General features: G+C 40.9%; 4 protein-coding genes across 4 annotated transcripts; all 4 read right to left on the bottom strand.

The window, feature by feature from the left end:
* Nucleotides 1-13476: 13476 nt before the first annotated feature.
* On the bottom strand, nucleotides 13477-19847 carry LOC143642315 (uncharacterized protein C12orf71 homolog). The gene is made up of 4 exons (XM_077110636.1): nucleotides 19773-19847; nucleotides 15947-16020; nucleotides 14096-14765; nucleotides 13477-13686 (listed from the first exon to the last, which is right to left on the bottom strand). The coding sequence occupies exons 1-4, from the start codon at nucleotides 19845-19847 to the stop codon at nucleotides 13477-13479; spliced, it is 1029 nt and encodes a 342-aa protein (XP_076966751.1).
* A 17499-nt stretch (nucleotides 19848-37346) lies between these two features.
* Nucleotides 37347-42085, bottom strand: LOC143642314 (uncharacterized protein C12orf71 homolog). Its single transcript, XM_077110635.1, has 3 exons — nucleotides 42018-42085; nucleotides 37957-38647; nucleotides 37347-37556 (listed from the first exon to the last, which is right to left on the bottom strand). Exons 1-3 carry the CDS (start codon nucleotides 42083-42085, stop codon nucleotides 37347-37349), a joined length of 969 nt encoding a protein of 322 aa, XP_076966750.1.
* Nucleotides 42086-45669: 3584 nt separating this feature from the next.
* Nucleotides 45670-50414, bottom strand: LOC143410545 (uncharacterized protein C12orf71 homolog). Its single transcript, XM_076871409.1, has 3 exons — nucleotides 50347-50414; nucleotides 46280-46973; nucleotides 45670-45879 (listed from the first exon to the last, which is right to left on the bottom strand). Exons 1-3 carry the CDS (start codon nucleotides 50412-50414, stop codon nucleotides 45670-45672), a joined length of 972 nt encoding a protein of 323 aa, XP_076727524.1.
* A 3587-nt stretch (nucleotides 50415-54001) lies between these two features.
* Nucleotides 54002-58314, bottom strand: LOC143410544 (uncharacterized protein C12orf71 homolog). The gene is made up of 3 exons (XM_076871408.1): nucleotides 58304-58314; nucleotides 54606-55296; nucleotides 54002-54211 (listed from the first exon to the last, which is right to left on the bottom strand). Exons 1-3 carry the CDS (start codon nucleotides 58312-58314, stop codon nucleotides 54002-54004), a joined length of 912 nt encoding a protein of 303 aa, XP_076727523.1.
* Between the last annotated feature and the right edge of the window lie 13547 nt (nucleotides 58315-71861).

Below are 71861 nucleotides of genomic sequence, written 5' to 3'. Positions count from 1 at the left end.
TTGCCACACAGGGTGTTAATTTCCAGGATATACAAAGAACTCAAAAAGCTTAAAGCCAATAAACAAATAACCCAATCAAAAATGGGCAAAGGAACTAAATAGACCCTTCTTAAAAGAAGGAATATGAACAAGCAATAAATATATGATAAAACATTCAACATCTCTAGCAATTAGAGAAATGCAAATTAAAACTACACTGAGATTCCATCTCACTCCAGTCAGAATGGCAATTATCAAGAATACGGGTAACAACAAATGTTGGTGAGGATGTGGGGAAAAAAAGAATGCTCATACACTGTTGGTGGGACTGAAAATTGATGCAACCCCCACTGGAAAGTAGTATGGAGATGCCTCAAAAAACTAGGAATGGAACCACCATTTGACCCAGTTATCCCATTCCTCTGCATATAAAGGATTTAAAATCATCATACTACATTGACAAAGCTACATCAATGTTTATAGCAACTCAATTCACAGAAGCTAAACCATGGAATCAAACTAGGTGCCCATCAATGATGAATGGATAACGAAATTGTGATTATACACACACACACACACACACACACACACACACACAATAGAATATTACTCAAGCATAAAGAAGAAAGACTATGACATTTTCCAATGAATAGATGGATCTGGAGAATATCATGCTAAGCAAAATAAGCCAATCCCAAAAAACCAAAGGTGGAATATTTTCACTGATATGTGGAAGCTAAACCACAATAAAGCTAGGGGAAGTTGAAGAAAAGAAGTTTAGTAGATTAGACAAAGGGGAACCAAAGGAAGGGAGGGGGGATAAGCAAGAATAGGAAAGACAGTAGAGTAAATCTTACATAATTTTCCTATGAACACATATGAAAATATCTAAGTGAACCCCACCATCGTGTCTACCCACAAGAATGGGGTCCTGATTAGAATAAGATATATTCTATTTGGGTATGATTTTGTCAAAATGGGTTCTACTGTCATGTATAATAAGAAGAACCAAGAAAATAAAATTTAAAATTATTTTTCATTTACTCTACCTATCAAAGCATTTACAAATCCATTTGCTTTTGAAAGTATGCGTAGAAGCCCATTATGATTTTTCATTATGTTTATGGTTTTCATTAAGTGTGAATTTACCTAGAATGTTCTAAAGCACGACTTAACAGTGTAATCTGACATCAGATGTGAGTCAATGAGTATCGACATAAAATTTAGAGCAACTTTCTCACCACAATTTTTATTTTACCAAGTCGTTCTAGCTATTTTCAGGCATTTCAATATTATTAAATATTCAATTGTTTATGAAATTAATTTTTATTATTAAGTTAAATGTTTTAATGGAAAAGTTTTTCTTTGGAGAGATTTATTTGACAATAACAGAGTTAATTCACTTTTCTGTGTATCTAAAAATGATTTTTTCAAGTCATTTATAGAGGATCCCCTTCTTTCCCATCCTCAATTACTTTCCTTCAGCAGTGATTCCCTTTCTTCAGCACAATTAATTGGTTTTCTCCTGGATTATTTAAATCATCAAATAAAATCTAATTTCTTTCTTCTTTGAAATAGAATATATTATCCCAAACCCCATTGAAAGAACAAACAAGGCTCGTCCTTGGAGCAAATGCCGGTTTTATTGAGGAACAGCTCTGCATATTTATAGACGGGGGGGGGGGGGGGGGGGGTTGACAGTTGGCATGGGGTGATTTTTTATTGGTGGGTAGGATCAGGTGAGCCAGCAGGGCTAGTCTGATTGATGGTAAGGATCAGGTGAGCCAGCAGGGTTAGTCTGATTGGTGGGTAAGGATCAGGTGAGCCAGCAGGGCTAGTCTGATTGATGGTAAGGATCAGGTGAGCCAGCAGGGTTAGTCTGATTGGTGGGTAAGGATCAGATGAGCCAGCAGGGCTAGTCTGATTGGTGGGTAAGGATCAGGTGAGCCAGCAGGGCTCACCATTGGTCGGCTCTTCTTGGGGGATGGGGAAGTTAGTCTTTGGAGCCGGGGTGACTCCCAACACCCATAACTTCATTTTTATTCTTGCCTCCACCATTAAAATTTTCAGGGAGAGCTGTCTGCAGTCAGTGATTGAACCTACTCACCTCCCATTCAATATTCAGCCTACTTAGATGTGATTCTTTCATGATGCTCCAAAAAAATGAGCTCTGTGAGGACATCAAACACCTACATCCTTCATGGAAGAACCTTCCTGAACTCCTTGCTTCTGGCCCCTCAGCAGATTCTTCTCTCTACCTCATTCTTGATGTGTTAGTCTGCATAAGCCATTGGGTCCAGGGTCTTCTCTCTTTCATCTCATCTTCTTCAAGCTTGTGACATTTCTCCTAATGCTCTGCTCCAATGCCATGAATTGTTCACTCTCTAAAGAATTAGTCTATCAGCATATACACATACAGTTGTTTTTCCTTCTTTCTTGACCGCAATCCTTTGTCATCTATAACCACATTTCTCCCCACCCCCACCTTTCATCATTGAGATACATTTATATTTGTATTCACCATTTTCTGAACTTGCCAATTAGCTCCAGGTGCATTCAGCTTCATTTGGGATTTTTCAGGCATGCTACCTGGCTATCGACTGATAATAAATATTGTCCTTATTTCCAATATTTGCAACTTCTCTTATTATTGTTTTCTTATTTAACTGGATTGCAACAAAAATTCCAGGAAAGTTGATAATATCAAGCATCTTTATACTGTTTCTTTAACACTTCACCATTAATATGATAGACTTTAGGGTAGAGGTTCTTAATGCCATTCATGAAAGACTCAGCTTATAAAGAGTCTTATTAGTAGCACATGTTGAATTTTATCTACTGTATCTGATATTCATAAAGAGGATCATAAATCTTTTAATTTGCATTGTGATTTACTATCTTAATAGTTTTTTTCTATTCTCTATCTATAGTCTCATGATCAATCCTATTTGGTTATACATAATTCTGTTTCTAATATATGGCTAGATTTAATATATTGGTATTTTAACAAACAAACTTATTTGTTAATATTATCTGTTCAAAATACTTGGTCTTTCCAACAGATTATTCCTTATGTTCTATTTTTATACTGTTAGGCTTTAGAATAAGTAATGTGAAGGTTTTTCATTTTTTTCTAAAGATTTAGTATATTTTATGACATAAGCAACTGTTTCGTAAAATTCAAGAAAAATTAATCATAAAGCTGTCTATGTTTAGACTCTTTTTTAAATGGGATAGAGGTTGTTGGAGGGTTTTTGATAAATTTTTTTCTTCATTTTTTAATGACTTATCCACGTTTTATTATTAGTAGTTTGATTTTTTAACTTGGCAATTTATATTTCCCTAGAAATTTGGACATTTCAGCAAGACTTAAATTTCTTATCCTAAAGTGTGATATTGTACTATTTGTCTTATCCCTATATTGTTTTATGTACTATTACTATTTGTAATAAGCCTTAAATATCTGTTTTCTATCTCTCATTTTTTCTAATTGTTAATAATACCTTGATTATTTTAGTATCCCCTTCAAAGATCTAGTTATTTAACTAATTAAAAATTGGCACTTTTTTCTTTTCTGTTTTATTAATTCATGGTTGCTCCTCCTTTCTCAGTTATTCCATTATTATGTTGCTATCATTCTGGTTTCTTCTGTTGAATGCTGGTTAGCTTAGCTCTTCTTGTGTAGTGAGGAAGTATGACAGTGGTGACATCTGAAGTGTCTTCAGGGGCTTTACTATTTTGTTTGTTAAGCCATGGCATTTACTCTGTTCCCAGGAGCCAGCCCACCTGCTTGATAGATAGATAAGTTGGAATTGTTTCCAAAATAATTTAAACGAAAAGTTTGAAGCAATGAATGAATGTTCAGTTTCCGGCACTGAAGAGTAAGATTTTTGCAGAAGGACACACTTGATGTTGAGAAAAGATTGTCTAATTCCTTTTTCTCCTCTATTAGCACATGAAATGATGGGCCTCCACAGCTCAACACTGCATATCTAATAAAGGTGTGCTTAACTTGCCAGAAGAAAATGGAATAGATAATTCTTCTCCGGCCACTGGGAGAGCTATGGGGAAAGAAGTGAAGAGCAATTAGAAGTTATCACCCACTTCCCTTCCCCAAGGTCTCAGCAGAGGAAGAGGCAAGTATAGAAACCTTATATATCAGTAGGTTACAATTGCAGTTTTGATTTTCTTGTAATATAGATTACTTCAGAAAATATTTTAATCTATGTATTTTGATTTTCAGAGGTTTGTTGTATCCTTTTGTGATTAGTTTTATTGCTGAGTGGTGGTAAGAAATTGTGGATTTTAACATTTTGTTGTTGTTGTTTTTAGAGAATTCCTTTGAGGTCTAGAATGGCAAGACATTTTAAAGTTCTACTTGCTGTTTACAACTTTTTTTTTCCAATGTTTACAGACTTTGTTCCATTTTAAATAAACCGATCCTATTTCTTCCTACTAGAAAAACATCTGATATCACATTTATTTTTCTGACTTTTTGTTCCATTTTTTTGTTTCAATTTTTATAATCTTATTAAAGTTATTAAGATAAATTAATTTCTCTGATATTTTTCTTTCCCATTCAAAGGATGTATGATGTATCAAAATGCATTCTACTGTCATATATAATCAGAACAAATTTTTTTAAAAAGTTTTTAAAAAGTCTAAGACTTTTGGTTACATTTTGGAATATATTCAAAATAAAAAATATTTTATATGGTTTGATGAAGATTAATTCATTTGCTTCTCATCAGGGTCTTGGAAGATATAGAGGACCATTTACATAAGAGGTAACTTAAATAGGCAGGAACATGACAACTTGATAATGAATTACCAAGATAAGATTTTAGGAAAGGAAAATGGAAGTAGATCTATAGAGATGTAAAATTAAAAAAATTAAAAAGCAAGTGTATCAACCAAAAGTCTGGGCAGGCACACAGTTCAGTAAATATTTATGGAATAAATGAGTGATCAAAATTCCCCCAAATTAAGTTGAGTTAGGAGCAACAGATAATGAGGCACACAGATCCCACAGGTAACTCAGACCTCTTATTTGGAATTAACATTCATGACACAATTCTCTTGTGGGAAAAAAAAATGCAATTTTTAAAACCCGGAAGAATAGAACCAGTAGAAAAAGAAATACTATTTCTTTAAGACATTGACAATTTTCTTTCTATCATTGGTCATACCCCCTTCTCTTACTTTTCCATTTGTCTTCAGTCTCATTTCTGTAATAAATCAGGCTCGATTTCTGGACAGCGTTGTCAATATTGTTTTTCCATCTTTTCATTAACAAGCTTGAAGGCAGCAGTGAAAGCTAAGTAACCTTCACCTTTCGAATGAAAAAAAAAAAAAAAACAGGTTGCAATAACCATTCAATTTCAGGTTCATCTTCTGCTATTCAGCAGTCAACCTGGAGAGATGATCATGGGTCTGCATTAGGGCAGCCCGGAGGGTGGTCCTTGGGAGTGGGGTTGAGGTCATTGCAGGGGCAGGGTGAGGGGTCAGGCATTTCCTGCCGCACCTGGAGGATATAAATGGGGATATTTTAGTTTCTAGCGCAGGCCACTCCTTAGCCTGAGAGAGCACAAATATTTACAGAAGGAAAACCAAATAGGAGCGCTGCCGCATTGCCGGCCTGTACTGCTGAACTTAATGAAGGGTTTCTTTCCCCCTATGGATTTCAAAGCAGCCTGAACTAAGGCTACTAAAGCAAACAGCATATCTGAGATTTAATGGAAAAGAAAACATGCGTGTAGCATAAAAGCCCCATTATTATTCCTTCGCCCTTAATTTTAGGCAAAGTGCATCACAGTGACTTTTTGATGCGCCCCTTCTGTCCCCCTGCCTGTGAAACAGGTCAGCTGTTCAGGCAGTGACATGGTTGGATGGCATCTTTCACGGAGCCCTAGGCTCCTGAGGACCAGTGCGCAGTGATGTGCAGCTAGCTACCTGCGGTGGATTTACAGTGACATGACAGCCATCGGCAGTGCCGGGGGACAAACTTCAGAATCCAAAGGTAAGGTAGGGTGGAAGAAATTAAAAAAGGAAGCCAAAGGAAGCACAAAGTAATGCGATTTTATTTTAAGGTTCCACATACCTTTTCAGGCCTGTCACTCGCCAAGTCCATTCTCCCTCCCAGGCTCCTCACTCCCAATTTTCTGGGAAATCTGTTAAGTCTTAGAATTAACATATATTCACCAACTTATGAAAATTACCATGGGCATTGTTAATTAGCTCATACAATAGTGTTATCTACTGATCAGATCAATGGAAACCCGGACAGCCTGAGGATCCTGACAATGAGGAGACATCCATTATCTATTTTGTGATCACCAGACTGAAGTCATCCTCACATATGTTCCCCTGCCCACCCCTCACCAAGTCTTCATTAAAAGAAGAGACTGAGACCCCCAAAGCATCTCTCACGCTCAAGATGCCCCCATTCTCCCTTGGGTGTATATTCCTTGCTTTCCTAAAGAAATCTCTGTGCTTCTACAGGCACATGCTGAAATTATTTTCCGTCACATGCATCAAGAACGGTACTTGCCAAGGTCCCTTCTCCAGGAAGCCCTCAGGCCCTTTTCTGGTGACAAAGGGATAATTGGGAAGTTACATGTTCTGATGGAAAGGTATGGTTCTCCAAAGAGAACCAAAAATGAGCCCAAGGTCTTAAGGTGGCTCTTGAAACATGGGACACGTACCCAGTCCTTTTGTATTTTTCTTTTTTGTTCATTAACGAAAAGGCTGATATACATACACAGGGCAAGATATAAAACATTTTATCCTTGTATAAAGTTCCTTATGTCCTCTTCAACCAATCTTCCCCAAGAACTATTCTGATTTTGATCACCAAGGATCATTTGTGCCTCTTCTAATATCACACAGGACACACAGTGTCTGGGTTTCTCCTGTTCCATGCAAGGGCCAAGCCTCCTCCACATGACTGAATGTACCTGTGCTCTTTCTTTCTTATTCATGAATAGTATTCATTGTACTAATATACCATAGTTTATCCATTCTCCTGTGGATGCAGATATTTGCATTGTTGACAGTTTGAGGACTGTTAAATAAAATTTAAGGGAAGCCACTGATTTGGCCTGAGGTCCTGCACGAGTCCCCCAAAAAATCCAATCAAAAGGGAGTCACTCATGATAAATTTTCATGTCACTCAACCAAAACTTAATTGTTTATCTGAGCTTCCAAGAAATCAGAAAAGAGATGATAGCCAAATCTCCAAGTGAACACACTCAAGTTTTAGCTGATATGGTGAGAAAGTCCCCTCCCCTCTAAGTCTTGCAAGAAAATGACCTAAGTAACCTGATGTTCGGCAGTCCACTTTTGTGTTAGGCTCTCTGCTCATTCCTGCTCCAGTCACGTTATACAAATTAATTGTCCTGCCATGTCCAACATCAGATGAGATATTGCCCAATTCATGAGTTGCAAATAAAAGTCAATTTGATCATTGAACTAATTTATGGAAACTTTGTCTTTTGACAGAATGAAAGTTACTTTGAACATTTTTTGTGTTCCAAATGTTTATAGAACATAACATAGATGGATGAACAACTAGAGGTGGAACTGCTCTAATCAGGTAGGGTAGGAATGTGCTTAACTTAAAAAAAAAATACAACAAAACTCCAAATAGAAGAGTGTAAGGGTCTAAGTTGATCCATATTATCGTTAACAATGGGGATTCTTAGCAATTCAGGTGAGGGTGTGGCAATACCTCATTTGGTTTTAATTTGCATTTCCTTAGTGATTAACTATTATATGCTAATTGACAACTCGTATTATCTTCTTTTGAGTAGCATCCCATCTAGTCTTTTGCTCATTTTTAACTTGGCAGTCTGCTTTTGTGGTTGATTTGTATAATTTATTTGTATATTTATATAATCTGTAATTTGTATATTTATATAATCTGGAAAGAGTCTTTGGCCAAATATATGTATCACCTTAGCATTTATTCATTTATTTATTCATTTATTCATTCTGATAATTGTCTATAAAATGAGTATTAACACTGTTGGTGGAGATTAAATTAGCTCATAGATTACAATTGAGGTCCCTTTCTATTTTCATACCCTCAACTACAGAGAGCTTCCAGGCCAGTAGCTCTTGGGTTTACATTTCTATACTCTGCAGCTAGATGCAAAAAAGTCAGACATAACATAAAATAGATGGCAGATAATTTTTACTGCAAATAAATTTGTTCAGAGGAATTAGAACACCTCGTAACTGTTTAACCGATATTGTTAGTGGTATTATCATTTTTGCTGTAGTTCTGAACATTGTCGATAGGATAAGGCTCCAAAATTGCTCTCCATACTTTTCTACATGTAAGAGAAACGAATGTGATTTCAGCAAGTTACCATGGGCTCTGACTTTGCCAAGAACATGTCAGCAGTAAAAGTGCTTTCTTACATAGGTTAGCAACTCAGACTCTAAAATGGACATTGAGTCACCACCAGCTGTTTGTCCTTTTTGGACAGGCAGGAGTCTGTTAAGCTACAACCACGTTCTTTGTACCTCTTAAAGCTGGGCTAGGGAAGTAGCCTGGTCTCCGTCAACAGCACTCAGGTGAAGCAGTCAGGTAGAAAATGTACCTGGTGTTTCCTGTACTCTCTCCAAGCTTCTTAGCATATGTTATATTAACTTACAGTATGTTATATTAACAGTTTATAACTAGAAGTGAAGGTCATAGACTGCAAAATTTCCATGACTTCAGAAAGCTGGTTTTCCATAAAACTTCTATCACATCCCTGCTTACCCTGCATGCCCTACACATGAGCACAACCACACAATCTAAATAGCTCCAGTCAGACCACCCTTGGGAGACAGAGATTCCCCTGTGTTCCCAGGACAGTGGCAAGAGATGATGTAACAACCACATCTCACACATGCCTCGGATATTTAGCTCTAGGTGGGAATTCAGGATTATTTCTGAATAATATAGGTGCATGAATTCTGAATATTTAATAATTGGGGGTCAAATAATATCAGATATTTGTGTATATATAGTCATAGATGTGCAAAGAAATTAAAATAAAATAATAATAAATATATAGTCATAGATGTGCAAATAAATTAAAATAAAAATATTAAATACCATGAAAAATAATATGTTCAATTAAAATTACGTGATGAGTGAGAAAAGTTCTTAATTCCTTATTGTATGGAATTAAGAGAAATGGTCTAGCATGAGGATATTTTAAAAATTATGCTTCTCAAAGTAACCACTAGAACAAATATGAGCAACTTTCTAATGTCTAATAAAATACATACAAAAAATATTTTATAGATTTTTAAAGCTACATAACCAGAAATCATAACATAAAGTACATGACATAATTAAGATAAAATCCTGTGTTTTATCCTTAAATAAAAAAGACTAAATTCATCCATCAATAGAAAAAATAGACATTTGAATCAGATGATAAATATGCTGTATGCAAACCATATATATGATCCGGAAATACCGGTGGTCATGGACTCACAAATGTCAATAAAAGGAAAGAAGGAATTGTGATCTTTTAAAAAAATGCATTAGTTTCCAAAGCACTAGTTAGGGCAAAATAAAAAGATAATTTTGTAATTAATGATGAAATGAAACTCAGGACTAACTCTTCCCAATGCAGCGTTAATGTTCATCAAGCCAAACTATCAGAGGTATTTTCATTGAAAAACATAGTGATATATGTTGGCAATTTCTCTACTTGAATAAATGGAAAGTTTTCTCATGATTCTTATGATTGTATTTTATTTCCTTCTAAGAGTGTTACCATAATTTATTTAACCCATCTCATGTTGATAGATAGTTAATCTATTTTCTGACCTTTTGCTGTTCCTAATTGTGATGAAATACACTTGAGCATATGTCACATCAGGTATATGAATAATGTGTCTACAGGATAAATTTGCAAAATGGAATTTGCTTAGTCAGTGAGTAACTGTGTTCATAATTTTAAAAGGTATTTCCGGAATGCTACCTATAGAAAGTGCTTGAGATATTACTTCCAACAGAATACATGGGTTTCCTGAATACATCCTTGAGAATGGTCCAAAGTCACAGGAATCCCTTCTTCACCATCTGAGCAACAACTTACTGAAATTGTCTGGCTTTTTACTTCATATCTTTATGGAAAGCCAATCTTTATGTATTACTGTGCTCTATCATAATTTGAACACCTATAGTCAATGTAAGCTAAATTTTTTTATATTAATTATTTATGTATTTCTGTACAGGATCCATTTGGATATGCTCAGAAATAAAAATCTGGTTTTATATTTTTAAAATGTTAATAATGTAATTTAATATAGCAGAGATTCAACATTTGACAAAATTCAAACTTGATTCTTGATTTAAAGTAAATCTTCATTTGGAGTCAATGAACTTTTTTTTTTTTTTCTATTTCAAAGGGGTATTTTCTTAAAGCCAAAAGTAAATGCAGTTTTAATGGAGAAATGTTAGCTATGTTCCCTCCCACATCAGAAGTAAGACAAGGATGTTCTCTATCATTATCCTCTATCACTATTACTTAACTTTGTTCAGAAGGTCTTTGCTGATGCAAAAGACCATGAAGAGAGAGAAAGGAGGAAAATGATCTAAATATTTATAAACAATACAATGATTCTGCCTAGAAAAACCAAGAATGAAGGTAAAGCTTCTGGAATTTTCTTCTGACAAAAGAAGAAGAGGGAAGAGGAAGGCAGGATAAGGAAGAGGAGGAGGAATTCTTGTGAATTCCATTGCAAATCAAACTCAAAAATCAAATTTTAATATGAAACAATTTAGCTGATATTCATTATAGAGACCCAAATTGTGATAGAGCACGTCATCATATAAAAAATAATGCTTTTGCAAAATTAAGACATCTAGAAACAAAAATGGCCTTAATGATATGTTTGGTCCTCACCTCATTTCAAAATATGAGAAAAAATATGTGGCTATTTTACGTTAATTCAAATAGAAGCTCTCCTTGTCAAAGTTTGCCAATGTGTCAGACATCTGCAAGAAGTTTATCCAAAAAAAACATCGAGTGTCATATTTAAAAATACATTTTTCAGAAAAACACCAATGATAAGACATTCGAGAGAAACATGGCAAAGAAATTGATCTTGTAAGTATAAATGAAGATATTTGTTCTATTTATGTTCATTTTAACTTTCAAATAATCTACTTTGTTCTGAGCCCAGAAGGCTCCTCCAGCTCTTCTTAATCCTTCTCCTCTACTTAACAGTAGGCAGCCTCCTGTCTAGGATCTAAGAATGTTCTCCTAATCCCTCCAGTGAACTCCAATGACGGTACTCTTGCTTTTTAAATTTTTTAGATATATGGGCAAAGTGTCTGAAAAGGTATTTCTTCAAAATAGCTACATGCACAAATGGTCAAACAAGCACAGAAAAGATGCTCAACATCAATAGTCATCAGAAAAATCAGATCAAGAGAATCACAGCCTTTAGGACAGGAGGCCCCTGTGCTTCCCCTTTGCTGGCAAAGCAATAAACCTTCCTTTTCCTTTTTACCAAAACCATATCTTCGTTATCAGGGACAAAGACCGAGTTTCGGCAACAAATTTGGTACCCAGGTGGGACCTGAGAGCAGTCCCTGCTCCAAATTTCTTGGGCAGGCCTGGTTCTCCAGAGAACCCCACTTCCATGCTGATGTAAGGCAGACTTTCTGACAGTTGATGGCTGCAGTGGTATGAGATGGGTGAGTTTGCCTCTGGTTGAACCAGAGAAGCTAGTCCTTTGAGGGACTAAGAACCATCCCAGCAGCTGCCAAAGCTCCTTTTGCTTCAGGGAACACCTGCCTTCTCTACCTGAACAGTACCAGTTGCTCCATCAGGGTCCACTGTCAGAAAAAGGAAACTGAACTCGCTATGACACGACTCCCTTGGTCAATTGGTAAGTCACCCAGTGTGCACACGGAGACTATCAATATCACATATCATGTTCCTCTTTATGGGAACAGATGGTCCCTTTTTCTGGGGACATCCGTGGAGCCCCTGGTGTACAGTCATGGTTAAGCAGGACTGGAGAACCTAGGGATGTTTACTCCCTTCTGATATGGTCTAGATTCTCCTCTGTTTGTTGGCCTTGGGCCTAGGAATTCCCTCTGGTTGTCTGTCTTTTGTTTTGTGTATATCTGTCACTGTCCCTTTTAAGACATGGCCAATACTACATTGATCCTGTAGGTAGTCTCTTGGGAAAGATCTTGGCTGGCCAATGTAAAGTTTCCCATCTGTTCGTCATGATTTTGGGGCTCTCTCTGGTCGTCTCTGTGTTTCTTTTTTATAAAACCTTGCAATTGGAGTCGGTCTGTCAGGGGAAAGTGAGTTGAAGAAAGGGGCATCTATAAGTAGGAGCCTGTCTAAGATGTTTTGCTGTAATCATCTGACTTTTGAAAGGCTTTCTGGATTATTATGCAATCTTGCAGTTGGAGTAGGTCTGTCAAAGGTAAAGTAAGTGGAAGAATTTGAACATGCAGGTCTCTCTGTTTTAAAGGTTACCATTCGTAAATGCTGGTTTGGGCAACCCTATTTGTTTTTTCTTATTTGTTATTGGCCATTTAAGACATGGGCCATGCTGCATTGATTTAACCAGTACTCTGTTGAGAAGAGAGATCATAGCTGAATGGGCCACCAGTAGAGGTAAGCCTGTCTAAAAAAAAAACACAGTTTACTGTAACCCTCAACTTCCTCCCCCATGGGCCACATATGACAGCAAACTTGCTAAAAGTAAACAACAGGCCAGGACATTTTAGAATAACATGCTAGAACCACCTGGTCCCCAGGGTCATCAGAACAGCTCTCTGACTGTCTAACACTACTGACTGACATGGCCTTCCCAGTGACTCACTGCCCTCTGCCACTCACTCCAGACCCACAAGTTCCCCCCAAACCATCCTGCCACGTGGGAGTCACAGGGGTCCTGCTGCCTCTGACACTGCAGATAGGAGTTAATGAAAAAAGATGTTGAAATGCATTAAATAAGAAATGGGGGATGAGGCTGTGATGTGGCTCAAGCGGTAGCGTACTTGCCTGGCATGTGTGCGGCCCAGGTTCGATCCTCAGCACCACATACAAAGATGTTGTGTCCGCCGATAACTAAAAAATAAATATTAAAATTCTTTCTCTCTCTCTTTCCCTCTCTCACTCTCTCTTTAAAAAAAAAAGAAATAGGGGAAATACAGTAAGAAGGGGCCTAGGGAGAGAGAAATGAAGGCCTTCTGTTTAGCAGGCAGGATACTCCCTGTGATGTCCTCAGAGTCAACCTCAGTCTTCTGGTCAACCTACCTACTTTCAACCTGGGCCCAGATGTTATGATGGAAGAGGAGGAAGACAGGGAAAACAAGAACTTTATTAGGAAAACACAGAACCATGCTAACTCTACAACACGGGCTGGGGAATCAATTAAAATTCTGGGTATACAGGGTTCCTAACTAGAGGGATCCTTGAGGTTGAAGTCTGTGGCCTCCAACCAAATGTCTTCTCTTTAGCGCCAGCAGCATGAGACCTTCTTGGCCTTCTCACGGCGGTGCTTTCTCCCTGGCAGGGAGGACACAAATCGCTTCCTGAGCCAATGGAAAAAGCCCTGGAAATTCATACAGGAAGTGCGTTCTTTATCTGAAGGCAGGTCCCCCTCCTCTGACTGCTCTGATGACCCTGGGGAGCTCTTTGCAGTGCCAGGCTCCTGGCTTTCCATCTGCCAAGACAAAGAGGAGGACTTAGAGACATTCAGGGTCAGCAGCAATGGGGCCAATATTACTCATTTATGGATTTCCAATTTACTTTGTTACCAAAATGAGCCAACTGTCAATGCAAAGTGTCAGACTCACTCACATTAAAGCCACACACAGGCACACACACTGATCTGCACAGTGTTTCTCTCTCTCTCTCTCTCTCTCTCTCTCTCTCTCTCTCTGCTCCCTGGCATTTCGCCAACACCTCTTCCCTGACCCCTTTCCTGGCTGAGGACCTTCTCCCATCGCTCATCTGCCCAGACACTGGGGTCCTCCTCTGCTTCACAGCAGGTACAAGGACTCCATGCTGTCCCACCTGGCACCCCCACTGGGCCTGTCCCCTCCTCTGCAGGGGGGCAGCTCTGTGCTCACCTCAACAATTTCATCCTCCTCAAGTTCAGGAGGCATTTTTAGGAACTGCTTGATGTCTCCATTTTCTTGTGGTATACAAGCCTCCTCTTCTTCGGGACTGACCTGAAGCATCTGGGAAGACACACTGATGGACAGCTGGATATCTTCCTCCTGAAGAGAATAAGAGAGTACTGGGTCATCATCTTCATCATAATTCAGATTGTCTAGCCATTCCATAATAGTTTTCGAGAAATCATCCAGTTCCCAGACAGTCTGGGTTGTTGTTTCCTTTTGGTACTTGTCCATCCTCTGGTCATCGTCACTTTGAGCCAAGTTAGGTGCTGAGTCTTCTTGGAGGCTGTGCAGATAGGCATTCACGACCTCGTCGATGTCTTCTTTGCCCAGCTCCTCTGGCTTCTCCTGAATTTCATTTCTTCTCCCCATGGGTCCTCTTACACTTTGGGTTCCCCATGGCCCTTGGTCAGGAGGGAGGGAGGGATCCTCAGAGGTCACATCTTCACCCGGTGTGATAGCCTCACTGGCAACGTTTTCCTCGGAGGGGAAGTAGCCTATAGAGAGGCTCTGGTGGGAATTGGATTCTGAAACGGACTGCTCTATGTCAGAGCAGCTGCTGCCAGAGGACGAGTCGTCCATGGGGTCCAAGAGCTCAAATGCCCAGTCTCTTTGGACCCTGGAAAATTCAAAAGAAAAACATTAATGGATGATATGGGGGAAGCTACTCATGTACTTTTCCAAATGATGCCCCTTCCTTTATCCATTCCCAGCTATCCCATTCAGGCAGAAGTGCATCCTGTATTTGCACTCTCCAGTCAAGGGCACAAGAGGCAGTTCTTTCTCTTTAAAAACTCATTTTATTGAATAATGACCCTCTACCCTGAGCATCTCCACCTGATACCGCTCATGCTTTGTCTTATCACTACAGTGGGAAGAACTGCCTGCCATAAAAGATAGTTGTATAAATTTGAAAAGTATAGGAAAGTCAATGATGTAAATAAATATCATATATCCCACCACCCAAGTAGAATGACAATCCTCAGGGAAAGAATTTGATGCGTTCCTTTATAGTCTTCTTTTTCCTCTTATCTACATATATGCTTGTGTGCACACATCTGTATATATGGGAATTCACATCAAAGACAGTGAGATTATTAAATTTTGTAGCACAACCTGCAGGAAACACATATATGGCTATTCTGTAATCCTTAAGAACTTTCTCATTAACTCTCTTTGGTGATCACCTGAGACAGGGGCAAAATATTATATTTTGGATGTGAGGTGTCCATCGTAAGCTCTTGTTAATTCCAGAATATTCAGAGGTCAGAGGAGTAGAATTGTGAGAGCGGAAACCTAATTAATTCATCAACCATTAACATAGGTGATCAATGAACCTTAGATAATTAAGACCATTAAGAATAGTCTTTTTAATGATACTAAATCACCTTATCCACACATTTTTGCCTTTGTTTAAGTAGTTCTGTAGGTGGGATCATTGAATCAAAGATTACAAATATTTTTAAATTATGAGAATTGGGGTTCAATTACTTTCTAGAAAGAATACAGCTATTTAAATGCCCATCCTGACATCATCTGATGGCATCTGTAGTCCAGCATTTCCTGTGATGCCCAGCAAGTCATTGGGGAAAGGAATATACAAACATTCGATTTCCCTTGAGATCTCTCTCTCTCTCTCTCTCTTTCTCTCTCTCTCTCTCTCTCTCTCTCTCTCTCTCTCTCTGTCTCCTCTTCTCTCTCACACACACACTCACGTACCTTGTAGACTCTGTCACAACTGACTCTATTTACTTTCTGCAGAAAGAGAAGCTTCCAACTCCTCAGGCAGACACAGGCTACCTGAAGTCCTTCAGGTACTGAATCCAGTAACTGAGAAGTGCAACTCTCAGAAGCCTGGGTTCTGAGAACTTTGGCTGTCGTGGCAACAGAGGAACACAGGAGGGTCACAAATGTGGAAGGAAAATGGGGATAGAAAACCAAAGGACCCAACCCCTTGCTTTAGTCATTTATTTGTTTTAATGTGAACAAAGTATATGACAAGAACAACTTATACACGGGAAAGTATTTGGGGGCCTCACATTTTCAGAGGTCAGAGTTTGTAGAGGTTGGGCAAGCGTTGGAGGAAGAGACCACCAAGAGGCTGTCCCATGCAACAGCAAAGGGTTTATTGGGGGTCCAGCATGCTGGGGCTCAGAGCTCACTTGAATAGAGCAAAGAGCCCTGAGAACAGCTTAAGCAGAGCTTATATACTTTCCTTGGAGAGGGCAGGGAGGGAAGTTACATTTTGCAGTTTGGCAATTGGGGACAGCACATTCTGGGAACAAGATTAGCAAACAGTTTGCATTGGGGACAGCACATTTTGGGGACAAGATTAGAAAACAGTTCTTAAGATTTCAATAGTGTTTTGTTAAGCATACAGAAAAACGGAGTGACAAGTACCTATTTTATTAACCTTTCATTCCCCACTTCTTCTTCTAGCTACTTTTAATCATAAAAGTTATCATTGGGGGGTGTCACATTTTATGTCTGCTAGTGGGGTATATTGTTGTCTGATTACCATAAGTTTAACTTGTCCAATTTGAGCTCGGAAAAAGGAAACTACATGGTTGAGCAAACAAGGTCCTACAGTTAGCAATTTGTTGTGTCCCATGGACCAGGGCAGTGGTTCTTGTGCCCACCCCTGCAGCAACTCCTATTCCTAATAGGATGGCTAAAGTGAGGGATACAGGTTCCCGGCGAAACCGGGTTGTATGCCCCCCTATTTGATCTTCAAATGAACCTGCATCATGATAGAGCACTCTGGGAAACATCTGCACCATTACATAATTAATTACATCTGTTGACCATTTTATGAAAACATAAACAATGTTTAAGTATGTAGAATTATACTGTTGTAGGGCTGGACAAGGCAAGGCACCTAAGATAGCACCGAAGACAGGGAAACAGTCCTATTTGGTTGCAACCAGATTTAGAGGGCATTGCTTCTGCTGTAATCAATTAATCCCCTGAACCCCAAGTTTAGGTAGTTTCAGAATTTTGTACCCAACATGTAAGGGAAGGGGCTCAGTTCACAGTCTGCAGAAATTTATAAAAAGCAGTTTTTGTTTCTGTTTTTTCTTCTGTTCTGGGCAAGTTAACTTTTCAAGGACACCTGGGAGGGGGAGAATTTTCCCCCTGCCAGCTGTTCCCATGGAGCCCAGTTGGTAACTTCCTTATCTTAGAAATGTAGCCATCTCTGTGAAGCCCAGCTCAAGGCCAGAGGCCTTGTTCACATATTTTGTGAAAAACTAGTAAAGGGGTGCCTAGCTTAGGAGTGCTGATTTTTTTTTTTTAGCCAGTGGCCAAGTAGAACAGGACTATGTGAAAAGAGAAAGTTTATCTACACTGAACTCTTTTATAGGGATTCTTTTGCTGAAAGTCCTAAAGTCGGCCATGGTGAAGACTTCTGGAGAAGGTCAGTTAAGACTTTTCTGTGGGCCTGGTACAGAGGGGGAAGATGGGGAAGGGGGGGCTGAGAGCAGCTCTGTGGACAATGGGAAAGGGGTTTGGGATTTTTCTAGCAACAAAAACTTGAGTAGTAGAACAGGTAGAGCAGAGGGGAAGACGGGAGTGAGTATCCCAAAAAGCCTGTGAGGGACTTTAAATTTTTAGTAACCTGTTTTCAGTGATGACAAAGCAACTTTAAAGGCCATTTTCATTACATCTTGGATAGGGGTCTGAGGGCTCTCCTCAGCTGGTTTGAGCTTTGGGTTAGCTGGTAAGAGGACCTGGTGGGACCCGGTGTGGGCACTGACAGGATAAGAGAGGAGTGAGTGGGTGGAGGGGTACCTCAGTACCTGCTACCTCAGCAAGGGGGCAATGGTCTGAGAACCGGCGGATGTTTGGGTTTTTGATCTAGTAATTGGAGGGGAGAAATCAGGTTACTGAGGTGGAAGTGACAGCAGACAGTCTGGAGCAGAAGGCTGAGGGTGAGGATCTATTGGAGAAGCATAGTTTAGGATGTGAGCGAAGGAGGGAAAAGGCCTCCACATAGGGGAATCTCAAGCCAACCTACATCTGGCTTGTGTGTCTCTACATCCATAATGTTTGTTTCCATTACCTATGGTACAGAAGGGATTTAATGGAATTTTAGTGGGATCCTCTTCGTCAGGGATATCCCAATAGGAAAGACCTATAGCCAGCTGACAAATGTTTGGGTGGAGAGATGGCCACTAGGTCCTTAAGGGGGCTGTATGCGAGACAGATCATACTTCCTGTCCAGTAGGATTTGTGATCAGCCATCGCTGCTGAATGGGCTGATGAGGGTTAGGACTACTGGTGGTCAAAGGGAGAGTCCATAGCCCTATCCACACGGCGAATACTCAATTTGAGAGGGTTACCAGTCTTTTCCAATTTCCAGCCAGAGTCTGGACAGGGCGCAGGCTTGAGATGAGAGGCATGGATCCAGCAAGTGATTCCGTCTACCTTTACCTCTGTAGGTGTTATAAGTAGCACCTAGTATGGTCCTTTCCAGTGGGGTTCCAGGGATGACACCTGATGTCGTCTTACGTAGACGAAGTTTCCCACTTGATATCGGCGTGGAGTCCCTTCATCCCCAGGTTGGTAGGCAGTGGCCAGCTGTTTCCACAGGTACCACTGGGTTCTTTCAAGAGCTTTAAGTCTGTCAAGCAAGGGGGTGTGAAAGGAACCGGTAGGTCTTAGAGTTAGGGTTAGGTCCCTTACTGGAGGAGGGGCACCATAGAGAATTTCATAGGGGGTGAGGTTACACAAAGAAACAGAGGGAGTATTTCTTACACGAAATAGTGCATAAGGCAGGAGCATAGTCCAATCTTTTATGCCGGTGTCTAAGCTTAATTTCATTAAGGTCTCTTTAATGGTTCTATTCATTCTTTCTATCTGTCCTGAGCTCTGGGGTCTATAAGCACAATGTAACTTTTAATTAAACCCCAGGGTCCTGGCTAACCCCTGACTTACCTGGGCCACGAACGACGGTCCATTATCAGACCCTATTACCTTAGGCAGGCCGTATCTTGGAAAAATATCTTTCAAGATCTTTTTGACCACCATTTGCGCCGTTTCTTTTTTTGTGGGGAAGGCTTCAATCCATCCTGAAAATGTATCTACAAAGATTAGGAGATATTTAAGTGCATACCTTGTTGGCTTAATTTCAATAAAGTCCGCTTCTCAGAATTGTCCTGGTCTGGTTCCTCGTAGGTGCTTTCCTGCAGGAAGCTTGGAAGGGTAAGCATTAACCAATTGACAGACCCGACAGGCTTTTGTTACCTGTTCAGTTATTTCCTTTCGCTGTGAGTCAGTTAGTGGAAAACTCTGTTCTTGATCTTTCAGGAATGCCTGCAGTTTCTTTGAACCAAGGTGAGTGAGTTGATGTACATTTTTAACATAGTGTAGGGCTTTCTGAAATCTGTAGGTGTTAAGTTGTCGGGGTGCTCCGACGTAGTTAAATCTCCTGACTTATGTTCCCCTGTGTGGAAAGTGTTAACATGGTTACTCTGTTTAGGGCTGCCAATTTAGCCTTTTCATACTCCCTCCTGTTCCCGACTGCTATGGGATCTTTTCCTTTCTGGTGTCCTGGACAGTGCACTATAGTTAGTTGCCTAGGGCTTTGCACTGCTGAGAGGAGGCGGAGCCTTAGCCCACCGCTTACCGTCCTGGAGGAAGCTGCTGCCATCAGTGAACCATATGACCTCAGTTTCTTCCGCCTGTATATGTTGACAGTCATGAGTGATGGGTCCTGATGATTGCTCAGGTAGTAGTGTAGCCGGGTTAAGCGGGACGGGGGGTCCCAGCGTTATTCTGTCCTTGTCGAGCAGCAGGCTCTGAGTGTGTTATTCTAAAATTTGATAGCCATCTGTCTGGTGGCTGGCAGATGATGCTCTCTAGGGCATGGGGGGCTATAATGGTTAGCTTTTGCCCCAGCGTTAACTTATCAGCATCCTTGATTAGTAGGGCCGCTGCTGCTATAGCTTTTAGGCAATGGGGCCATCCACCAGCCACTGGGTCCACCTTTTTAGACAAGTAGGCTATAGGCCTTTTCCAGGGTCCTAGAGTCTGAGTGAGCACTCCTCGTGCTATTCCTTTCTTTTCCTCAATGTAGAGAGTAAAGGGTTTTTCTACATTTGGGAGTGTTAAGGCCAGAGCAGATAGTAGCGCCCTCTTGATGTTATCAAAAGCTCGCTGGTGCTCAGGGGTCCATTGGAATTGATCATCTCCCTTTAACAGCGGGTATAAAGGAGCAGCTAAGGACGCAAACCCAGTTATCCATAACCTGCAAAATCCAGCAGTCCCAAGAAACTCTCTGAGTTGCCTCCTGTTAGATGGGGGTGGAATCTGCACAACAGTTTGTTTTCTGGGCTCAGTGAGCCATCGTTTACCGCCCCTAAGGGAATAGCCCAGGAAGATTACTTCTTGCTGGCAAATTTGGGCCTTTTTGGCAGAAGCTCTATACCCGAGTTGAGCAAGCTCGGATAATACTGCTTGGGTCCCAGACTCACAGTTTTCCTTGGCGTCGGCTGCCAGTAGCAGGTCATCCACATATTGAAGCAGGGTGACTTCAGGGTGCATAGTTCTGAAGTTGTTGAGATCTCTGTGGAGGGCTTCATCAAAGAGAGTGGGGGAGTTTTTGAACCCATGTGGGAGTCTAGTCCAAGTTAGTTGACCAGATGTTCCAGTTTCTGGGTTTACCCACTCGAAAGCAAACAGCAACTGACTATCTTTATGCAGAGGCAAGCAAAAGAAAGCATCTTTTAAGTCCAGAACAGTATGCCATTTTCGCTCAGGGTTCAGAGTGCTAAGTAGATTGTATGGATTAGGTACTGTGGGGTGAATGTCCTACACCCTGTTGTTGATCTCTCTTAGGTCCTGTATGGGGTGATAGTCCCCGGTTCCTGGCTTTTTTTACTGGTAGTAGGGGAGTGTTCCAGGCCAATTGACAGGGCCTTAGGACCCCTAAGGCCAGATAATTCTGAATATGGGGCCTTATCCCATCTTTAGCTTCTTTGCTCAGAGGATATTGTTTGACATTAATTGGGGAGGCTGAGGTTTTTAACTCCACTGTTATTGGAGGTTGTTTCATGGCTAGGCTTAACCCAGCAGTTTCTGCCCAGGCATCTGGGTAATCTGTTATCCATTTCTGGGGTAGCTTGCCTGTTTGATCAGCCTTGAGGGCTGTGAAGAGTTGATGTTCATCTTCTACTGACATAGTTAAAGCCGTGACTATAGGAGTTTTTATTGAAGGATTTAGAAATTTCATTTGGGGGCCTTCAGGGTTAAAAGTTATTTTGGCCCAGAGCTTGGTGAGCAGATCTCTGCCCATCAATGGGGCTGGGCATTCTGGGATCACTAGGAAGGAGTGATGGACTTTTCCTTTTCCCAGGTCCATGGTCCTCTTAGTTGTCCAAGCCCGATATTTACTGCCGTTAGCCCCTTGAACTAGAGACCTTTTATTTGATAGAGGGCCCAATGGGGCCTTGAGGGCTGAGTATACTGCCCCTGTATCCACCTCAAAGTTCACTGGGGTTCCCTCCACTTCAAAAGTTACCCTGAGCTCGGGGAGGGGATCCGAGTCCTGATTTTCCTAGTCATCCTCTAGAGTCAGAATGGCTGACTGGCGTGGCTATCTCTTTCTAGGGCACTCTTTGGCCCAGTGTCCTTTTTCTTTACAGTAGGCACATTGATCTGAGGCCAGAGGTGGCCTCTGGTGTGGGCCCAGGTATTCCTTCCTGTCTCCCTGTTTCTTAATTTCTGGCCTATTTGTTGTTGTGACCAGGACCTTAGTCAATGCCTTAGTCTGTCTTTTGCTTCTCTCATCCTCCCTTTTCTCCTTTTCTTTCTCCCTCCTTTGTTCCCTTTCTTCCTCAGTTTCTCTCTTATAGTATACCTTCTCGGCTTCTCTGACTAAATCTCTCAAAGTTATATCCATCTAAGCATTGTAACTTTCTTTTAATATCCAGGGAAGCTTGCCCAATAAAGGCCATCGTGACAGATACCTTTTGATCCTCTGCCTGAGGATCGAAAGGAGTATATCTCCTATATGCTTTCATAATTCTCTCTAGAAACATAGAGGGAGATTCATCAGGCCCTTGAATAATCTCTCTTACCTTGGCCAAATTAGTTGGTCGCCTAGCGGCCGTTCGGAGACTCACTATTAGAGCCCGGCGATAAGTGGACAGGTGTTCCCCCTACCTTCAAAGGTGTTGGGGTCCCAGTTGGGTCGGTTCAAGGGGAAGTTGGCTTCAATTATGTTGGGAAGTTGTGTCAGTCGCCCATCTGGTCCGAGGATATTTTTTCTAGCTTCCAGGAGGATTCTCTCTCGTTCCTCTGTCATGAAGAGAGTGCCTAGGACTTGTTGGCAGTCATCCCAAGTAGGCTGGTGTGAAATCATCAATGACTCAATTAGACCTGTGAGCCGGGTGGGGTCCTCAGAAAAAGGGGGATTGTTATTTTTCCAGTTATTTAGGTCTGAAGAGGAGAAAGGCCAATACTGGTAGGCTTACATTTCTCCTCCATGGCCATCGTCTATCATTGGCCTGTAAGGACAGAGGGGGAGTATCATGGGGGCTTTAGGGTTTTTAATCATTCACCATCAGTGAGTTCTTTAGCTCGGCCAGCTTCCTCCAGGGGAGGAGGGGCTGTGTGTGCCGGGGGGAAGTCATCTGGAGGGCGCTGGGCTGGCTTAGCCTCCTCCAACGGTGGAGAGGCTGAATCAGCAGCAGGGGAATCACTTAGAGGGTTTTGGGGGTTGGGGGACGAGGGCAGGGGATAAGGAGGGGGAGGAGAGTCCAGTAGAGTCAAATCTTGAGACTCAGGGAGAACAGAGGGTTGAGGAGGAGGAGGAGCAGAGGGTTTGAGAGATAGAATTGTGGGGGAAGGAATAGGAGTGGGGGCAGGGACAAGGAAAGGCTTCACCCATGGAGGAGATTTGCAGAGGTCCTGAAAAGTTAAGATATACGGCTGTTGATCTGGATGGCTATGTGGCTCCGGCTGAAAGACAATATTTCTGACTTTTTGAATTAGTGGGAAGCAGAAAGATCCTCCTGGGGGCCATCCAACTCCAAAGGTGGGCCATTCTGAGGCATAGAGAGTCTGCAGGGTCCAGCGTTTTACTGAAAAAGAAAGATTCTGAGCTCTTAAGCGGACTTTGGTCCAGTGATCAAGGGTCAGGGACAGAGGCCTTGAAGTGCTCTGTCCCATAATGAAAGACACACAAACAGTGATAGCAACGACACACGACACAGATAAGACAAGACAATAAATACAGATAATGGACGTCCAACACTGAGACCAGGACTGAGTAGCCGACAAAACCCGATGGGCTGGCAATACAGAATCCGAAACAAAATATCATTGAGTCGAGGAGACTATTGTTCCTCGATTTCCCGAGTCCTCTGGGGTGTCCCCCAGGGACGTGGCCTGTGGTTCTGTGACACGTCTGTCAGCCACCGTCGGAGAGAACTTACGCTCTTCACCTACAGCCACTTTGCCAGCCCTAACCTGAAACCTGAAACCTGAAACCTGAAACCAGGAATCTGAAACCTGAAACCAGAAACCTGAAACCTGAAACCAGAGACCAGAAAACAAAAACCAGAAAGCAGAAACCAGAAAGAGGCACTTTACTGACCCCAAGAGGAGCCCATTGGGGTCTTTCGTCCGCCACTGCGGGATCTCGCTGGGGTCTCCAGATGTAGAGGTCGGGCAAGCCTCGGAGGAAGAGACCACCAAGAGACTGTCTCATGCAACAGCAAAGGGTTTATTGGGGGTCCAGCATGCTGGGGCTCAGAGCTCACTTGAATAGAGCAAAGAGCCCTGAGACAGCTTAAGCAGAGCTTATATAATTTCCTTGGAGAGGGCAGGGAGGGAAGTTACATTCTGCAGTTTGGCAGTTGGGGACAGCACATTTTGGGGACAAGATTAGCAAACAATTCTTAAGATTTCAATAGTGTTTTGTTAAGCAAGTACCTATTTTATTAACCTTTCAAGTTAATTGGTTCCCTTGCTCTGGGTCCTCACAGCAGCTTATTATGGGAGGAGGGCCCAGTGGAGGAAATGTATCAACAGATGGGGGTCAGAAAACTGAGACAGGAAAGGGCCACAGGAAGAACACCTCCAGGATCGACTCCCATTGACTCACCTCCTCCAAACGTGTCCCACTGCTTACTGTTACTATCCAGTCAGTTCATTCAAGCTAGGGTGAATTCATGAGGTTTTAGCTCTCACAATCTACTCCTCTTAACTTTGAATATTCTGGCATTAACAAGAGCTTATGATGGACACCTCACATCCAAAATATAATATTCTACCCCTGTCTCTAAATAGCTCCTATCCTTCTCACAGAGCAAGATGCAGGGCGTTTGTCTCTAAGAGTCTCAGAGTGTCCATAGCTCTGGTACTTCCCAAAAGTTCAGGCCAAGTCCAAGTCTCCTCTGAGACCTCAGACCAACTCTGGGTTTTGATGCCTTGGAAAAGTCAAAGAGAAATTTCATATATCCTAAATACAGCTGCACACAATAATCATTCCCATTTCGAAATGAGGGACTAGGACACAGCAGAAGTACTGAGGCCAAAATAAGACCAAGACCCAGCTGGGCAGAGAGGTCCCCTGAGTCCACCTACAGTGACCAGGACACTTGACGGTGAGCTGTTACTTCCCAGAGCTTGGTTGCAGGGCTCATGGGCTGTCTTTTAGCCTGGCAGTCTCTGCAGCCCCCAGCTTGGCTGTCTGGCATTTCATAATTCCTGAGGTCTCCACCACAGCTTCACTTTACATATACTACATCAAAGATTGGTCTCTCAGGGGCACCTACAGGGACTTTGCCCATCAACACTTTGCCTGGCTCCAAGTCTTCCCTTGAAATCTTGGTGAAGGCTTCATGACCCCGTAAGTATTTGTCAACAAAGAGACATGAGTTTAAGCACACCTAAATAAATAAAGAAACAAATAAACAACAACAAAAACATGTGCACTCACGCATGCACGTGCGCACACACACACACACACACACACTCACACACACACACTTTATGTAATGGTAGAACAAAGCCAATAAATAACTATCTGACCTAAAAGAACCTCAGCTCATTGGGATCTGTCAGTTTCATGAGATGTTTCCCAAATACATGTCTCTATTTCCATTCAGTAAGATAGTATTTACAGTGTGCCAGAACCATCTTCCATTTTTCACTATTGACTGGACTCAAATACCTACTTTCTGTTCTCTAAGTTTGTAGAAGTTCTCTCTTTCAGAATTTTGATGGCATGATGCAATGAATAGGCAGAGCTGGGGTTGGCGAGAAACACCTACTCTCCAAGAGATGCAGCCTGACAAATGCCCCCAGGCTGCCCAGGCTGCCATGAGTGACCATGGCCTCCCTGAGTATATGCAGGGTCTTGTGCTCATGTCCACATGTCCCCTTTCTGGGTGTTAGCTCCTTTTAGGCTCAAAGAAGCCTCTGAGCTAAGTCTCATTGGTTGCCTGCTTCACAGAAGAACATGTAACATGCTCAGTCAGGTGACTGGCTCACATTCCAAAGTCATAACCCCAGGCACCTGGATTCAGAGGCAATCTGCCTTCAGAGCCCCCAACCCCTTAATCTCCACATGCCCTCATCTCTAGGGACCTGAGCCCCCACTTCTTCCTGGAAGACTGTGGGAGAGCTGACCCAGTCCACAGGCAAACCCATAGTCTGTTCCTTGGAAGAATCTCCCCTGTGGGGAACATCATGCTCCATGGGACAAGTCCATGAAAAGATGCTCAACATCATTAGCCATCAAAAGCAAATCAAGAATGCAATGAGCTCCCACCTTATAAGCACCAGGACAGCCTCAATCAATTAGACAATTAATAGCAAGTATTGCTGAGGATGTGGAGAAGCCAAATCCTTGTCCACTGCCAGTGGGGACAGATCATGGTGCAACCTCATGCAAAGACGGACTGGCAGTTCCTCAATCTGCATGGCCCAATAATGCGACTCCTAGGCATGCACCCTAGAGAAATGAAGACTCTGTCTACACACAAACCTGGACATGAATGTTCATTGAAGTGTTACTCATAATGTCCCCAATGTCTATCAGTGGATGAAGGGGTAAACTATATATGGCGGATAACACCATGGAACATTACTCAGGAAGGAGTACTGATTCATGACACCACATCTATGAACCTAGAAAAGAGGATCTCAGTGAAAGAAGCCATTCACAAGAGATCACATATCAAATGCTTCCTTTAATGGGAAAAGGAAGTATTCAGAATATGCAAATATAGAGATAACAAAAAGTAGATGAGGAGCTGCTGGGGAAAAACAGATTCCCTCCTAATGTGTCCAGAATTTCTTTCTGAGTGATGAAAATGTTCTAGAGTTAGATGGGGGTGGTGGTTTCACAACCATGTGAATATATAAGAAACCACTTAACTTGCAGTATAGACCTTGGTATGTGAAGTATATCTCAGTAATGCTGCTTAAAAGGGAAAATAAAGCACAGATCTTGGAAATAAAAAAAAAAAAAAAACAGAGAGAGATGCTCAAGAAAAAATTGAACTTTTATTTATTTTTACCATTTCTCTGAAATGCATTTTTGTATTTCTCTCAGCCAACAAAAGAGCATACACACACACACACACACACACACACACACACACACACACACTCACACACACACACATCTTTTGTCCCTATTTGAAATGTGTAAATAAGGTAGTGAATATCCCAGACACTCACACCCTCTCCTGCCCCAGAAAAAAATGATACTGTTTGTAGTTTAATAGGTTTTTTGATTTACTTAGAATGTTTTTCTAAAGCATCATAGAAATAGCAATGGCACACATGCGCTTGCAATTGGATCTTACCCGTCACTGACTACCGGTCCAGTACAGCCACACCTGTGGAGAGGTCTTTGAACCAGTGGGGGGGGGGGTGAGGTTCTTTGCCTCACCTCTGTAGACCCCCAAATTTTAGCTGAAGGATACAAGCAGAAGGGAGGAAGATACACCAAGCCAATTGACGGCTCCTTTTGGAAAAATTGCACCACCGATGACATCATCAGCAAAAATACCCCAACACTACCATAAGTCACTGCACCAACAGATAGTTCACAATGCATACAGGTGAGTTCACAATGCGTACAAGTGATACATAGTCCATGCAAGTTTTGCAAGCAGTTCAGTGATGGCTATTGCAGAAGCTGTAGATTGGTTTTATCTTTGTCTTCACCAGCACTGGGATGAAGATAGGAATTCTGGCAATAATGGCTAAAGAAAAAATTATGTAACATTCCAAAAGGCACTAAAAGAAAACAATTTTCTTAATAATTTACATTGTTTTCACTGGCACTGGGATGAAGATAGGAATTCTGGCAATAATGGCTAAAGAAAAAATTATGTAACATTCCAGAAGGCACTAAAAGAAAACAATTTTCTTAACAATTTACATTATCTTTAAGAGAATTATTAAATATAATGAAAAGGAAAGGTGAAAGTAAACAAACAGATCTGTTAACCTCCTTTTTTGTTCACATATTAAAACAATCCTCAACAGCTGTTTACCCAATTTAAATTAAACCATTAAAATCACATAAATAAAAAAAAATATTTGGATCCATTTTTTCATGAGAGCTCATCATATATGATATATGGACATACATACATTCAAACATATAACACAAAACACAAGTGTGCACCCATAATATAATACATATAACACATAACATAATAGTAAAGGCCTTATAACTTTTTACAAGTGAAACCTCCATTGCAATGTTTAAAACTCTATAGTCAAAAAAATAGAACTGATCAGCAAAACATTAACCTAGGTCTGTATGAGCTCAAAAAACAAAATAGAACTTCATGATATGGGAAAGGGCAATAATAAAATAGATATTGAAAAAAGCATCCTGGTTCTGTTGCAGATGTAAGAATAGCCAAACTGGAGTTCTGGATATCAGCTGTTATGGATTTGAGCCAAATCATCTTCTTTTTGGTCTGTAGAAATCGCTTTAGTTAATCTCTCTGGAATCCAAATCGGCTGCTGTTCTCCCTGCGGAAACAGACAAACAGACCCCAGTCTCCAGGCAATCACTGGGTCAGGACCTTAGTTAATCTCTCTGGAATCCAAATCGGCTGCTCTTCTCCCTGTGGAAACACACAAACAGACCCCCGACTCCAGACAATTACTGGGTCAGGACCTTTCCATTGTCCTGTTAGAATATCCTTCCAAAGTACCTTGGGCTTACGTACATTTTTTGGACATATATGCCTTTCCACAGCACTAAGTTCTGATGAATCCAAATTTAAAAAGTTTAGAGTAAAAAGGGTTATTTTAAGTTTATCTTTGGGGAATATATACCCCTTCCCAATTCCTTCTTTTTGATTTAATAAGTACATTTTAATAGTTTGATGAGCTCTTCCAACTATGCTTTGTCCCTGTGGATTGAATGGGATTCCTGTTATATGAGTAATGCCAAATGATGAGCAAAATTGTTTAAAAGAGGTAGAAGTATAACCAGGGGCATTATCTGTTTTTAACTGTTTTGGAACGCCCACAGTGGCAAAATTTTGTAAGCAATGAGCTATAACATCTTTAGTTTTTTCTCCGGCATGAAGGGAGCCCATCAAAAATCCAGAAGAAGTATTAACTGTAACATGCAAATATTTCAATTTTCCAAATTCTGGCAAGTGTGTGACGTCCATCTGCCAAATATGGTTAGGTATCAATCCTCTAGGATTGATTCCAAGGTTAACTTGTGGTAAAAAGGTCACACAATTTTGACATTGTTTTATTATTTGTCTAGCTTGTTCTTTAGTTATTTTAAAATGCTTTTGTAAAGTATCAGCATTGACATGGAACTTTTTATGAAAATTTATAGCTTCTTCTAGTGTAGAGAAAATATGTATGTCATGTGTAGTTTTATTTGCTAAATAATTGCCCAAACTAAGGGCTCCAGGCAATCCTGTATGTGCCCTGATATGTCCTATAAAGAATGGATCTTTTCTGTTCCAGATTAGACTTTGTATAGTGGAAAACAAAGAGAAAACAGTAGAGGAAGGGGAAATCCTACCAGCATCTTCAAGCGATACTATAACATTAACTATATACTGGCTATCGGAAAATAAATTAAATACAGAATCTTTAAACATCACAAAAGCCTGTAATACTGCCTTAAGCTCTACCTTTTGAACTGATTGTTTGGGTACTAAAAATGTAAAAGTTTGATCAGGTGTAACTATTGCTGCTGTACCATTATTTGATCCATCAGTGAATATATCTGGAGCATTCCCGATAGGTGTTTTTCTTGTCATTTTTGGAAAAATTACAGGATGCGATGACCAAAAAGACAATAAAGGATTAGATGGTAAGTGGTTATCAAATGAAACATTAGATTTGCACATGATTATTGCCCAAGTATTTAACTTATTAGCTAACTCATCAATTTGATTCATAGTATATGGAGTAATAATTTTATTGGGAGAAATTCCAAACACTCCCTTTGCTGCTTTTATTCCTTTGAGTATTAATTGTCCTACAGCCTCAGGATACCTAGTAAGAATAGTGTTAGGACAATAAGATAAATGTATCCATAATAATGGACCTTCTTGCCAAAATACTCCTGTAGGAATATTTTTTGTTGGTAGTACAATAAATAATAAAGGCAAACTTATATCAATTCTATCCAAATGCATACTTTCCATATATGTTTCATGATTTTTAATGCCTTTCTTGCTTCAGGCGTTAACATTCAGGGTGAATTTGGATCTGATGGACCTTTTAGGATATCAAATAAAGGTCCCAACTCTCCTGTTGGTATACCTAAATAAGGCCTTATCCAATTTATGTCTCCTAATAACTTTTGAAAGTCATTAAGTGATTTGAGTTGATCTACTCGTATTTGAATTTTGGTGGACGGACCATGGTTGAGGATAATAGAACTCCTAAATAATTAATTGGAAAATTTAATTGTACTTTATCTATTGTTATCTCTAGATTATAATTTTTTAATAAGTTTGTAAGTGTGGCATAACATTCTAGCAATGTCTTTTTATCTTTGTGTGCTCATAATACATCATCCATATAGTGAAATATTTGTAGTTCAGGATTTTGATTTCTAAGTGGCTGGATTGCTTTGTTAACATAAATTTGACACATAGTTGGGCTGTTAGCCATCCCTTGAGGGAGTAATTTCCATTCATATCTCTGATCAGGACCTTCATGATTCAGTGCAGGGATAGTAAATGCAAAACGTGGACTATTCTCAGGATGAATTGGAATTGAAAAAAAAAACAATCTTTAATATCTATAACTAAAACATACCAGGTTTTTGGCAAAGCAGACAGTTGAGGAATCCCCGATTGAGCAGGTTCCATAATAACCATCTCATTATTAATGGCTCTTAAATCTTGCAATAATCTCCATTTACAAGATTTCTTTTTGATGACAAAAATGGGAGTATTATGGGGAGATATGGAAGGTTGTATATGTCCTTCCGCTAATTGTTGTTTGACCAGGTCATGGGCTGCTTTTATCTTTTCTTTAGTCAGGGGCCACTGAGGAACCCATACTGGTCTTTCTGATTTCCAAGTAATTTTTATTGTCTCAGTGGCCCTTTCTGAAAATCCAACCCATGTCTGTCTGTTCCTTGATCTATTTGTATTGGTGCTGCTATACTTTGTTCTTGTTTTTCTAATCTTTTTCCTTTCCTAAAACCTTGTCTAGTCATAATAGTGGGTGCATTTTGGTTGATATTATTTGTTAATGTCAAACCTAATTGATCTAGGACATCTCGTCCCCATAAATTTATAGGAAGATGATCCAATACATATGGCTGTATAGTTCCTTCACATCCTTCAGGATCCTTCCAATCTAATACCATTGCACTTCTATGGGGATTAGTCACCACTCCTAGGCCTCGAAGTGTTTGAGTGGCTTGTTGTAATGACCAATGTTTTGGCCATTCTTGATGAGAGATGATGCTAAGGTCTGCATCTGTATCTAGTAGCCCATTAAATTCATGTCCTTGAATATTTAGTTTTAGCATGGGTCGAGAATCTAAATTTAAAGACAGCATAGCCCAATCTACACCTGTGGAGCCTAATCCCTTGGAACCTCTTTCTACAGCACAACTGGAATATTTATCATGTAGGCTTGGTATTATTAGTAACTGTGCTATTCTATCTCCTGGTGAAATTACTGATATACCCTTTGGAGAACTGGCTATAATTTTTATTTCACCTTCATAATCGGGATCAATTACCCCAGGACTTCTCATAAGTCCTTTTAGAGTAGAAGAGCTGCGTCCCAATAATAAACTTACTGTTCCTTTGGGAAGAGGTCCTTTCACCCCTGTGGGAATGATTTGAACTCCCATCTCTGGAGTTAGTACTGATCTGGCAGAGGCACAGATGTCCAACCCTGCGCTCCCTCTGGTTTGTCTAATGAGGGATCTGATGGACAATGTGTCCTGGGCACTACCCTGATGGGGTTGCTGGGTTCCTCCAGTGCTCCATATATTTGTGGTTTTGGGCCCCGGAGCATTGGGCCCCCCTGTCCATTTTTTGGCAATGGAGCCCAATGCCTTTCTCCACGATATCGTGGATAAACACTTGGTCCTTGTTCGTTTTTTGTTAATGGAGTACCCTCTATGGTGGTTTGAGAACGACATTCATTAGCCCAATGTCTCCCTCTACGGCATCGTGGGCAAATACCCAGTATTCTACTCCTTTGATACCTAGTTTTGTTAAACCCTCCTCCTATGGGGCAATTCCTTTTAAAATGTCCTGTTTGTTCACAATTGTAGCATGTTCTTGGCCTGGCATCTAAAGCCTGTTTTACTGCAGCTGCCACAATTTGCCCTTGTTCATTGATGTCTCTGGCATCTAAAGCCTGTTTTACTGCAGCTGCCACAATTTGTCCTTGTTCATTAATGTCTCTGGCATCTAAAGCCTGTTTTACTGCAGCTGCCATGACTTGCTCTTGTTCATTAATGTCTCTACATAATTTAATATATGTGTTTAAATCTTCATGTTTCCATGGTCTAATGATATCTCTGCACCAACAATAAGCTTGGTCATAAGCCAGTTGTTTTATTAATGGCATTACTTGTTCTGTATTCCCAAAAACTCTGGTAGCTGTTTGAATAAGCCTATCTACAAATTCAGCGTAAGATTCATTAGCTCCTTGTATTATCTTAGATAATTGACTTTGTAAACCTCCATGTCCTTGTAAAGTCTTCCATGCCTTAACTGCATCTACAGCAATTTTTAAATATACACCAGGATCATATGCAATTTGTTGCTCCTGATCCTCATAAGGTCCCTTTCCTAACAACATATCTAGATTTCTCTGAGGATAACCAGCTGCTGCATTTCGCTTAGCCGTCTCCTTGCAAAATTCCTCATTGGCAACCTTCCATAACAGGTACTGTCCTCCATTTAGCACAGTTTTACACATATTAGCCCAATCTTCTGGCGTCATGTTCAAGTTGGTAATGGATTCAACCAAGCTTACAGTGAAGGGTGCTTGAGGACCATAGGTTGTTACAGTCTCTTTTAGCTGCTTCACTGTTTTGAAATTTAAAGCATGGTAAATTCGCTGCCCTCCTACCTCAAATACAGGGCATGTTAATACTTGAGATCCTGTCTCAGGATCCCAATTGTCAACTGTGGGGGTTGGGAGCCTCCCAGCATATGGAGGTGGTGCTGTTGATTGGACACTTATGCCCTCTGTTGATAGAAAGGTTTTAGTAGCAGTCTCCTGTTGTAACGTTTCCCCTGATGGCTTTTTCTGCCCTAAACTACCTTCCTCTGTCTGACTAGCTTGAAAGACCTTCTCTTTTACTTGAATCTTTTCCTCTTTCTGACACACTTACACAGGGGTGAGCAGTTTACTTACCCTCAGTCGCTCCCTGTACGAGCCACCAAATGCCGCAATCTGGCTGGGCACAATTCAGGAGCCACTTGTCAAAAGAAACAAACTTTATTTTTACAACCACACAGGCCAAACAAAACAGGTCCTCAGGAAAAACCCTCAGAGCTCAACTGCCACCACCAGCTTCCTACAAGCCTCTCTCCCAAACCACCAGCCTCTCCACCTCCCACAATCATCCTGCTCTTGAGGCCGATTGGCTGGGTCGCGTGGGCGGAGCCAAAAAAGTCCCCCAATGAGCAGCTCCATGGCCTGAAAGGGCAGGGAAACATCCCAATGAGCATCACCGCAGAGGAGCCAATCAGCTAGATGTTGCTGGGGCTGCTGTGAGCCAATCATCAGCTGGTAGTCTGAAAGGGCGGGGAAACAGCTCAATGAGCATCTCCAATGAGAATCACCACAGAGGAGCCAATCAGCTAGATGTTGCTGTGGCCGCTGTGAGCCAATCATCTGCCGGCAGCTGGAAGTTTGTGGCAGCTGGAAGTTAGCTGGGGCCCCTCCGGCTGTGGATGTCAACAAGTAGACCCAGTAAAGCAGATTGTCCTCCCCAGTGTGTGTGGGCCTCTTCCAAATCCATTCGAGGTCTGAATAAAACAGAAGACTGCTCTGCCCAACTGTCTTGGAGCTTAGACATCAGTCCTCCCTGCCTCTGGACTTGGACTGGACTTGTCCCATCAGCCCTCCTGCTTCTCAAGCCTTCAGACTCAGACTAGAACATTACCACTGGCACTCCTGGGTCTCCAGCTGGCAGACGGCAGGTCCTGGACTTCTCACCCTCCATAACTCCATGGGCCCATAACTTGAAAAAGTTTCTCTCTATGTGTACAATCTTTAATGTGTTTCACATTTCTTATTATTTTTCTTGGTACTAGGGACTGAACCCAATAGTGATTAGCCTCTCAGCCACATCCTCAGATATTTTTTAACATATATTTTATTTAGAGACAGTCATCTTGCTGAGCTACTTAAGAGTGCCATGCTATGTAGTTGAGGCTGGATTTGACTTGAGATCCTCCTGCCTCAGCCTCCTGAGCCACTGGGATTACAACCATGCACCACCACAAACAGACTACAATTTTCTACTTATTCTGTTTTTCTAGAGATTCCAGATTACATACTATACTCCTTCCTTCCTTCCTTCCTTCCTTCCTTCCTTCCTTCCTTCCTCCTTCCCTCCATCCTTCTTTTTTTTCCTTCCTTCTTTCTTTCCTTCCTTGCAGTGCCAGGGATCAAATCTTGGGCACACTAGAAAAGCACTCTACCACTGAGTTATTCTCACAGCACGTTTTTTAAATTTTATTTTGAGATAGGGTCTTTCCACGTTGCCCAGGCTGACCTGGAACCTGTGATCCTTCTGCTTCAGTCACCAAAGTAGTTGGGTTACGGGATGTACCACTTCACCTGGCTTCCATTTATGAAATGATGATGTCATTTAAAAGTATAAAAAGAGGCATTTTGAACCTGTCACAGGTTGTGTGGAACCCTCAACAAATCCTCTCTGAATTCTTGCCCACATGCATCACCTTACTGAAGTTATGGTAAAGTGACAGACAACTCCAACTATGGGACATGTGACAAAATATCTGATCATTGTCAGATCATGAAAGGTGAGGGAAGACTGAGGACCTGTCACACACTGCAGCCAAATCATGGGAAAGTACATTTAAGTGCAACTTGTGTTTCTAATGATCTCACAGACTAGGAAAAGTATCTTAGTGGAAGAACTGAGGCCGCTCCAGGGCTATCTCCGTGCTAGTCAATGGTACTGCACCAAAGTTCCCACCATGGTCTACTCACTGTGGGAGTCGTGTAAGATGTCACACTTGGAGCAGTGGGCTGAGGGACATAGGGATGCCCTTCAGTAGGCATGCACCTTCTCTGGAAGTGCACACTGAGACCAAGATGAAAAGGTCAAAAGCAAACACAGTAAAGTAGGAAAAATGAAAAAAAAAAAAAACACGTTTTACAACTAAGTTTTTCAGGCCTTAATACTTTGCCATATTTGATTTACTACATTCTAACAAGAATAATATAGAGGGCTGGGGTTGTTGCTTAGCAGTAGAGCGCTCTCATAGCACGTGCAAGGCACTGGGTTTGATCCTCAGTACCACACAAAAATAAATAAATAAAATAAAATTATTGTGCCGAACTACAACTAAAAAAATATTTTTTTTAAAAAAAGGAATATATTATAGTCAGGCATGATAGCACACACCTGTGTCCTATCAGCTTGGGAGGATGAGGCAGGAGGATGGCAAGTCCAAAACCAGCTTCAACAAAAGTGAGGCACTAAGCAACTCAGTGACATCCGGTCTCTAAATAAAATACAAAATAGGGCTGGGGAACCAGTTCAGTGGTTGAGTGCCCATGAGTTCAATCCCTGGTACCCTCACCCCCAAAAAGACTTTATTATAGATAATACTTAGACCCCTGATCTGCCCCTTTGCTATTCTGTTTGCTTCCCACTTGCCTCATGAGCACTATTGTCATCTTGATGTCCACCTTATGCATGTTTTAATGCTATTTCATGTGAATATATTGTTTTACTCTGAGAATAAAATTTATGGAGGTGAGAATACACTCAGTATATATGAATTGTATGCTTCAAAGGGGTTAAACTGATAAAACTTTTATGTATTTTAACCAAATGCACATAGAAAATACCAATTTAAATGGACTTTATGTTATGCTTTTTATGAAAACTTTCCCATTCAACCCTCTCAGGCTGAAGTATTCTTTCTTTAGTACACTTCGTGTACTTGCTACAGATGACCTCACCCACAACCCTTTATGGCCATAGGTGTACGGTTCTTTAACTCTTTTTTTTTTTTTTTTTTTGAGAGAGAGAGAGAGAGAGAGAGAGGGAATGTTAATATTTATTTTTTAGTTCTCGGCGGACACAACATCTTTGTATGTGGTGCTAAGGATCGAACCCCAGCTGCAGGCATGCCAGGAGAGCACACTACAACTTGAGCCACATCCCCAGCCCGTGTCTTTAACTCTTGAATGAGGAACCCTGGGACCCCCAAAATCTAGATATTCTTTTTTTGGTATATTATACTAGTGAGAAGTCTATGTTCTCAAGGTCTGTGGATGGGAAGGAGAGACAGAGGTTGAAATTGAGGAAAGGAAGACTTTAAGAGTAAATACTCACAGGCTTCTCAAAACGTGAACAATGAAGGTAAAATAGGGTGATGGTAAAAGGTGGAAGACAGACTTTTGAAGGAATCTGTGGATGAGTGAGGAGGAGGATGGTGACCCTGGAGGTGAACTAGCAACACAGGAAGAGTCGGCAAGAAGGATGAGTTCAGCCAGCCTCAAAGAATTTAAAGTGTAGGGAGAATTTTATTGACACTTGCAAAGGAAATTCAGGGAGCACAGTGCAGTGAATTGAGAGAACTTGTTAAATCAAGATCTGCTGAAAATGTTAAGTTTTTGTAAAAAGGCTTCAGTGTGGGAAATAGCTCCATGAGAATTGACTTTCAGTCCCTCTTAGATATCCCTGAATGACTTGTGATTAGGAGATCTGCAGGAACATGAACACTACAGCGAGCCACAGTAGTTATCAGGGCTTGCTTTATCTCATTCATTCTGGAACAACCCTGTGAGGTCTGTAATAACATCTTCCAGAACTTATGAATGAAGACACCAGGCTTAGTGTGGTTAAGGGGCATGCCCAGCCTTCACCCTCCCCCCCTCCATGTTGCCCCTTATGCCAACCGACTTGCTAGAACCAGCCACCATGCCAGGACATTTTAGAATAACATGCTAGAACCACCTGGTCCCCAGGGTCATCAGAACAGCTCTCTGACTGTCTAACACTACTGACTGACATGGCCTTCCCAGTGACTCACTGCCCTCTGCCACTCACTCCAGACTCACAAGTTCCCCCCAAACCATCCTGCCACGTGGGAGTCACAGGGGTCCTGCTGCCTCTGACACTGCAGATAGGAGTTAATGATAAAACATGTTGAAATACATTAAATAAGAAATAAATAGGGGAAATACAGTAAGAAGGGGCCTAGGGAGAGAGAAATGAAGGCCTTCTGTTTAGGAGGCAGGATACTCCCTGGGGTGTCCTCAGAGTCAACCTCAGTCTTCTGGTCAACCTACCTACTTTCAACCTGGGCCCAGATGTTATGATGGAAGAGGAGGAAGACAGGGAAAACAAGAACTTTATTAGGGAAACACAAAACCATGGTAACTCTACAACACGGGCTGGGGAATCAATTAAAATTCTGGGTGCATAGGGTTCCCAACTAGAGGGATTCTTGAGGTTGGATTCTGTGGCCTCCAACCAAATGTCTTCTCTTTAGCGCCAGCAGGATGAGACCTTCTTGGCCTTCTCACGGCGGCGCTTTCTCCCTGGCAGGGAGGACACAAATCGCTTCCTGAGCCAATGGAAAAAGCCCTGGAAATTCATGCAGGAAGTGCGTTCTTTATCTGAAGGCAGGTCCCCCTCCTCTGGCTGCTCTGATGACCCTGGGGAGCTCTTTGCAGTGCCACGCTCCTGGCTTTCCATCTGCCAAGACAAAGAGGAGGACTTAGAGACATTCAGGGTCAGCAGCAACGGGGCCAATATTACTCATTTATGGATTTCCAATTTACTTTTTTACCAAAATGAGCCAACTGTCAATGCAAAGTGTCAGACTCACTCACATTAAAGCCACACACAGGCACACACACTGGTCTGCACAGGGCTTCTCTCTGTCCTCCCCCCTCTCTCTCTCAGTGCTCCCTGGCATTGCCCAACACCTCTTCCCTGACCCCTTTCCTGGCTGAGGACCTTCTCCCATTGCTCATCTGCCCAGACACTGGGGTCCTCCTCTGCTTCACAGCAGGTACAAGGACTCCATGCTGTCCCACCTGGCACCCCCACTGGGCCTGTCCCCTCCTCTGCAGGGGGGCAGCTCTGTGCTCACCTCAACAATTTCATCCTCCTCAAGCTCAGGAGGCTTTTTTAGGAACTGCTTGATGTCTCCATTTTCCTGTGGTGTACATTTGGGCAAGTCCTGACAAGCCTCCTCCTCTTCTTCGGGACTGACCTGAGGCATCTGGGAAGACACACTGATGGACAGCTGGATATCCTCCTCCTGAAGAGAATAAGAGAGTACTGGGTCATCATCTTCATCATCATTCAGACTGTCTAGACATACCATAATAGTTTTTGAGACATCATCCAGTTCCCAGACAGTCTGGGTTGTTGTTTCCTTTTGGTACTTGTTCATCCTCTGGTCATTGTCACTTTGAGCCGAGTTAGGTGCTGAGTCTTCTTGGAGGCTGTGCAGATAGGCATTCACAACCTCGTCGATGTCTTCTTCGCCCAGCTCCTCTGGCTTCTCCTGAATTTCATTTCTTCTCCCCATGGGTCCTCTTACACTTTGGGTTCCCCATGGCCCTTGGTCAGGAGGGAGGGAGGGATCCTCAGAGGTCACATCTTCACCCGGTGTGATAGCCTCACTGGCAACGTTTTCCTCGGAGGGGAAATAGCCTATAGAGAGGCTCTGGTGGGAACTGGATTCTGAAACGGACTGCTCTATGTCAGAGCAGCTGCTGCCAGAGGACGAGTCGTCCATGGGGTCCAAGAGCTCAAATGCCCAGTCTCTTTGGACCCTGGAAAATTCAAAAGAAAAACATTAATGGGTGATAAGGGGGAAGGGACTCATGTACTTTTCCAAATGATGCCCCTTCCTTTATCCATTCCCAGCTATCCCACTCAGGCAGAAGTGCATCCTGTATTTGCACTCTCCAGTCAAGGGCACAAGAGGCAGTTCTTTCTCTTTAAAAACTCATTTTATTGAATAATGACCCTCTACCCTGAGCATCTCCACCTGATACCTCTCATGCTTTGTCTTATCACTACAGTGGGAGGAACTGCCTGCCATAAAAGATAGGTGTATAAATTTGAAAAGTATAGGAAAGTCAATGGTGTAAATAAATATCAAATATCCCACCATCTAAGGAGAATGACAATCCTCAGGGAAAGAATTTGGTACATTCCTTTATAGTCTTCTTTTTCCTATATGCATGTGTGCGCACATCTATATATATGGGAATTTACATCAAAGACAGTGAGATTATTAAATTTTGTAGCACAACCTGCAGGAAACACATATATGGCTATTCTGTAATCCTTAAGAACTTTCTCATTAACTCTCTTTGGTGATCACCTGAGACAGGGGCAAAATATTATATTTTGGATGTGAGATGTCCATCGTAAGCTCTTGTTAATTCCAGAATATTCAGAGGTCAGAGGAGTAGAATTGTGAGTGCAGAAACCTAATGAATTGATTGACCATTAACATAGGTGATCAATGAACCTTAGATAATTAAGACCATTAAGAATGGTCTTATTAATGATACTAAAGCACCTTATCCACACATTTTTGCCTTTGTTTAAGTAGTCCTGTAGGTGGGATCATTGAATCAAAGATTACAAATATTTTTAAATTATGAGAATTGGGGTTCAATTACTTTCTAGAAAGAATACAGCTATTTAAATGCCCATCCTGACATCATCTGATGGCATCTGTAGTCCAGCATTTCCTGTGATGCCCAGCAAGTCATTGGGGAAAGGAATATACAAACATTGGATTTCCCTTGAGATCGATCTCTCTCTCTCTCTCTCTCTCTCTCTCTCTCTCTCTCTCAGTCTCCTCTTCTCTCTCACACACACACTCACGTACCTTGTAGACTCTGTCACAACTGACTCTATTTACTTTCTGCAGAAAGAGAAGCTTCCAACTCCTCAGGCAGACACAGGCTACCTGAAGTCCTTCAGGTACTGAAGTAACTGAGAAGTGCAACTGTTAGAATCCTTTGAGAACTTTGGGTGCCGTGACAACAGAGGAACACAGGAGAGTCACAAAGGTGGAAGGAAAATGGTGATAGAAAACCAAAGGACCCATCTCCTTGCTTTAGTGATTTATTTGTTTCAATGTGACCAAAGCATATGACAAGAACAACTTAGAGAAGGGAAAGTATTTTGGGACCTCACATTTTCAGAGGTCATAGGTAACTGGTTCCCTTGCTCTGGGTCCTTAGTGCACCAGCCCATCATGGGGGAGGACTGCTGGGGAAAAACAGATTCCCTCCTAATGTGTCCAGAGTTTCTTTCTGAGTGATGAAAATGTTCTAGAGTTAAATGGGGGTGGTGGTTTCACAACCATGTGAATATATAAGAAACCACTTAACTTGCAGTATAGACCTTGGTATGTGAAGTATATCTCAGTAATGCTGCTTAAAAGGGAAAATAAAGCACAGATCTTGGAAATAAAAAAAAAAAACAGAGATGCTCAAAAAAAATTGAACTTTTATTTACTTTTACCATTTCTCTGAAATGCATTTTTGTACTCAGCTGACAAAAGAGAACACGAACACACACCTTTTGTCCCTATTTGAAATGTGCAAATAAGGTAGTGAATATCCCAGACACTCACACCCTCTCTTGCCCCAGAAAAAAAATGATACTGTTTGTAGTTTAATAGGTTTTTTTATTTACTTAGAATGTTTTTCTAAAGCATCATAGAAATAGCAATGGCACACACCTCCTTGGTGGTCATGCTGAGGAGTACAGTCACTTCCCAGTGAAAACCGACCTTTTACCTCTCCTAACAGATTAGGGGACTTGGAGCCCTCCTTCACAATACCCCCAGTGTTCCTTTCCTTCTAGGGCCTTAATCAGACTTGCTGGCCTTGCTCTTTTAGATGACAGTTTGATTATCTAAAATGCCATAAACTACCTTGTCGTGAAGTAAGATCATAATAAATCTTCAGGTATTAAAAATGATAATGGATGGCGTTGGAGAAGGTAATGCTAAGTAAAGATAGACAATCCCCCCCACAAAAAAATGCCGAGTGTTTTCTTGGATATAAGGATGATGACTCATAGTGTAGTAGGGAGGGGGAGCATGGGAGGAATAGATAGGGCAGAGGGGTGGGAGGGAAGAGGAGGGGACAGAGGATTAGCAAGGATGGTGGAATGTGATGGACATCATTATCCAAGTACATATATGAAGACACAAAATGGTGTCAATATACTTTATATACAACCAGAGATATGAAAAACTGTGGTATATATGTGTAATAAGAATTGTAATGCAAAAAAAAAGAAAAGAAGTAAATGTATAAAGACATGAATTGGTGTGAACATACTTTATATACAAAGATATGAAAAATTGTGCTCTATATGTGTAATAAGAATTGTAATGCATTCTGCTGTCATGTAGTTTTAAAAAAATAAAATCAATAAAAAAGGAAAAAAAATGATAATAAGTTGTGAATCTATGCTTTAGATCTAAAGTCAATAGCTGGAGTGACTTTAAGAGATGGAACACTTCCTGAAATCCTTTTGACTCAATAGGACTTGGAACATAAATACATACAGGAAACTTCTAATTTATAAGTTAAGCCCATATGATGGTTATTTTATATTGTCAACTCCATGGGCTATTTATTAAGTTTCCAGATATTTTTTGATTAAGCATCATTCTAGGTGTGTCTGTGAGGATGTGTCTGGATGAGATTAATATTTGTTCCACTAAGCCAGGTATGGTGTGGTGCAAGCCTGGAATCCCAGTGGCTTGGGAGGCTGAGGCAGGAGGATTGTCATTTCAAAGCCAGTCTTGGCATCTTAGCAAGGCCCTAAGCAACTCAGTGAGATTGTCTCTAAATAAAACATAAAAATAGGTTGGGGGTGTTGCTCACAGGTTAAGTGCCACTGGGTTCAACACACAGTACCTAAACAAACAAATAAACAAATAAAGAAAGAAATTTAACCGAGTAGACCCAGTAAAGCAGATTGTCCTCCCTAGTGTGTGTGGGCCTCTTCCAAATCCATTGGAGGTCTGAATAAAACAGAAGACTGCTCTGCCCAACTGTCTTGGAGCTTGGACATCAGTCCTCCCTGCCTCTGGACTTGGACTGGACTTGTCCCATCAGCCCTCCTGCTTCTCAAGCCTTCAGACTCCGACTAGAACATTACCACTGGCACTCCTGGGTCTCTAGCTGGCAGATGGCAGGTCCTGGACTTCTCACCCTCCGTAACTCCATGGGCCCATAACTTGAAAAAGTTTCTATGTGTACAATCTTTTATGTGTTTCACATTTCTTATTATTTTTCTTGGTACTAGGGACTGAACCCAATAGTGATTAGCCTCTCAGCCACATCCTCAGATATTTTTTAACATATATTTTATTTAGAGACAGTCATCTTGCTGAGTTACTTAAGAGTGCCATGCTATGTAGTTGAGGCTGGATTTAAACTTGAGATCCTTCTGCCTCAGCCTCCTGAGCCACTGGGATTACAAACATGCACCATCACACACAGACTACAATTTCCTACTTATTCTGTTTTTCTAGAGATTCCAGATTACATACTATACTCCTCCTTCCTTCCTTCCTTCCTTCTATCCATTCTTCTTTCCTTCCATCCTTCCTTCCTTCCTTCCTTCCTTCCTTCCTTCCTTCCTTCCTTCCTTCCTTCCTTCTATCCATTCTTCTTTCCTTCCTTCCTTCCTTCCTTCCCTGCATCCTTACTTTTTTCCTTCCTTCTTTCTTTCCTTCCTTGCAATGCCGGAGATCAAACCTTGGGGACACTAGAAAAGCACTCTACCACTGAGTTATTCTCACAGCCCTTTTTTTAAATTTTATTTTGAGACAGGGTCTTTCCATGTTGCCCAGGCTGACCTGGAACCTGTGATCCTTCTGCTTCAGTCACCAAAGTAGTTGGGTTACAGGATGCACCACTTCACCTGGCTTCCATTTATGAATTGATGATGTTATTTAAAAGTATAAAAAGAGGCATTTTGAACCTGTCACAGGTTGTGTGGAACCCTCAACAAAGCCTCTGTGGATTCTTGCCCACTTACATCACCTTACTGAAGTTATGGTAAAGTGACAGACAACTCCAACTATGGGACATGTGACAAAATATCTGATTATTGTCAGATCATGAAAGGTGAGGGAAGACTGAGGACCTGTCACACACTGCAGCCAAATCATGGGAAAGTACATTTAAGTGAAACTTGTGTTTCTAATGATCTCACAGACTAGGAAAAGGACCTTAGTGGAAGAACTGGGGCCGCTCCGGGGCTGTCTCTGTGCTAGTCAATGGTACTGCACCAAAGTTCCCACCGTGGTCTGCTCACTGTGGGAGCCGTTTAAGATGTCACCCTTGGAGCAGTGGGCTGAGGGACATAGGGATGCCCTTCAGTAGGCATGCACCTTCTCTGGAAGTGCAGACTGAGGCAAAGATGAAAAGGTCAAAAGCAAACACAGTAAAGTAGGAAAAATGAAAAAAAAAACACGTTTTACAACTAAGTTTGTCAGGCCTTAATACTTTGCCATATTTGATTCACTACATTCTAATAAGAATAACAGAGGGCTGGGGTTGTGGCTCAGCAGTAGAGTGCTCGCATAGCACGTGCAAGGCGCTGGGTTTGATTCTCAGTATCACACAAAAATAAATAAATAAAATAAAAGTATTGTGCCCAACTACAACTAAAAAAATGTTTTTTTTTAAAAAAAAGAATATATTATAGTCAGGCATGATAGCACACACCTGTGTCCTATCAGCTTGGGAGGATGAGGCAGGAGGATGGCAAGTCCAAAGCCAGCTTCAACAAAAGTGAGGCACTAAGCAACTCAGTGACATCCTGTCTCTAAATAAAATACAAAATAGGGCTGGGGAACCAGTTCAGTGGTTGAGTGCCCCTGAGTTCAATCCCTAGTACCCCCACCCCCCAAAAAGACTTTATTATAGATAATACTTAGACCCCTGATCTGCCCCTTTGCTATTCTGTTTGCTTCCCACTTGCCTCATGAGCACTATTGTCATCTTGATGCCCACCTTATGCATGTTTTAATGCTATTTCATGTGAATATATTGTTTTACTCTGAGGATAAAATTTATAGAGGTGAGAATACACTCAGTATATCTGAATTGTATGCTTCAAAGGGGTTAAACTGATAAAACTTTTATGTATTTTAACCAAATGCACATAGAAAATACCAATTTAAATGGACTTTATGTTATACTTTTTATGAAAACTTTCCCATTCAACCGTCTCAGGCTGAAGAATTCTTTCTTTAGTACACTTCGTGTACTTGCTACAGATGACCTCAACCACAACCCTTTATGGCCATAGGTGTACGGTTCTTTTTTTTTTTTTTTAAGAGAGAGAGAGAGAGAATTTTATTATTTATTTTTTAGTTCTCGGCGGACACAACATCTTTGTTTGTATGTGGTGCTGAGGATCGAACCCGGGCTGCACGCATGCCAGGAGAGCACGCTACAACTTGAGCCACATCCCCAGCCGGTGTCTTTAACTCTTGAATGAGGAACCCTGGGACCCCCAAAATCTAGATATTCTTTTTTTGGTATATTATACTAGTGAGAAGTCTATGTTCTCAAGGTCTGTGGAAGGGAAGGAGAGACAGAGGTTGAAATTGAGGAAAGGAAGACTCTAAGAGTAAATACTCACAGGCTTCTCAAAACGTGAACAATGAAGGTAAAATAGGGTGATGGTAAAAGGTGGAAGACAGACTTTTGAAGGAATCTGTGGATGAGTGAGGAGGAGGATGGTGACCCTGGAGGTGAACTAGCAACACAGGAAGAGTCGGCAAGAAGGATGAGTTCAGCCAGCCTCAAAGAATTTAAAGTGTAGGGAGAATTTTATTGACACTTGCAAAGGAAATTCAGGGAGCACAGTGCAGTGAATTGAGAGAACTTGTTAAATCAAGATCTGCTGAAAATGTTAAGTTTTTGTAAAAAGGCTTCAGTGTGGGAAATAGCTCCATGAGAATTGACTTTCAGTCCCTCTTAGATATCCCTGAATGACTTGTGATTAGGAGATCTGCAGGAACATGAACACTACAGCGAGCCACAGTAGTTATCAGGGCTTGCTTTATCTCATTCATTCTGGAACAACCCTGTGAGGTCTGTAATAACATCTTCCAGAACTTATGAATGAAGACACCAGGCTTAGTGTGGTTAAGGGGCATGCCCAGCCTTCACCCTCCCCCCCTCCATGTTGCCCCTTATGCCAACCGACTTGCTAGAACCAGCCACCATGCCAGGACATTTTAGAATAACATGCTAGAACCACCTGGTCCCCAGGGTCATCAGAACAGCTCTCTGTCTAACACTACTGACTGACATGGCCTTCCCAGTGACTCACTGCCCTCTGCCACTCACTCCAGACCCACAAGTTCCCACAAACCATCCTGCCACGTGGGAGTCACAGGGGTCCTGCTGCCTCTGACACTGCAGATAGGAGTTAATGATAAAACATGTTGAAATACATTAAATAAGAAATAAATAGGGGAAATACAGTAAGAAGGGGCCTAGGGAGAGAGAAATGAAGGCCTTCTGTTTAGGAGGCAGGATACTCCCTGGGGTGTCCTCAGAGTCAACCTCAGTCTTCTGGTCAACCTACCTACTTTCAACCTGGGCCCAGATGTTATGATGGAAGAGGAGGAAGACAGGGAAAACAAGAACTTTATTAGGGAAACACAAAACCATGGTAACTCTACAACACGGGCTGGGGAATCAATTAAAATTCTGGGTGCATAGGGTTCCCAACTAGAGGGATTCTTGAGGTTGGAGCCTGTGGCCTCCAACCAAATGTCTTCTCTTTAGCGCCAGCAGGATGAGACCTTCTTGGCCTTCTCACGGCGGCGCTTTCTCCCTGGCAGGGAGGACACAAATCGCTTCCTGAGCCAATGGAAAAAGCCCTGGAAATTCATGCAGGAAGTGCGTTCTTTATCTGAAGGCAGGTCCCCCTCCTCTGGCTGCTCTGATGACCCTGGGGAGCTCTTTGCAGTGCCACGCTCCTGGCTTTCCATCTGCCAAGACAAAGAGGAGGACTTAGAGACATTCAGGGTCAGCAGCAACGGGGCCAATATTACTCATTTATGGATTTCCAATTTACTTTTTTACCAAAATGAGCCAACTGTCAATGCAAAGTGTCAGACTCACTCACATTAAAGCCACACACAGGCACACACACTGGTCTGCACAGGGCTTCTCTCTGTCCTCCCCCCTCTCTCTCTCAGTGCTCCCTGGCATTGCCCAACACCTCTTCCCTGACCCCTTTCCTGGCTGAGGACCTTCTCCCATTGCTCATCTGCCCAGACACTGGGGTCCTCCTCTGCTTCACAGCAGGTACAAGGACTCCATGCTGTCCCACCTGGCACCCCCACTGGGCCTGTCCCCTCCTCTGCAGGGGGGCAGCTCTGTGCTCACCTCAACAATTTCATCCTTCTCAAGCTCAGGAGGCTTTTTTAGGAACTGCTTGATGTCTCCATTTTCCTGTGGTGTACATTTGGGCAAGTCCTGACAAGCCTCCTCCTCTTCTTCGGGACTGACCTGAGGCATCTGGGAAGACACACTGATGGACAGCTGGATATCCTCCTCCTGAAGAGAATAAGAGAGTACTGGGTCATCATCTTCATCATCATTCAGACTGTCTAGACATACCATAATAGTTTTTGAGACATCATCCAGTTCCCAGACAGTCTGGGTTGTTGTTTCCTTTTGGTACTTGTCCATCCTCTGGTCATTGTCACTTTGAGCCGAGTTAGGTGCTGAGTCTTCTTGGAGGCTGTGCAGATAGGCATTCACAACCTCGTCGATGTCTTCTTCGCCCAGCTCCTCTGGCTTCTCCTGAATTTCATTTCTTCTCCCCATGGGTCCTCTTACACTTTGGGTTCCCCATGGCCCTTGGTCAGGAGGGAGGGAGGGAGGATCCTCAGAGGTCACATCTTCACCCGGTGTGATAGCCTCACTGGCAATGTTTTCCTCGGAGGGGAAATAGCCTATAGAGAGGCTCTGGTGGGAACTGGATTCTGAAACGGACTGCTCTATGTCAGAGCAGCTGCTGCCAGAGGACGAGTCGTCCATGGGGTCCAAGAGCTCAAATGCCCAGTCTCTTTGGACCCTGGAAAATTCAAAAGAAAAACATTAATGGGTGATAAGGGGGAAGGGACTCATGTACTTTTCCAAATGATGCCCCTTCCTTTATCCATTCCCAGCTATCCCACTCAGGCAGAAGTGCATCCTGTATTTGCACTCTCCAGTCAAGGGCACAAGAGGCAGTTCTTTCTCTTTAAAAACTCATTTTATTGAATAATGACCCTCTACCCTGAGCATCTCCACCTGATACCTCTCATGCTTTGTCTTATCACTACAGTGGGAGGAACTGCCTGCCATAAAAGATAGGTGTATAAATTTGAAAAGTATAGGAAAGTCAATGGTGTAAATAAATATCAAATATCCCACCATCTAAGGAGAATGACAATCCTCAGGGAAAGAATTTGGTACATTCCTTTATAGTCTTCTTTTTCCTATATGCATGTGTGCGCACATCTATATATATGGGAATTTACATCAAAGACAGTGAGATTATTAAATTTTGTAGCACAACCTGCAGGAAACACATATATGGCTATTCTGTAATCCTTAAGAACTTTCTCATTAACTCTCTTTGGTGATCACCTGAGACAGGGGCAAAATATTATATTTTGGATGTGAGATGTCCATCGTAAGCTCTTGTTAATTCCAGAATATTCAGAGGTCAGAGGAGTAGAATTGTGAGTGCAGAAACCTAATGAATTGATCGACCATTAACATAGGTGATCAATGAACCTTAGATAATTAAGACCATTAAGAATGGTCTTATTAATGATACTAAAGCACCTTATCCACACATTTTTGCCTTTGTTTAAGTAGTCCTGTAGGTGGGATCATTGAATCAAAGATTACAAATATTTTTAAATTATGAGAATTGGGGTTCAATTACTTTCTAGAAAGAATACAGCTATTTAAATGCCCATCCTGACATCATCTGATGGCATCTGTAGTCCAGCATTTCCTGTGATGCCCAGCAAGTCATTGGGGAAAGGAATATACAAACATTGGATTTCCCTTGAGATCGATCTCTCTCTCTCTCTCTCTCTCTCTCTCTCTCTCTCTCTCAGTCTCCTCTTCTCTCTCACACACACACTCACGTACCTTGTAGACTCTGTCACAACTGACTCTATTTACTTTCTGCAGAAAGAGAAGCTTCCAACTCCTCAGGCAGACACAGGCTACCTGAAGTCCTTCAGGTACTGAAGTAACTGAGAAGTGCAACTGTTAGAATCCTTTGAGAACTTTGGGTGCCGTGACAACAGAGGAACACAGGAGAGTCACAAAGGTGGAAGGAAAATGGTGATAGAAAACCAAAGGACCCATCTCCTTGCTTTAGTGATTTATTTGTTTCAATGTGACCAAAGCATATGACAAGAACAACTTAGAGAAGGGAAAGTATTTTGGGACCTCACATTTTCAGAGGTCATAGGTAACTGGTTCCCTTGCTCTGGGTCCTTAGTGCACCAGCCCATCATGGGGGAGGACTGCTGGGGAAAAACAGATTCCCTCCTAATGTGTCCAGAGTTTCTTTCTGAGTGATGAAAATGTTCCAGAGTTAAATGGGGGTGGTGGTTTCACAACCATGTGAATATATAAGAAACCACTTAACTTGCAGTATAGACCTTGGTATGTGAAGTATATCTCAGTAATGCTGCTTAAAAGGGAAAATAAAGCACAGATCTTGGAAATAAAAAAAAAAAAACAGAGATGCTCAAAAAAAATTGAACTTTTATTTACTTTTACCATTTCTCTGAAATGCATTTTTGTACTCAGCTGACAAAAGAGAACACGAACACACACCTTTTGTCCCTATTTGAAATGTGCAAATAAGGTAGTGAATATCCCAGACACTCACACCCTCTCTTGCCCCAGAAAAAAAATGATACTGTTTGTAGTTTAATAGGTTTTTTTATTTACTTAGAATGTTTTTCTAAAGCATCATAGAAATAGCAATGGCACACACCTCCTTGGTGGTCATGCTGAGGAGTACAGTCACTTCCCAGTGAAAACCGACCTTTTACCTCTCCTAACAGATTAGGGGACTTGGAGCCCTCCTTCACAATACCCCCAGTGTTCCTTTCCTTCTAGGGCCTTAATCAGACTTGCTGGCCTTGCTCTTTTAGATGACAGTTTGATTATCTAAAATGCCATAAACTACCTTGTCGTGAAGTAAGATCATAATAAATCTTCAGGTATTAAAAATGATAATGGATGGCGTTGGAGAAGGTAATGCTAAGTAAAGATAGACAATCCCCCCCACAAAAAAATGCCGAGTGTTTTCTTGGATGTAAGGATGATGACTCATAGTGTAGTAGGGAGGGGGAGCATGGGAGGAATAGATAGGGCAGAGGGGTGGGAGGGAAGAGGAGGGGACAGAGGATTAGCAAGGATGGTGGAATGTGATGGACATCATTATCCAAGTACATATATGAAGACACAAAATGGTGTCAATATACTTTATATACAACCAGAGATATGAAAAACTGTGGTATATATGTGTAATAAGAATTGTAATGCAAAAAAAAAAAGAAAAGAAGTAAATGTATAAAGACATGAATTGGTGTGAACATACTTTATATACAAAGATATGAAAAATTGTGCTCTATATGTGTAATAAGAATTGTAATGCATTCTGCTGTCATGTAGTTTTAAAAAAATAAAATCAATAAAAAAGGAAAAAAAATGATAATAAGTTGTGAATCTATGCTTTAGATCTAAAGTCAATAGCTGGAGTGACTTTAAGAGATGGAACACTTCCTGAAATCCTTTTGACTCAATAGGACTTGGAACATAAATACATACAGGAAACTTCTAATTTATAAGTTAAGCCCATATGATGGTTATTTTATATTGTCAACTCCATGGGCTATTTATTAAGTTTCCAGATATTTTTTGATTAAGCATCATTCTAGGTGTGTCTGTGAGGATGTGTCTGGATGAGATTAATATTTGTTCCACTAAGCCAGGTATGGTGTGGTGCAAGCCTGGAATCCCAGTGGCTTGGGAGGCTGAGGCAGGAGGATTGTCATTTCAAAGCCAGTCTTGGCATCTTAGCAAGGCCCTAAGCAACTCAGTGAGATTGTCTCTAAATAAAACATAAAAATAGGTTGGGGGTGTTGCTCACAGGTTAAGTGCCACTGGGTTCAACACACAGTACCTAAACAAACAAATAAACAAATAAAGAAAGAAATTTAACCGAGTAGACCCAGTAAAGCAGATTGTCCTCCCTAGTGTGTGTGGGCCTCTTCCAAATCCATTGGAGGTCTGAATAAAACAGAAGACTGCTCTGCCCAACTGTCTTGGAGCTTGGACATCAGTCCTCCCTGCCTCTGGACTTGGACTGGACTTGTCCCATCAGCCCTCCTGCTTCTCAAGCCTTCAGACTCCGACTAGAACATTACCACTGGCACTCCTGGGTCTCTAGCTGGCAGATGGCAGGTCCTGGACTTCTCACCCTCCGTAACTCCATGGGCCCATAACTTGAAAAAGTTTCTATGTGTACAATCTTTTATGTGTTTCACATTTCTTATTATTTTTCTTGGTACTAGGGACTGAACCCAATAGTGATTAGCCTCTCAGCCACATCCTCAGATATTTTTTAACATATATTTTATTTAGAGACAGTCATCTTGCTGAGTTACTTAAGAGTGCCATGCTATGTAGTTGAGGCTGGATTTAAACTTGAGATCCTTCTGCCTCAGCCTCCTGAGCCACTGGGATTACAAACATGCACCATCACACACAGACTACAATTTCCTACTTATTCTGTTTTTCTAGAGATTCCAGATTACATACTATACTCCTCCTTCCTTCCTTCCTTCCTTCTATCCATTCTTCTTTCCTTCCATCCTTCCTTCCTTCCTTCCTTCCTTCCTTCCTTCCTTCCTTCCTTCCTTCCTTCCTTCTATCCATTCTTCTTTCCTTCCTTCCTTCCTTCCTTCCCTGCATCCTTACTTTTTTCCTTCCTTCTTTCTTTCCTTCCTTGCAATGCCGGAGATCAAACCTTGGGCACACTAGAAAAGCACTCTACCACTGAGTTATTCTCACAGCACGTTTTTTAAATTTTATTTTGAGATAGGGTCTTTCCACGTTGCCCAGGCTGACCTGGAACCTGTGATCCTTCTGCTTCAGTCACCAAAGTAGTTGGGTTACAGGATGCACCACTTCACCTGGCTTCCATTTATGAATTGATGATGTTATTTAAAAGTATAAAAAGAGGCATTTTGAACCTGTCACAGGTTGTGTGGAACCCTCAACAAAGCCTCTGTGGATTCTTGCCCACTTACATCACCTTACTGAAGTTATGGTAAAGTGACAGACAACTCCAACTATGGGACATGTGACAAAATATCTGATCATTGTCAGATCATGAAAGGTGAGGGAAGACTGAGGACCTGTCACACACTGCAGCCAAATCATGGGAAAGTACATTTAAGTGCAACTTGTGTTTCTAATGATCTCACAGAGTAGGAAAAGGACCTTAGTGGAAGAACTGGGGCCGCTCCAGGGCTGTCTCTGTGCTAGTCAATGGTACTGCACCAAAGTTCCCACCGTGGTCTGCTCACTGTGGGAGTCGTGTAAGATGTCACCCTTGGAGCAGTGGGCTGAGGGACATAGGGATGCCCTTCAGTAGGCATGCACCTTCTCTGGAAGTGCAGACTGAGGCAAAGATGAAAAGGTCAAAAGCAAACACAGTAAAGTAGGAAAAATGAAAAAAAAAACACGTTTTACAACTAAGTTTGTCAGGCCTTAATACTTTGCCATATTTGATTCACTACATTCTAATAAGAATAACAGAGGGCTGGGGTTGTGGCTCAGCAGTAGAGTGCTCGCATAGCACGTGCAAGGCGCTGGGTTTGATTCTCAGTATCACACAAAAATAAATAAATAAAATAAAAGTATTGTGCCCAACTACAACTAAAAAAATGTTTTTTTTAAAAAAAAAGAATATATTATAGTCAGGCATGATAGCACACACCTGTGTCCTATCAGCTTGGGAGGATGAGGCAGGAGGATGGCAAGTCCAAAGCCAGCTTCAACAAAAGTGAGGCACTAAGCAACTCAGTGACATCCTGTCTCTAAATAAAATACAAAATAGGGCTGGGGAACCAGTTCAGTGGTTGAGTGCCCCTGAGTTCAATCCCTAGTACCCCCACCCCCCAAAAAGACTTTATTATAGATAATACTTAGACCCCTGATCTGCCCCTTTGCTATTCTGTTTGCTTCCCACTTGCCTCATGAGCACTATTGTCATCTTGATGCCCACCTTATGCATGTTTTAATGCTATTTCATGTGAATATATTGTTTTACTCTGAGGATAAAATTTATAGAGGTGAGAATACACTCAGTATATCTGAATTGTATGCTTCAAAGGGGTTAAACTGATAAAACTTTTATGTATTTTAACCAAATGCACATAGAAAATACCAATTTAAATGGACTTTATGTTATACTTTTTATGAAAACTTTCCCATTCAACCGTCTCAGGCTGAAGAATTCTTTCTTTAGTACACTTCGTGTACTTGCTACAGATGACCTCAACCACAACCCTTTATGGCCATAGGTGTACGGTTCTTTTTTTTTTTTTAAAGAGAGAGAGAGAGAGAATTTTATTATTTATTTTTTAGTTCTCGGCGGACACAACATCTTTGTTTGTATGTGGTGCTGAGGATCGAACCCGGGCTGCACGCATGCCAGGAGAGCACGCTACAACTTGAGCCACATCCCCAGCCGGTGTCTTTAACTCTTGAATGAGGAGCCCTGGGACCCCCAAAATCTAGATATTCTTTTTTTGGTATATTATACTAGTGAGAAGTCTATGTTCTCAAGGTCTGTGGAAGGGAAGGAGAGACAGAGGTTGAAATTGAGGAAAGGAAGACTCTAAGAGTAAATACTCACAGGCTTCTCAAAACGTGAACAATGAAGGTAAAATAGGGTGATGGTAAAAGGTGGAAGACAGACTTTTGAAGGAATCTGTGGATGAGTGAGGAGGAGGATGGTGACCCTGGAGGTGAACTAGCAACACAGGAAGAGTCGGCAAGAAGGATGAGTTCAGCCAGCCTCAAAGAATTTAAAGTGTAGGGAGAATTTTATTGACACTTGCAAAGGAAATTCAGGGAGCACAGTGCAGTGAATTGAGAGAACTTGTTAAATCAAGATCTGCTGAAAATGTTAAGTTTTTGTAAAAAGGCTTCAGTGTGGGAAATAGCTCCATGAGAATTGACTTTCAGTCCCTCTTAGATATCCCTGAATGACTTGTGATTAGGAGATCTGCAGGAACATGAACACTACAGCGAGCCACAGTAGTTATCAGGGCTTGCTTTATCTCATTCATTCTGGAACAACCCTGTGAGGTCTGTAATAACATCTTCCAGAACTTATGAATGAAGACACCAGGCTTAGTGTGGTTAAGGGGCATGCCCAGCCTTCACCCTCCCCCCCTCCATGTTGCCCCTTATGCCAACCGACTTGCTAGAACCAGCCACCATGCCAGGACATTTTAGAATAACATGCTAGAACCACCTGGTCCCCAGGGTCATCAGAACAGCTCTCTGACTGTCTAACACTACTGACTGACATGGCCTTCCCAGTGACTCAATGCCCTCTGCCACTCACTCCAGACCCACAAGTTCCCCCCAAACCATCCTGCCACGTGGGAGTCACAGGGGTCCTGCTGCCTCTGACACTGCAGATAGGAGTTAATGATAAAGATGTTGAAATACATTAAATAAGAAATAAATAGGGGAAATACAGTAAGAAGGGGCCTAGGGAGAGAGAAATGAAGGCCTTCTGTTTAGGAGGCAGGATACTCCCTGGGGTGTCCTCAGAGTCAACCTCAGTCTTCTGGTCAACCTACCTACTTTCAACCTGGGCCCAGATGTTATGATGGAAGAGGAGGAAGACAGGGAAAACAAGAACTTTATTAGGAAAACACAAAACCATGGTAACTCTACAACAAGGGCTGGGGAATCAATTAAAATACTGGGTGCATAGGGTTCCCAACTAGAGGGATTCTTGAGGTTGGAGCCTGTGGCCTCCAACCAAATGTCTTCTCTTTAGCGCCAGCAGGATGAGACCTTCTTGGCCTTCTCACGGCGGCGCTTTCTCCCTGGCAGGGAGGACACCAATCGCTTCCTGAGCCAATGGAAAAAGCCCTGGAAATTCATACAGGAAGTGCCTTCTTTGTCTGAAGGCAGGTCCCCCTCCTCTGACTGCAATGCTGAGACTGGGGAGCTCTTTGCTGTGCAAATCTCCTGGCTTTCCATCTGCCAAGACAAAGAGGAGGAGTTAGAGACATGCAGGGTCAGCAGCAATGGGGCCAATATTACTCATTTATGGATTTCCAATTTACTTTGTTACCAAAATGAGCCAACTGTCAATGCAAAGTGTCAGACTCACATTAAAGCCACACACAGGCACACACACTGGTCTGTACAGTGCTTCTCTCTGTCCTCCCCTCCCTCTCTCAGTGCTCCCTGGCATTTCCCCAACACCTCTTCCCTGACCCCTTTCCTGGCTGAGGACCTTCTCCCATTGCTCATCTGCCCAGACACTGGGGTCCTCCTCTGCTTCACAGCAGGTACAAGGACTCCATGCTGTCCCACCTGGCACCCCCACTGGGCCTGTCCTTCCTCTGCAGGGGGGCAGCTCTGTGCTCACCTCAACAATTTTATCCTCCTCAAGCTCAGGAGGCATTTTTAGGAACTGCTTGATGTCTCCATTTTCCTGTGGCATACATTTGGGCAAGTCCTGACAAGCCTCCTCCTCTTCTTCGGGACTGACCTGAGGCATCTGGGAAGACACACTGATGGACAGCTGGACATCTTCCTCCTGGGGAGAATAAGAGAGTACTGGGTCCTCATCTTCATCATCATTCAGACTGTCTAGACATACCATAATGGTTTTCGAGAAATCATCCAGTTCCCAGACAGTCTGGGTCATTGTTTCCTTTTGGTACTTGTCCATCCTCTGGTCATCGTCACTTTGAGCCGAGTTAGGTGCTGAGTCTTCTTGGAGGCTGTGCAGATAGGCATTCACGACCTCGTCGATGTCTTCTTCCCCAGGCTCCTCTGGCTTCTCCTGAATTTCATTTCTTCTCCCCATGGGTCCCCTTACACTTTGGGTTCCCCATGGCCCTTGGTCAGGAGGGAGGGAGGGATCCTCAGAGGTCACATCTTCACCCGGTGTGATAGCCTCACTGGCAACGTTTTCCTCGGAGGGGAAATAGCCTATAGAGAGGCTCTGGTTGGAATTGGATTCTGAAACGGACTGCTCTATGTCAGAGCAGCTGCTGCCAGAGGACGAGTCGTCCATGGGGTCCAAGAGCTCAAATGCCCAGTCTCTTTGGACCCTGGAAAATTCAAAAGAAAAACATTAATGGGTGATATGGGGGAATCTACTCATGTACTTTTCCAAATGATGCCCCTTCCTTTATCCATTCCCAGCTATCCCACTCAGGCAGAAGTGCATCCTGTATTTGCACTCTCCAGTCAAGGGCACAAGAGGCAGTTCTTTCTCTTTAAAAACTCATTTTATTGAATAATGACCCTCTACCCTGAGCATCTCCACCTGATACCTCTCATGCTTCGTCTTATCACTACAGTGGGAAGAACTGCCTGCCATAAAAGATAGTTGTATAAATTTGAAAAGTATAGGAAAGTCATTGGTGTAAATAAATATCATATATCCCACCATCCAAGGAAAATGACAATCCTCAGGGAAAGAATTTGGTACATTCCTTTATATTCTTCTTTTTCCTCTTATCTACATATATGCATGTATGCACACATCTATATATATGGGAATTCACATCAAAGACAGTGAGATTATTAAATTTTGTAGCACAACCTGCAGGAAACACATATATGACTATTCTGTAATCCTTAAGAACTTTCTCATTAACTCTCTTTAGTGATCACCTGAGACAGGGGCAGAATATTATATTTTGGATGTGAGGTGTCCATCGTAAGCTCTTGTTAATTCCAGAATATTCAGAGGTCAGAGGAGTAGAATTGTGAGAGCTGAAACCTAATGAATTCATCGACCATTAACATAGGTGATCAATGAACCTTAGATAATTAAGACCATTAAGAATGGCCTTACTAATGATACTAAAACACCTTATCCACCCATTTTTGCCTTTCTTTAAGTAGTCCTGCAGGTGGAATCATTGATTCAAAGATTACAAATATTTTTAAATTATGAGAATTGGTGTTCAATTACTTTCTAGAAAGAATAAAGCTATTTAAATGCCCATCCTGACATCATCTAATGGCATCTGAAGTTCAGCATTTCCTGTGATTCCCAGCAAGTCATTGGGGAAAGGAATATACAAACATTGGCTTTCCCTTGAGATCTCTCTCTCTCTCTCTCTCTCTCTCTCTCTCTCTCTCTCTCTCTCTCTCCTCTCTCACACACATACTCACGTACTCACGTACCTTGTAGACTCTGTCACACCTGACTCTATTTACTTTCTGCAGAAAGAGAAGCTTCCAACTCCTCAGGCAGACACAGGCTACCTGAAGTCCTTCAGGTACTGAATCCAGTAACTGAGAAGTACAAGTGTCAGGAGCCTGGGTTCTGAGAACCTTGGCTGCCGTAGCAATAGAGGAACATGGGAGAGCCACTAATGGGAACGGATTAAAAGGGGATGGAAAACCAAAGGACCCATCCCCTTGCTTTAATCATTATTTTGTGTCCCTGTGACCAAAATATAGGACAAGGACAACTGAGAGAAGGAAAAGTTTATTGGGGGCTCACATTTTCAGAGGTCTCAGTGCATAAATGACCTGCTTCCTTGCTTTGGGTCCAATGTGGGGCCACACATCACTGGGGAAGGGCCCAGAGGAGGAAAGCTGCTCAGCTGATGGAGGGTCAAAGAGTCCAGGAAAAGAAAGTGGCAAAGATAGAATAATGCTTCCAAGGACAGCCTCCCATGACCCACCTCCTCTAGCTACACTCCCCACGCCTATACCAACCATCCAGGCAGGCAATAAAATTAGGATGGACTGATTTGGTTACTGCTCTTGCAATCCAATTATTTCATCTCCAGCCATTCTGTAAAGGTCGGGCGAGCATCGGAGGAAGAGACTACCAAGAGACTGTCTCATGCAACAGCAAAGGGTTTATTGGGGTCCAGCATGCTGGGGCTCAGAGCTCACATGAATAGAGCAAAGAGAGATAGAGCAAAGAGCCCTGAGAACAGCTTAAGCAGAGCTTATATACTTTTCTTGGAGAGGGCAGGGAGGGAAGTTACATTCTGCAGTTTGGCAGTTGGGGACAGCACATTCTGGGAACAAGATTAACAGACAGTTCTTAAGATTTCAATAGTGTTTTGTTAAGCATACAGAAAAACAGAGTGACAAGTACCTATTTTATTAACCTTTCAATTCCTCCATTCATACAGGAGCCTTTGGGGAAGATTTCATATTGAAACTAGAGCAGGTGATTAATGGGCCTGAAAGCAAAAAGAGACTCACCAGCCCACACATAATATTTGCTAATACATACAGTATATGTACAGAACATCTCCAGAAGCAACAAGATAGTTATTAAGGGCTGGGGATGTGGCTCCAGCGGTAGTGCGCGCGCCTGGCATGCGTGTGGCCCGGGTTCGATCCTCAGCACCACATACAAACAACGATGTTGTGTCCACCGAAAACTAAAAAAAAAAAAAAAAAGTTAAAAAATTCTCTCTCTCTCTCTCTCTCTCTCTTTCTCTCTCTCTTTTAAAAAAAAACAGTTATTAATATTGGTTGGCTCCAAGTAAGGGAAAAGAGGGTTAGATATAGATGTTTGACCCTATAACATTTAGTACCTTTTGAATTTTATCTCTTTCTTTCATTTTTATTCATTTTTATTTATTTATTTGCTTATTTACTTACTTACTTATTTATTTTATTTGGAGTGCTATTGATGGACCCCAGGCCTCACATGTAGAGAAACGCACTACATTGAACTATACCCCCAGATTCCTTTCGCCGCTTGAACCATGTGACTATATATTACCTGTTTCAAAGAATAAATAGTATTCTAATTCAATAGGCCACCCACAGGAACCTAAAAACACAAGTCCATTAGCCAGTGGTCATTAAGTTGGTTCACAAGTAAAGCCTGTTTCTTCTCTCCTGAGCACAAGGAGTGTAGTTCTCCAAAATGTAAGTGAAGGAGTTTTGGCCGTATCTTGTTTGAAAAATGAAAGACAAGTTGAACTAACCTGAGTCAATCTGGCTGAAGCTATAAAGCCAGTGCATGCTTTTCCACTGTCTCTTTTTCCTGCCTCATGGGGCATGGAACTATCTCACCAGATGGAAGCCTGATTAGCCCAAGTGCATGACTTCTAAGTAGTAGACACCCACCTTTCCACCATCCCTACGCTACAATACACTGGACAGGCAGCATGGGGGAGAAATAACCTTTATTGTTTTAAATGACTGAGTTAATGGAATTGTTTGTCACCATAGCATGAACGAGCCTATCCTCGCTGATAAAAGATTTAACTAGATGATCCTGGACACTTTTTCCAAAATCAAAATATGTAATTTTTAAGAATATTTTATGCTTATCCTCTTGAATTAAGAATGATTCATATATTTGTAGCCACATAAATATTAATTTGAGCAACAATATGAATATTTACTTATGATTATTTTTTAACAGATAATTTCTATTCCTTTATTTTAGAATTAAATAATCCCTTAAGCACAATACATAGCAGGTGACAGTTTCCCGTGCCTTCAATCACATAACATGTTTTTTTTTCTCTTGATAATTCATACATTTGAATCAAATGGTGTATAATTTCTCATTTTTCTGAGTGTACAGGTTGCAGAATCACATTGGTCATACAGTCACCTATATACATACAGCAATAATAAAGTCTATTTTATTTTGCTGCCCTTCCTATCCCCCCTTCCCCTCCCCTCCCCTCCCATCACTTCTCTCTACCCAATCTAATGTGACACATTTCTCTTTTTTTTCTTTTTCCCCTCACAACATCATACATGTATTCTGTATAATGATGAGGGTCTCCTTCCATCTTCTGTGCAATTCCCCTTCTCCCTCCTTTTCCCCTCCCACCTCTCTTCCCTATTTAGTGGTAATCTTCTTCTCATGCTCTTCCTCCCTACCCCATTTTGAGTCACCACCCCCCTTATATCAGAGAAGACATTCAGCATTTGTTTTGGGGAATTGGCTAACTTCACTTAGCATAATCTGCTCTAATGCCATCCATTTCCCTGCAAATGCCATGATCTTGTTATTTTTTAGTGCTGAGTAATATTCCATTGTGTATAAATGACACATTTTTTTTATCCATTCATCTATTGAAAGGCATCTAGGTTGGTTCCACAGTCTAGCTATTGTGAATTGTGCTGCTATGAACATTGATGTGGCTGTGTCTCTGTAGTATGCTACTTATGATTATTAATCCAGGCCAAAATTTGGCAATTTACATTAAAACCTCAAAAACATACACCTTTTGACCAGGAAATTGTACTCCTAGATACTAATCTTAAGGAAGTAATCTGTAATAATTTTATTGAACAGTTATTATGCCATAGTCATTATTCTAAGTGCTTTGCACAAATTAACACTGAGTGCTTATAGTACCCTATGATGCATCATCTACAATTATTATCTATTTTTATCACATTCTTACACAAGTTAATGGAATGAGTTAATGGAATTGTTTGTCACCATAGCATGGACGAGCCTCCTACACAAGGAGACTGAGACTTAGAGAAGTTAAGCAACTTGGTTCAAATTATATAGCAGAATATTCTAATCCATCAGCCTGACACCCACGGCTGTGCTTTCAATCATCATGATAGACTGCTACTTTTTTTTTTTTTTCCCGCTTGCCATGTTGAGCTGCTTCCTTCTGCCACAGTGTTCTGCCTCAACTTGGGTCCAGAGCTGTGGAGTTGACTGACTGTGGACTGAAGCTCTGAAATATTTGCTAAATCACCTAAGTTGTTCTTGTCAGGTCTTTTGGTCATGACAATGCAAAGCTGGCAAAAACAACCGGGAAACTATTTAATATCTAAGTGTAAGAGACTGGTTTGAAACAATTATGTTAGCACTATGTGATAGGGTACTTATACACATGCAGTCTTTTTTAATTTAATTTTTTTTTCTCATGATCTGGGGATTAAACCCAGGGCCTCACACACGCTAGGCAAGCACTCTATCACTAAGTTACACCCTCAGCCTTTTTTATTTTTGAGACAGAGTCTCACTAAATTATCCAGGCTGGCCTCAAACTTGTGATCCTCCTGCCTCAGCCTCCCAAGTCACTGGGATTATAGGCATACACCACCACACCTGACTTTAAACTCAATTTTTAAGAGTCATTTCAACAAACATTTATTAAGCAGCAATTAAATATCAGACAATGGTCCAAAGAGGCACATAAAAAGATGTTTATAATATATAAAATGAGAACAAGTTAAGAAAAAAAAAGCCTAGTCCCATTTTTTCAAAAATTATATGTTGTAACTCAGTGGTAGAGTGTTTGATCAGCATGTGTGAGGCACTGGGTTCAATTCTCAGCACCACATAAAAATAAATAAATAAAATAAAGGTATTGTGTCCATCTACAGCTAAAAAAGTGTGTGTGTGTATGTGTGTGTGTGTGTGTGTGTGTGTGTATATAGTAATTATAAAAGTATAAGTATAGCCAAGCACAGTGGCTCATGCTTGTAATTCCAGCAGCTCCAGAGGCTGAAGCAGAAGGATCATGGGTTCAAAGCCAGTCTCAGCAAAAGTGAGGCACTAAGCAACTCAGTGAGACCTGTCTCTACATAAAATACAAAATAGGGCTGGGGATGTAGCTTAGTGATTGAGTGCCCCTGAGTTCGATTCCTGGTACTCCCCTCAAAAAAGTATAAGTGATGTGTATGTGTGAGTGTGTGTGTGTATGGGTGTGTATGCATAGACAAGAGTCTAGAAAGTTTATGTCTGGCTAGTAGAATCTGGCATGGATTTTTCTTTTAAATACCTACAGGTGTCTTCTGAGTTTCTATAACAGGCATAAATTCTACTTAATTAAAAGTTCCACACCACATCTAGAGTTATTGTGCCATAGTCATAATTCTAAGTGCTTTGACAAGAGTTTGCATGTAGTTATTTAATTTCAGTCAGCAATCTCAGGGAAGAGAAGTAGGGATGAGGCAAAGTAAAAGTGAGTTAATAGAAAAGTGAAATGAAGGGTATGTAAAAGATGATCACCACTGTGGGAAACAGATGTGCTGTCTCTAGAAATCCCTCCAGAGAGCCATAAAATGGGCCTTACAACTGCCCGTCTAAGGGACATAACATGGGAGGATTCGTCTACAGGACCCTTGCCCATGGGTAAGGGGCATCAATTCCCTCCCATTTTCCATTGCATGTTTGCAGAAGGGATGAGAAGATTGATGTAGGTGTCCCACTGGCTACAGCAGAGAAGCCTCAGGACAAACAACAACAGCTTCACGGAGCAGCTGGAGTGAGCTGGGGTGAGGAACTGAAGAGTTGAGAGGGTGGATGTGGCTGTGCCTCATGTAGCCTGATAGGATGTTCAGGGAGGGAGACAGCTGGTTCTTCAAGTTGTCACTTGTCAGTTAAAATATTGGGAGACCCAGGTTTCATTTTTACTTTAGAATAAGAGCAATTGTAGTAGAAAAGGCCAAATAGAAGCCCCTTGCCCCACTTTCCTACCCACCAAGAGAGTAAATAAAAACCATATCCCATCTCAGAGGCGCAAGGTACAGATTCAAGTCCACTCTCAAAGATAAAAAGGATGCCGCCTGGTGATTCCCATTCAGTTATCATTTTGGCTTTTATAAAAACCAGCTGGTGGGTGACTGCGGACTACTTGAGTTTAGAAAGGAGTAGCCCCAATTGCAGCCATGAAGCTGGATGTGGTAGCTTCACTAGAGAAGACTCATAGAGCCTTGGGTAGATAATATGCAGTTATTGATCTGGTGAACATATTCTTTTCCATATCAGCCAAAAAGAAGGATTGAAGCCATTTCCATTTGCACAGAATGACAGCAGTATATTCATGGATTACGGTCAAAGGACTATGTTAATTCTCCATTTTTAAAATTTGTTCTTTTGAGATATGCATGTCAGTAGAGTGTATTTTGACATATTGTATGTACATAGAGTATAACTTATCCTAATTAGGATCCCATTCTTATGGTTGTACAAGATGTGAAGTTACACTGATCATGTATCCATATATGAACATAGAAAAGTTATGTTTATGTACTAGGGTTCTCTAGAGGAACAGAATCAACAGGAAATACAATTATAAAAAGAGGAATTATTAGGTTGACTTAGGTGACTGGAAGCTGGAGAGTCCCGTCTGCAGGCTGGAGAGCTGGAAGAATCAGTAACTTTATAGTCCAAGATGCTGAAGCCACAGAACAAGAGGGATCCATGGTGTTACCCTAGTCTGAGACTGAAGGTTTCTGGGGAATTACTGGCAGAGTCCACTTTGGAAGAGTAAAGAAGTGAGAGTCCGATAACTTCAAAGGATCATAGCAGAAATCGAGAACCTGTTCAAAAAGAATGGAGCTTGCATCTGTTGCTGCTTCCTTGTTCTTCCAACTTTTATTCCGTCCAAAACATTATCCTATTGGATAGCGCTGCCCATGCTTAGGGAGGTCTCCATTTCAGTTGACTATCTCACATGCCAATCATTCCTAGACACACCCTCATTGACACACCCATAAACCTCTTAATCCTCTGTATCTCTTAATCCAATCAAGTTGATGAATGCGAAATGGTCAATACAGTCCAATGCATTCTACTGTCTTTTCTAATCCTATTCCCCATCCCTTCCCTTCATTTTTTTTTGGTCTAATCCAAAGATCTTCTATTCTCCCCCTGCTGGGGCCCGGCTTATTGTGTTAGCATCCACATATGAAATATCATTTGGCCTTTGGTTTTTTGGAATTGGCTTATTTCACTTAGCATGATAGTCTCCAGTTCCATCCATTTACTGGCAAATGCCATAATTCCATTCTTCTTTATGGTTGATTAATATTCTATTGTGTATATATACCACATTTTATTTATCCATTCATCTGTTGAAGGGCACCTAGGTTGGTTCCATAGCTTGGCTATCAAGAATTGAGCTCCTGAGGCTGGGGATGTGGCTCAAGTGGTAGCGCGCTGGCCTGGCCTGCGTGCGGCCCGGGTTTGATCCTCAGCACCACATACAAACAAAGATGTTGTGTCGGCGGAAAACTAAAAAATAAATATTAAAAAATTCTCTCTATCTCCCTCTCTCTCTCACACACACACACACTCTCTCTCTTTTTTTAGCTTTTCTTTTTAAATTTTATGGTTTTTTTTTAATTTTTATTTATTTATTTTAGTCATACATGACAGTTTGTCACACTCTCTCTTTAAAAAAAGAATTGAGCTCCTATAAAATTTAAACACTGAATTTAAGTCCTTTGGGTATATACCAAGGAATGGGATAACTGGGTCAAATGGTGACTCCATTCCAAGTTTTCTGAGGGATCTCCATACTGCTTTCCAGAGTGGAATTTTTCCATTTTTGGACACAGGGACATCTACTATCTTGGCATTCAAAAAAAAATCACATTGGTCCACTATTTTGAAGATACCTATTAATGAACGAGAGGTGGGCCTATACTACTAAAAAATAATCCAGAGAGTGAGAAATCAACCCTGTGAAGATCCAGAGTCCTACCAGACTACTGCAGGACATGCACAGCTATCCCTTACAAAGTAAAGGGTGATTACTTCATCTTTTAGTTGCTACTTGTAAGAGATAAACATGATATTTGTTAAGCTTCTTTAGGTTTTGCCTGCAGAATACTTCACATTGTTACACACTACTTCAATCCATTTATAAGGTGACTTGGAGAGTTTATGGCTTTGGACTGGAACCAAGAGCAAGGAAAGATTCTGTAACAGGTCCAGTTTTCAGTAAAAGCAGCCTTGCTGCTTGGGCCACACAAACCAATAGATCCCATGATAGTAGGAGCATCTGTGGAATAAAAAGATGCCACTTGAGTCCTTTGGCTAGTCCCACTTGAAAGACTGCAAGAAGACCCCTAGGGTTCTCCAAGCAGTGCTATGGACATTCTACTACAAAGAACTATACATCATTCAAAGTGCAGCTCCTGGAGGCTACTGGGCCCTGATACAGTTAGTTTCTCACTATGAGACATTCAATGACCTTATGACCAGAACAGCTCATCATGAGCTGGATGATCTCAAAGCCCCATGTTAAAAGAGATTGTGCTTAAACAGGTGCAGCTGCATGAAAGGTGGCCCGGACCCTGTGATACCTCTACTGCCACTCTGATTGACATCTTTTCTTTGGTTCTCACTATGACCTCATGAGAGTTCCCTGAGACTTGCTAACAGAAGAATTACCTAAGAGAATTCACAGAGGGTTAGCTTGATGGAGTTGGTGCAGATTGGTAATGGAATGCTGTTCACATTATTCCCATTCAGGGGTGACCTTAAAAGATAGTGGTGTAGGAAAAGAGAGCAGTGAAGACAAATTCTCTATGGGAAGGCCTCTGTCTTAGTCTGTTTCATGTTGCTATAACAAAATACATAAGGCTGGGTACTTTATAAAGAAGAGAGATTTATTTGGATCATGATACCGATGGCTGGAAACTCCTAATAGCATAATGTCTAGTGAAGGACCTCTGTTATGGCACTACATGGTATAACAGGGTCTTCACAGACAGCCGCGAAAGAGTAATGAACAGATGTATGTGGAAGGGAGACTCCAGGCTCCCTGGATTCTTCTCTAAAATAGACCATATCTTATGCCACAAAACAACTCTTAGCAAATGCAAATATATATATATATATATATATATATATATATATATATATATAGAGAGAGAGAGAGAGAGAGAGAGAGAGAGAGAGAGGAGATAATACCCTGCACTCTATCAGATCACAATGGGATAAAATTAGAAATCAATGAATCAATGATAAAATTAAAAATAGAAGCTACTCTAACACCTGGAGACTAATTAACAAGCTATTGAATGACGGATGGATAGCAGAAAATATCAGGGATGAAATAAAAACATACTTAGAGGTAAATGAGAACCCTGGTACAACATATCAAAATCTTTGGGGCACTATGAAGCGGTGCTAAAAGAGGAAAGTTCATTGCATTGAGCTCTTTCATTAAAAAAAAAAAAGAAAGTCAATGAATAAGTGCCCTAAGATTCCATCTCAAAGTCATAGAAAAAGAAGAACAAATCAACACCCAAAGCAATTGAAGACAGAAAATAAAAATCAGAGCTGAAATCAAGGAAATCAAAACAAAAGAAGCAACTCAAAAAAACTGACAAAACAAAAAGTTGGTTCTTTGAAAAAAATAAAAATAAAATGGATAAACCCTTAGCCATGCTAAGGAAGAGAGAAAGAAAACTCAAATTAATAAAATTTATGATGAAAAAGGAAATATCACTAGGGACACGATTGAAATACTGAAGATAATCAGAAAACTATTTTGAAAATATATACTTCAATAAAATAGATAATCTTGAAGATATCAACAAGTTTCTAGAGACATATGACCTATCCAAACTTAATGGGAGGACATACACAATTTAAACAGATCAATTTCAATGGGAAGGCCTCTGTCTTAGTCTGTTTCATGTTTCTATAACAAAATACATAGAATACACTATAGAATGAAGGAATGGATGAAGTAGAAAATCCTATCAAAAGCCTACCAATCAAGAAAAGTCCAGGACCAGATGGATTCTCAGCCAAGTTCTACAAGACTTTCAAGGAAGAATTAATATCAATTCTCCTCAAATTATTCCATGATATAGAAAAAGAGGAAACCCTTCCAAAATCATTCTATGAAGCTAGTACCAACCTGATAGCAAAACCAAACAAAGACACATCAAGGAAAAAAAAAACTTCAGACCAATATACCTAAAGAACATAGATGCAAAAATTCTCAATAAAATCCTGGCAAATTGTATACAAAATATATTAAAAAGATAGTGCACCATGATCGAGTGGGGTTCATTCCCAGGATGAAAAATTGGTTCAATGTATGGAAAGCAATAAACATAATTCATCATATCAATAAACATAAAGACAAAAATCACATAATCATCTCAATGAATGCAGAGAAAGCATTTGACAAAAATACAGCACCACTTCCTGATCAAAACACTAGAAAAACTATGGATAGTAGAAACATACCTCAACATCATAAGAGCTATCTATGCTAAACTCAAGGCCAACACCATTCTAAATGGAGAAAAATGGGAAAAATTCCCTCTAGAACTGGAACGAGACAAGGATGCCCTCTTTCACCACTTCTATTCAACAGAGTCCTGGAAACTCTAGACATAGCAATTAGAAGAAAGAAATAAAAGGGATATGAATAAGAAAAGAACTCAAATTATCAATATTTGCCAATGATTCTATATTTAGAAAATCTAAAATATTCCACCAAAAACTTCTAGAACTAATAAATGAATTCAGAAAAGTAGCAGGACATAAAATTAACACCCTTGATTCAAATGCATTACTAAGTATCAGTGATGAATCAACTGAAAGAGAAATTAGGAAAACTAATCCCTCACAATAGCTTCAAAACAATCCAAAATATTTTGGAACCAATCTAACAAAAGTGGTGACAGATGTCTACAATGAAAACTATAACACACTAAAGAAAGAAATTGAAGAAGAATTAGAAGATGGAAAGATCTCTCATGCTCTTAGATAGGCAGAATTAGCATTGTCAAAATGGCCATACTACCAAAAGCACTATATAGATTTAGTGCAATTCCTAGTAAAATCCCAATACATTATTCATATAACTATTATGAAATTCACTTGGAAAAATAAAAGACCCAGAATAGCCAAAGAAATCCTTAGCAAGAAGAATGAAGCAGGAGGCATTGCAATACCAAACTTTAAATTATATTGGCACCAAAACAGACACGTAGATCAATGGTACAGAATAAAAGACACACAGGCAAATCCACATAAATATAGTTATCTCACACTAGACAAAGGCACCAAAAACATACATTGGAGAAAAGATAGCCTCTTTAACAAATGGTTCTGGCAAAACTGAAAATTCATATGCAACAAAATGAAATTAATCCCTCTCAGCATGCTCAAAACTCAATTCAAAGTGGATCAAGGACTTAGGCACTAGAACAGAGACCCTGCACCTAATAGAAGAAAAAGTAGGCCCAACTATCAATCATGTCAGCTTAAGAACTGACTTCCTTAACAAGACTCCTAAAGAGCAAGAAGTAAAATTAAGAATCAATATTACTCAGCCTTAAAGAATCTGGATGGACTCAAACTAAAAAGCTTCTTCCCAGCAAAGGAAACAGTCAATGACATGAAGTGAGAGCCTATGGAATGGGATAAAATCTTTACCACAGGCACCTCAGATAGAGCACTAATCTCCAGGGTATAAAAAAAATCTTCAAAAACTTAACACACACACAAAAAAAAAAAAAAATAAAAAAATAACCAGTAAATGGGCTAAGGAACTGAACGGACACTTCACAGAAGAAGAAATACAATTGATCAATAAGTATATAAAAATATGTTCATCTCTAGCAATTAGAGAAATGAAATTCAAAACTACTTTCAGGTTTCATCTCACTCTAATCAGAATTGGAATTATCAAGAATACAAGCAATAATAAATGTTGGTGAGGATGTGGGGGGAAAGGTACACTCATACATTGCTGGTGGGACTGCAAATTGATGCAACCATTCTGGAAATCAGCATAGAAATTCCTCAGAAAAGTTGGAATGGAACCACCATTTGACCTAATTATCCCACTCCTTGGTTTATACCCAAAGGACTTAAAAAGCAGCATACTACAGTGACACAGTGGCACATCAATGTTTATAGGTGCTCAATTCACAGTAGCTAAACTATGGAACCAAACTAGATACGCTTTATCAGATGAATGGATAAAGAAAATGTTGTACATACACCCAATGGAATATTACTCAGCCTTAAAGAAAAATGAAATTATGGTATTTACAGGTAAATGGATGGAACTAGAGAATATCATGCTAGGTGAAATAAGCCAAACCCCCTAAACCAAAGGCCAAATGTTTTCTCTGATAATCAGAGGCTGATCCATAGTGATGAGGGGCAGAGAATGAAGGAACTTTGGATTCTGCAGAGAGGAACGAAGGGAGGGGTGGAGTGGTGGAGATGGGAAAGACGGAAGAATGAGATAGACATTATCACCCTATATACATGTATAACTATACTACCGATGTGGCTCTGCACTGTGTACAGCTAGAGGAATGGAAAGTTGTGCTCCATTTATGCACAATGTGTCAAAATGCATTCTACTGTAATATATAACTAATTAGAACAAATTTTAAAAATTTAAAATAATAACAATTTTTTAAAAGATAGGGATCACTTTATTATCAACTAGATAAGAACCCAATTCAGAGCTGGGGTTCTGGCTCAGCGGTAGAGCTCTTGCCAAGCAAGTTCGAGGCCCTGGGTTCCATCCTCAGCATCACATAAAAATAAACAAAGTAAAAAATTATTGTGTTCAACTAAAAAACAAATATATATATATATATATATATATATATATATATATATATATATATATATATATATCCCAATTTATAGTTTTCTGGAAAACTTGTGGTGAGAACAAAGTTTGATCTTGGATTTTTCCAAACAGGAGACTGGCTCTGAACCCAATTCTAACCAGAAATTCAGTTTCTCCTAAAAAGTATGCATGTGAGAAAAAGAAATCAGGAGGCTGAGGCATGAGGATTGTGTTCAAGACCAGCCTCAGGAATTTGGGAGGCCTTAATTAATTTAGTGAGACCCTGCCTCCTGTCTCAAAACTAAAACATAAAATAAAATAAAAAGGGTTGGTAAAGCACCTATGGGGGTTATAAACCAAAAAAAAAAAAAGAATAAAATCAGACTAAAAAGCTTCTTCACAGCAAAGGAAACAATCAAGATTGTGAAGAGAGAGACTGCAGAGTGGGAGAAAATCTTTACCACATGCATCTCAGATAGAGCATTAGTCTACAGGATATATAAAGTACTAAAAGAACTTAACCCCCCCCAAAAAACCAAATAACCCAATCAATAAATGGGCTAAGGAACTGAACAGACACTTCACAGAAGAAGAAATACAATTGATTGATAAATATATGAAAATATGTTCATCATTTCTAGCAATTAGAGAAATGCACATCAAAACTAAGATTTCATCTCACTCCAGTCAGAATGGCAATCATCAAAAATACAAGAATAATAAGTGTTGATGAGTGAGGAAAAAGGTACACGTATACATTGCTGGTGGGACTGCAAATTGGTACAACCAATCTGGAAAGCAGTTAAAAACATGGAGATTCCTCAGAAAACTTTGAATGAAACCACCATTTGACCTCATTATCCCATTCCTTGTTTTATCCCCAAAATACTTAAAATCAGCATACTATAGTGACACAGCCACATCAATGTTTATAGCTGCTCAATGCAGAATAGTTAAACTATAAAACCAACCTAGATGCTCTTCAACAGATGAATAAAGAAGTGAGTACATATGAAATGGAATATTATTCAGCATAAAAGAAGAATAAAATTATATCATTTGGAGCTAAATGGATAGAACTGGAGAATATTGTGCTAAGTGAAACAGGCTAATCCCAAGGAGCCAAAGTTTTCTCTGATATGCAGATGCTAATTCACAACAAGGGGCACATGGGCTAGGGAAGAACAGAGGTACTTTGGATTATACAGAGGAGAATGAAGGGGTAAGAGGGTAGGAATAATAGTAGAATGAACTGAGCATTATGATCCTATGTGCATATATGATTACATGACCAGTGTTACTCTACCTCACGTTCAACCAGAAGAATAAGAAGTTATACTCCATTTATGTATGGTGTGTCAAAATTCATTCTACTGTCATGTAGAACTAATTAAAACAAATTTTTAAAAATTAAAACAATAAGATTTAACATTCATTTATTATTTTTAAAAAGTTCTCACAAACTGAAGTTATGGGAGAATTTTATTAACTTGGTAAAATGTATCAAACAAAACCAGCATCGGTTATCATACCTAAAAATGAAACATTAGAAACATTCCTTTATAATCAGAAATAAGAAAAGAATGGCAGCTATAAACACCATGATGCAAAAAATAGGTATGTTTATCAAAAAAGGAAGGAAATATATATATATATAAATAAAGTAAATATATATAATACCTTATTAAGGGCTCAGAGTCCACCAGCTGCAGTGCCAAACCTCATGGTGACCTCACCATTATTCTAAGTTGGAGGGAAACAGTTCCATTCTTTGCTTTCTCCCTTTCTGAGACTGGAGCCTGCAAAGTAATTTTTTAAAAATCTTGTTTAGAAAAAAAAAGGACTGAATTCTTCTAGCAAAGCAACTCTGTCAATAAGGAATGCTTTCAACTGTAAGCACCAGAACCCCTGATGAGCATTGGCTTTAACAGGTTATTGACCAGAACTGAGCCCCATGGTAACACCTGTTGCATGGTTGACTGAAGTCAGGCAGTGGTATGCAGGGAAGGTATTCTAGGTTAGGAACAATCACTATTGTAGAAGCCATTCCATCCGATTACCTTTTCCCTAGAAGTTCAGTCTTCGACAAGAAGTCCTCCAGAAAATATCTCCTCATCCTCTTGCTCTTGGAGAAAACGTACTTCTAGATGTCAGTAGTCATACGATGTGTCTTGAAACCCACTGTGACATCCAGCTTTAAGATATCCCACATCACAAAAATGTAGACGCTTCCTCTAGAAATCTGTCTTGTGTGTTTGTCCTTTGCCATTTTCACCTGTATGCTAATGTCCTCTACATGGTAAAATATGACCGTAGGGATTTTGACTGATGGCCCCTCAAAAATAGGTCCTTCTCTTCCCTCACCTCCCAGAACCAGTGAATGTGACCTTATTTTGAAAAAAAAAAAAAATTAGCTCTCTGATTACTTTAAGGATCTTCAAAGATTGGAGTTAGGTGGTCACAAACCAAGAAATATCTGGAGCCAATGGTAGACTGAAAATGCCAAAAAAAGATTCTCTCCTACAGTTTTCAGAGGGAGCCCAGCCCTGCTGACAACTTGATTTTGGACTTCTAGTCTCAAGATGATAAGGGAATAAATTTCTTTCATTTAAAGTCACTAATTTGTGAGAATTTTTTTATAGTGGTCAAAGGAAACAAACAAAATGATCACATTTTTATTGTCTATGAAATCAACAAATACTTAGAATTTTGTACAGAGAGTTCAGAGATCAATCCAAATAAGCTAGGGTTGCTCTCGTTTACATTTAGAGAGTCAGAATCAGTCTATCTTTTACATTTGCTGTTAAAACTAATCCTGACTTTAGTTCTTCATCCACAATACATTTCAACTTACAAAAGGAAGTTTGATCCCTCATTAATCATGGATTAACCATGGATTCAGTCCAGCTAATTTTCCACTTATTGATCCAGGGCAACAACTTTTATCAGACTGAGCTCCAAATTCAGATGTATTGCCCATTTCACTGTCTCTTTCTTAATCGATTTTAATGATAGCAAAGTGTATTTTCTCACCTCCTGAAAATTTAATTCCATACCAACTATGGTGACCCAGGAAGATTTGAGCAAATTAAGTGTCCCCTTTAAGCCTGGATCCATTCACATCCTGGTGTCTCAACTAGTTTTAATTGCAAGTTGGGAATACAATAGTCCTTTGTTTTCCACCCAAATTTAAGGTTATCCCATGGTAATATTATACTCGAGTTCTGATATGCCTTACTGATTGAGAATCAGATGACATCTCAAAATTACTGATTCAGATAGAAGTATGTCACTTGTGTGATCATTTATCACACATACCACAGAAGGACAGAGAGTATGAATCA

This window comes from Callospermophilus lateralis, chromosome 11, assembly GCF_048772815.1.
Source record: "Callospermophilus lateralis isolate mCalLat2 chromosome 11, mCalLat2.hap1, whole genome shotgun sequence".
Classification (NCBI taxonomy): Eukaryota; Metazoa; Chordata; class Mammalia; order Rodentia; family Sciuridae; genus Callospermophilus; species Callospermophilus lateralis.
This window is presented reverse-complemented; position numbering and strand designations above follow the sequence as displayed.

Bases quoted from the DNA above. Each gene is read 5' to 3' on its own strand.
- LOC143410544 (XM_076871408.1), bottom strand. The intron at 54,212-54,605 runs GTGAGCACAGAG...TTGTCTTGGCAG, and splicing joins AGGAGGATAAAATTGTTGAG to ATGGAAAGCCAGGAGATTTG.
- LOC143410545 (XM_076871409.1), bottom strand. From the start codon at position 50,414: ATGGAGTTACGGAGGGTGAGAAGTCCAGGACCTGCCATCTGCCAGCTA. The intron at 46,974-50,346 runs GTAATGTTCTAG...TGAATTTTCCAG, and splicing joins GAGACCCAGGAGTGCCAGTG to GGTCCAAAGAGACTGGGCAT. The intron at 45,880-46,279 runs GTGAGCACAGAG...TTGTCTTGGCAG, and splicing joins AGAAGGATGAAATTGTTGAG to ATGGAAAGCCAGGAGCGTGG.
- LOC143642315 (XM_077110636.1), bottom strand. From the start codon at position 19,847: ATGACTGTCAACATATACAGGCGGAAGAAACTGAGGTCATATGGTTCA. The intron at 14,766-15,946 runs GTAGCCTGTGTC...TGAATTTTCCAG, and splicing joins CAGTACCTGAAGGACTTCAG to GGTCCAAAGAGACTGGGCAT. The intron at 13,687-14,095 runs GTGAGCACAGAG...TTGTCTTGGCAG, and splicing joins AGGAGGATGAAATTGTTGAG to ATGGAAAGCCAGGAGCCTGG.
- LOC143642314 (XM_077110635.1), bottom strand. From the start codon at position 42,085: ATGGAGTTACGGAGGGTGAGAAGTCCAGGACCTGCCATCTGCCAGCTA. The intron at 38,648-42,017 runs GTAATGTTCTAG...TGAATTTTCCAG, and splicing joins GAGACCCAGGAGTGCCAGTG to GGTCCAAAGAGACTGGGCAT. The intron at 37,557-37,956 runs GTGAGCACAGAG...TTGTCTTGGCAG, and splicing joins AGGAGGATGAAATTGTTGAG to ATGGAAAGCCAGGAGCGTGG.